Consider the following 72,089-nt stretch of genomic DNA (forward strand, 5'->3'; position numbering starts at 1 on the left):
ATATTTCTTCCTCCACGACTATATCCCCTTGAACTTTCAAGACTGTTATTTTGCTGTACAAAATTTCTATTAAACTCCTCTTTGTGTATAGCTCCAGTCTTCCTTTGACCATAATAGGCTAGATTTGGACTGAACTGGCTTGAGGAATAGTTTTGCAGCCTTGATTCAAACCTCTCTAGATGAGAGATCACTTCATCATATTCCGGTTGAGGTTTTAAACAATAAATTGTTGTTTTAAAGCTCTCATACTCGGACCCCAAACCTTCCAAAATACCAAACAGTTTTGTTATTTCATCCACTAGTTTACCTATTGCATTTAATTGATCACATATTGTCTTGTACTCTCTGAGATATGTTGATAAAGCTCTATCACGTTTCTGACAAGCCTGCAATTTTCCTCTTAGTTCAAACTCCTTTGCCACAGATTTTTGGGTGAACCGATTAAGCAAGGCCTGCCAAAGTTCATAGGCTGTGTTTAAGCCGATTATTAGGCTAAGTATGTCTTCGGAAACAGCACCACTAACCCAAGAAGAAACAAGTTGATCTGTCTTAATCCAATCATTATAGTCAGGATTAGGGATATCAACTATTTGATCTCCTTCTTCTACCTGTAGAGTTTTAGCAGGCGGTGGAGTTTCTCCATTCACAAACCCAAACAGATCTTGGCTTCTTAGAAACCTATGAAACTGATCTTGCCATAGGAGGAAGTTATCCTCAGCTAATCTAATTGTAACAAAGTTCGAGATGTTGACATGAATGGGAAATGGATATCTCAAGCTTCTTGCTGCCATTCTACTTTTCCAGATCTTTGAACACCACTTGTTTCGAATACAACCTCTACTGGTTTTTGCAATATGATGCAGCAAATCGATTTCTGATGATAGAGATTTGAAGGAAGATGAAGAATATCAACTCACAGATCAATGAGGCTTCGATTCCTGACTCCAATCTGCTGTAGATTCAGCCATTTTTATGCAGTATTGAGATGATTTCTTCAGGATGCAGGCTCTGATACCATGAAGAACTTCATGAACAGAAAAAGAGATGGAAGAAAACGAGAGAGAGAGAGAGAGAGAGAGAGAGAGAGAGAGAGAGAGAGAGAGAGAGAGAGAATTTGATGAATGTACTTCTTCTATTATTCAACTTCCTTGAAACTTTACAATATGAGAGATCGACTTCTTATATCTCCTCTGATTCTCTCAATGAATCTATTTTACACAAGAGCTGTTGAAGAAATAGTCAACTTCCTAACTGCAAGGGACTAACCGAATACCGGTCACAACAGCTAAGATACAGAGTAAAGGAAAAACAGAGTGGATGAGCAGAGTAATGGTTTAGCCGACTTCGCAGCCTCTCTTCATGCAATCTCTCGATCCGTATATCATCCTTCTTCTTTCCTTTCTTTATTTTTAACAGTAGATCTTCTTCTTTCTGTACACTTCTCGGCATCATTCATACAATCAGCTTCTTCCTCATTTATTCTCTTGGCTTTTGTTCTTGTTATTTGCTGTTGAATAAGCTGCTGTCTTTTGTTCTTAACACTACTCTCCTTAATAGGTAATAGAGCAAACAATATGGATTATTAGCACGTGCTCTTTAAAAACATAAGTTCCTCTTCAAGGATTAGAGCAGAGAAGAGACATCAGAGCATAGGTTTTTTTTTTTTTTAAAATTTTTTTTTTCCTTTCTATATCATGGCAAACATGTTCGGTACGTGTGATGTTGTCTTGCACAGGTTCACGGGGTCACGACCTCCCATGAAGTGAGCGGAGTTGATTCCGCTTACTGACCGTGACTTATAGACATCAATGCATTATGCACTTTACCTTGTAAACGAACTTCTGCATGCATGTGAGGGTAGATCATTAAATCAGAGCTTCTATTTCTGAGCTAGAGATATACATCGGATTGACAGAAATTTTGCTCGAACCAATTTCAGTTGTCGCGAACTCTCTTTCATCTCCTTTAATTCAGTCCAAAGTTTGATGCATTAAGAGTTTCCTCTTCTTATTTCCTTCAAGTAAGTATTTCTTTTCTTTTTAGAAATAGTGTGTTTCCTGTACATACGGAGACTTCCTCTTATTGCGCGGTTCCTCTACCTCCTTCGCCATTCTTTGCAAACCCTATCTCATCTTTCCTCCAAACTTCTCCTTTAACAACTTCTTGGCCTATCGTCTACTTCCATGTCAACAGGGAGAATCTTCCTTTTCTTCATCCATCTATTAACAATTGGCTTGACTTGCACATCCTACTAAGTATCTCGAATCCCTCTGATCTCCGCAATCCATTATCCCATTCCAGTTCCTCAGAATTTTAAGGCCTTTCTCTCTGTGTTAGCGATATTATGAAATCTAATTGATTGTAAATATCTTTCGAGATTATGTATATGTCTCATTTGATAGTGTATATCATTGATTGATATGTTCCCTTCAATAGTCATCTCATAAAAGCTTATAAAAAGGCTGATGTAATTTTCATTATGAATATATCAAATTATATAGAAATTTCTCAAATCTGTCTTCTACATTTTATTCTCAACTCTTAAGATCCTTATCATCACACAGCCATAGGAAAGACCGCCCGAACTTTTAAGATTTGTACTATAAATGTTCGAGAAAACGAGTGTGTTCCAAGACTGAATGAAATGCCATTGACGATAGCGAGCTAATAGGAGTTTTGTTTCATATTTGGTAACGTTGTTTGTTGGAGCATCCTTGGGAGGAGACATAGATTCGGAACTTTTTGCAACACTTTAATTTTCAAAGGAAATGATCCATAAGTTAGAAATGTCACTCCCCTTTTGTTTCCATTGCATATTAATTCATTCCCCAGCAAAAATTCATCTCCGGAAATAGGGTAAAAGTCTCTCAGTATCAAATATATTGGCCCCACCCCCTAAAAGGAGTGGCGCGAGGATGGATACAGTCATTACTGCTCATGAACCGCTCCAACCTCGGACTCTAGCCGCTTTGTATATTTAGTGTTTTATACTATAAATTTTATAAGATATTTCGTCGCACGGGAGCAATTCTAGCGAAATACTATTTTAATTACCTTTGGTTAAATTTAATATAACGTTACATAGTATCCTAACTGGACATTACTCTTTTTTCTATAAACAAGTTTGACTAACATCGCATCTTGAACTCTATAATCACTATATTATCAGTTTTCTTAATGTTTATATTAGTGCTTTATGCTTTGTCTCACTAATTTGTCAAAAGAATTTAATGTTATAGAATCATAAGCCTATTTTACAACTTATTCACAATAAACATCAATGTTATATTACTGCATTGAAAATAGAAAGATCAATAGAAAGATCGATTCTAATGTTTTTAGAAAGTGCTATAAATCAGTACACTATTTCATCGGAGTTCTAAATAATCATATTAGTATAAAGAGTGTTTGCGCATGGCACGGATCCTCAAATTAGCCTTCCGCAAAAATTTGATAAAATTTCAGCTGATATTTGAGAGGACTGAGAAACTTTTCTGGGTCAACCTCCCTTCTAATCCTCAATGGATAGTAATTTCTAGCGGACTGTATCTTCTCATGAGTAGTGCAAGGAAAGGTACAAATCTCATGTCTACACACCAAACAAAAACGGGCAGGGACGATTTTGTCACTTCTTCTCCAAAATGTCATTTTTCTTAGTGAATTTTTTACGGCACAGAGCGAGACGAAGACTTGCTGGTGAATGCTGCCTTCTTTTGCCAGAACATCCAAACGGCTTCTTGTGAAGTCCGGCTTCTAGGACGACCTGTCAATTCTTCCCCGATATTGATATGGAGCCCGTGTACTTCCCTTCTTGTTTAAACACTAATGGGTCTTATTCTGTTTATTTATTTTGTATGTATGGTGAAATTTGGAGAACCTACATTGAAATTGACCCAATGGTAAAGCCGTTCTCATGCTTTCGGTTCAAAAAATCGATTGTTGTGGGTTCGACTCCTACCTTGGGGAATTCAACTTTGAGTGAATGGTCATGGTGGTGGGTTGTTGTTTCAGTCTCCCTCCATATCATTAGCTAATTATGGTTGCGTTCTCGGATTATAAAAGAAAAAATTCTGAGATCCACTGACAAAAATTATAGAAATCAAGGATGTACAACGTGTGTTAGAACTATTTTTTTCACGAAGTGCAGAAGGTATAATGTAACTATGCTCGAAGATTCAAAATATCTTGAAGGTCAAAAAATAGAAAATACTATAGTATATGGAAAGAGATTACAATCAAGATGATGGAGGGGAAGAGGTATTTAAACTTCATGCAAGAACGCCAATGTGCATACATGTGTGGTGGTTCTCTCAAATTACATTGGTAATGAAATATTCGTAAAAATGTAGACAAATTAGTGTACAAAACAAAGGGATAAATGAAACAAATAGTCTATGAACTTTGGCCTAATATGTAATGTGATATGTAAACTTTTAATTTATTTGATGCAGTCCCTAAACTTTTAATTTGTTCAATGTGATCCCTAGACTTTAAGTACATGTTTAATATAGTCTTTGAATTATATGAAAGTGTTTGGTGTTGCCATCCCATTAATTCGAGATCAAGGACATTTTATTGTTAAGGAACAAAATTAAATATGTACCAAAAGTCCTGAGACCATATTGAACTAATTAAAAATTTAGGGATAACATTGCACATCGATATAAAGTTCAAAAATCACATTGCACATTGGGCTAAAGTTTAAGGATCACTTGTATCATTTTCCCAAAAACAAAAGGGATAAGTTTAGAAAAATGTGGAAGTTAAGAGAAGTCACAATACAAGATTAAGGGGCAATAATGTGAGAAGTCGCTGCTTGGATCTCTTTACTCATAGGCAGCATAGCACACTAGAGTTTTGTTTAGATCACTCATTTGGAATTTGAGTGACCGACAAGTTTATTGGAACATCATGTTGACAATTACTCTCACGAGATCCCTAGAAGCAAAGCAATTTAAGTTTCTATTTAGAATGTCTCTTATGGTTGTTTTTGTTTTTGTTTAGAATTTGAGCAAGAGATTTTATGTTGTTAAGGAGTTCCCAAGAGTATTTATTAAATAACTAATAACGAAACTTTTAGATTTGAAAAAACCGATTCTTCTCATGTCAAATAAAATTACTACATCGTCGTCGAGAATTGAAAAATTTCCTAACTTCTGAAACAATCATGGCTTTAGAATGTTTGCAATTTGAGTGAAAATGAAAACGAATATGTTAATTGCTCACATTTATATTTAAGTAATTTTTTTTGGTAAGGATATTTAAGTAAGTTTGTATCGGGTTCAGACGAAAATAAAAGTTTGTACGAGGTAATATTTATAACTTGTTCATGAATCAAAAACATGGTTTGCCGGAAAAGCCGGCAATCACTTTCCCACGGGTCAGTAGCGATGACCCGGTCTTCCAATGTGCTGACCGACTTCGCTGCCCCCAAGGCATCTGCATCAACGAAAGTAAGGATTATAAAAACCGGTAAGACGAGAACCAGAGGAAGGCACAGGATGGAAAAACATAAAGACGAGAGCGGCTGTGTTGTGCTTTCTTTCAATTCCAGTGGCCTTGGCTTTGGCCACTTTTACCGTGAAGGACAACTGCGACCGAACGTGCGGCAACATGAGCGTGCCTTTCCCATCTGGACTCGACGAAAGTTGCGCGTGGAACTCCAGGGACCTGTCTCTCGGCGACGGCATTCCGGTGTTGGACATATCCGTGGAGAACGGGACAATGACCATTGGCCAGTACAGAGCTTTCGACTGCTATGACGAGAATGGCCATCTGCTTGACGACTCTGTCTTGACACTTCGATCACATTTGGTGAAGACGGGCAATATACATTCTCACTTCTCAGACACCCAGAACAAGCTCACTGTCTTCGGTTGCGACACCTCGGCTGTTATCTTGGATGCCACTAGGACTTCCGGGAGTGGATGCTTCTCCTATTGCCGCGAGGACATTAACTTCATAGCTGAAAGCTATTGCTCCGGCTACAGATGCTGTGAAACATCGATCCCCAGGAGCCTCAGGAGCCTTCATATATTCATGAGCAGCTCAACGAATTACACCTCAGTTCAGGACTTCAGCTCTTGTGGGTCAGCGTTCTTAGTGGGCCAGGACTTGTTTAACGTCTCCGATTACAGACTTCCTATCCCAGATGATATGCTCGTTAAAAAATACTCAAAACGTTGTCCTGGATTGGGCAGTTGAACGGGATTTGACCTGCAAGCAGTGCAATCGAACTGATCGAGCTATGCTTGTTAAGGGTGTGCAAAAGAATCAGGACCCGCTCAGATCGCCCGGAACCGGACTGGAATTGCCCGGAACAGGTGGTTCTTGAGGGAACTGGTCTGGTTCCTGGTTTCATGGGTGGATCCGTCCACCCGGACCGACTGACCGATTATATTATAATAATATATTAATTTTTAATATTAAGAAAATTAAAATTACTAATTAACAAACCCAAATTAAATAATTAACCCAAATCAAATAATTACAAAAAAAATAATTGAAGTGGGTAATCTAATATCATGCTTGTCAAACCAGATGGAGAGGTCCTGATCTTGAAGCTGAAAAGTCCGAAGCGCACACCTTGACAAAACGCTTAGCAGTTAGTGGGCAAAAAACAAGCACGCGAAGAAGCAGAGGAGGAGAAGAAGAATAAGTTAGGCGAAGAACTAGCAATTTCGGTCGAAAACCAAAGTTGTTTCGCGTCAGGATCAGAGCTTTCAAGAAACCCAGGAACCCCTTAGGCTAGGGTTCACGAGGAAACCTCGATAGTAGCAGGTTTGTCCATCCGTCCCTTTTCCTATTTGGCCCTCCGAAAAATTATGGTCACCCTCAATAGCAGCAACTTGTGGCTTTTGACTTATAATTAGTTTTACCTTCTTTCACTTTCAACATTATGTTTTGATTTCTAGTTGTTGTAACTTTTTGTTTCTAGTATATTACTCGATATGAAGAGTACTCACGGCAGGATTTAGAAAATGATATTATTATTGGTGAGACCGGTTCCATGGATCCACTCAGAAACCGAACCGGACCGGTAGTTCGGTTTCTGGGTGGTTCCATGCAACTAACCGGTGAATCTCAGTTCAATTTTTTGAATCAGCCCTAACGGGCGGTTCCCGGTTCTAAGTTAGGAACCGTCCGCCTAAACCATGCACACCCTAAATTGCTTGTGGTGCCATTAGTTTCTGCTCTGACTTCAGGAGCGGGCAGGGTTATCGTTGCTTCTGTGATGCGGGGTCCACGGGGATTCCCTATGCCTCCCCACTATCCCCAGGATGTCAAGGTATCGTTCTGTTCTCTTTGCAAGCCAAAGTTTATACGATTGGATTGGGCCAAATTTTCTGCGGTCCAATTTCCTCGCACCAGTTTTTCATTGAGTCGAGTTAGATGCTTCAACACATATTAAGAAGCCAAAAATACAAGCATGTGCATATACAGTTCACCATTGATTCTGCTTCATATAGACAATGATGAATGCAAGGATCCACGACGATACCCATTGCATGGAAATTGCAAGAATATGCCCAGGAACTACACCTGCGACTGCCCATTCGGCATGACTGGTGATGGCAAAGTCGGTTGCCAAATTTCGAGTCTTGCCACAACCGCTGCAGGTAATTCTATTCCTTGTGATGGTCGCTTAATGAACTATTCTATTCTTGCTGATCGCGAGTCCACTTGCTATTGATCTGGTTTATGTTGAGATGTTCTGAAATTGTATTCGATCCTACTTTTCCACGGAGAGATCATTGGTCACCACTCGATGACCATCGGATAAAAAAAAGGTCAGTCTCGCCCAATGATTGCAAATTCAGTAAATTACGATCCGTTATAATCCGAGAATCCATTCCAAGTACCATAGAAGTGCCCCTCATCTGGGTTTTTTCCTTTTCTTTCTTGGTGTTCACCAAGAGACACTCCCGGTCGCACCGTGTTTTTCTTTCTTCTGGTCGTATATTCACTGCACACACCAAACTGCTTTTTATTCTTCACGTCAAAGACGCACCAACCCCTTTTGGCCAAAAGGCTAAAAGTCCAACCTTCATCTAAAAATTGCAAGTTTACCAACATGACCAAAAGTACATCAACGAACTCAATTGAGTCTAACTAAAAAAATTACCGACAAACCTCCGATCTAAGAGTCGAAGGTTGAAGAACTCTGAGGTCCAAGTATTCAAGGGGTCAAGTTAACATTAAAATTTAGTTCTTAAATTTAAAAGGCCCGAATTCATCGTATAACCTAAGTCAAATTTTTGGGAGCAACTAATTCATTTATTACTCTATTTTGTGTGGTAGTCATTGTATCAATAACATTAAGCGTAGTTGTTAGTGGGCTAGTCTTCTTCATATCAAGAGGAGAGCCAAAGAGAGATATGTTAGGCAAAATGGAGGAGAGATCTTGAAGCACCAAAGAGTGAAAATCTTCACTGAGGCACAGTTGGCTAAAGCCACCAATCACTAGGATACTAGCAACAAGCTCGGTGAGGGTGGTTTTGCTTCAATTTACAAAGGAAGAATTGACGGTGACGTTTTATTCGCAGTCAAGAAGCCTAGAGATGTCCTTGTCAATAAGTCAAAAGAAATGAACAAGGACTTGTCTCTTAAGTACTCACGATGAATTTCTACACGAAATCAGCATCATTTCTCAGGTGAATCACAAGAACTTGGTCAAGCTCCTGGGCATATGTTTGGAGACAAATGTGCCATTGTTGGTCTATGAATTCATTCCTAATGGGACTCTCTATCACCACATTCATGACAAGAGATCAACCGTTTTGTGCTCGTGGAAGAATTGCCTCAGGATTGCCTCAGGATTGCCTCGGAAGCTACCTTGGCCCTTGAGTACTTGCATTACCTTGCTGACCCGCCGGTCATTCACAGTGATGTCAAGTCTCTGAATATACTTTTAGACGAGAAGCACTCAGCAAAAGTATCTGATTTCGGGGCCTCGGTTTTGATATCACCTAGAAAGACTCATATAGTTGATAGAGTACAAGGCACAATAGGTTACCTTGACCCTAAGTATCTCACCATTGGTGAATTAACCACGAAGAGTGACGTTTATGGTTTTGGGGTTGTCCTTGTGGAGCTCCTCACTGGAGAGATGCCAACTCAATGAGCAAAATGTGGAGCTTCTCACTGGAGAGATGCCAACTCAATGAGCAAAATATGGGGAAAAAATCAACGCCGTCCACTTTTTCATCTCCCCATGGAGAACCAGACACTCATCCATACGACAAAGTTCGAGGCATCCAACGAAGGTGAATTGCAGGAGATTGAGGCAGTTGGTTCGCTTGCTAGAAGGTGCTTAAACTTTAATGTCGTCAAAAGGCCAACAATGAGGGAAGTGGCCGAGCAACTGACTAGGATCAACAAGAACTTGTGGGCCGATCGACAGGACGATGAATAGACTCAAAGTGTACTTGACGAGACGGGATGTGATTCTCTCCGGACTTCAATCAGTGAAATGAACAAACTGAATCGACTGCTCTTTTATTATTTGACATCGAAGCAGCCACTTCTAGTTCCAGTGTCTGATTTGTGCTTTCTAACATAAGAACAAGTCCAGGGGTCGTATGACCCGGCTTGATTAATTAGGGATTTTAAAGTTTTTTAAGGGATGATTCTTATTTAAGGTAAGTACGGTTTATGATTTGCTGGATGAATAATTACAGAATTATTGCGCTGTTCCGTATCTATTCGAACAATTTAATGGGAAATTACATTTTGAATTGCATTTTCCCATAGACCTTCTTTCCCAAATAAAGCACGAAGGCAGTTTCCTAATTTTTGGCGTTGTATCGTTTTTCTTTTTTGTCTTTTGTCACTATAGCAAAAGATGCCGCTTTATAGAAAGGCAAGAGCTACCAGAAAGCTTGAATGACAAACTCTACCCACAAAGTTACAAAGTTGATTCGAGTTATCCACACAGTTAGCTCTGTAATGCTCGTGTGAAAACTACTAGATCCAGTGTGGTGGCTCAGATCCGTGCGTCAATAAAAAAACTTAACCTAAACAAGATTTTCACGTAACACCTAATTAATTCAATGAATAAATGTGGCCTGCTTGGCCAGTCCCATTCTCTACATTGTCGCTTAGCACTATAGGGATGTCAAAAACCGAACTGAGCCAAACCGAAAGTTCGGTTTTTTTCCAATTTGGTTTGGATAATATTAAACAATCAAAACTTTTTAACCGGTTTGATTTTTATCAATTCGGTTAATGGAATTAAACCAATAAAATATAATTTGTTTCCTTTTATTTTCTTAAAAGATTTTCCTTACTAAGCAACGAAAAATATTTTCTAGTCCATTTTCATGTTTTAGCCAAACAACGAAAAATATGATTACTTTCTTAGAAAATGACTTCTTGGAAAATTAAGATAATATAACATTCATTCATTAGTACCGTTAATATTTCTAATTATATCCACAGAGATATGTAAGGCCAATTCTTCTCCAAGCCTATTAAGTGAATTCATAATACAAAGTATGCAACCATGGATTGTGTCCTCAAGCCTTCATTACATATTATATGTATTATACACCTAATATGTTACCTTAGATTTCATACAAAAGATAAGGATTTTGGTATCTTTTAAAGTGATAAAAAAATTAAGTAAAATGCTAATATTAAGGCCATTGAATTGCTACGGAATTTATTATTAAATTTTATTTATTTTCACGTGGTAACATTCACAAAATTTATTTTCATTTGGAAAAATAATAGCGGTATATTGAATTTATTTTTCCACCTAATTAAAAAATGAAATTCTTATGAAAACAAATGAAGTTTTTATCTTGCTAGGCAAAAGACAATTTAATTGGAAAATTAATCTTACAATATATAACAACAACAAAAAACAAAACAAAACAAAAACAAAAACAAAAGTAAAAATAAAAAAACCGAACCGAATTGAACGGAACTGAATGAATTTTCTTATTGGTTTGGTTCAATTCGATTCTCCAAAAAAATCAAACTGAACCAAACCATTCACACCCCTACTTAGCAGAATAGCTTCTCTTGCTTAGTCCATGATAAACAAACTCCAGTATAGTGTCTCCATAGTGTAACTCAGTTTGGAATATAGAATCCCCCAACACAGAGTCTTTGTCAATGCAATTTGCATCATCGATTGTTTTTATTTATTTATTATTATTTCGGTTTTGGTGCCGCTGTCTTGAGCTTGGCTTATTGGCGGTCCTTGGTCTTAGGCTGCGAGGCGGCTAAGCCACCGTCGTCTCTGGTCAGGTTCCCATGACTTAGGTCCAAGCACAGGGTCCTGGGTTTGTCGGCGGGCATCTGCTCCAAAGCATTCGAAACAACCTTGCAATAGTGAAGTTCTGTTCCAAAAATGATTTCTAATTTTCAATATAGAAAGCCATATTGCTGATTTTAGATATAGATTTTTTTTCATTGATTATAAAACGATTTCTCATGGACTTGCTTCTTAAACATTAAAATACTGGAATTGTAGAGGGTTCCGGTAATTTACCTGATTCTTTTTATTAGTATTTGGATCACATGCATTGCATGTGGTTTAGTGATATTAACATCTTCATATGAAAAGAATATTGATAAGGACAGGCTTTTAGGCTTTTAGGTCGTCTTTGCCGGTTGCTGATTGTTAATTTTTTCAGCAGTGTTTTGAGAGAGTTGTTTCCGATATTTATTAAGTGCTTCTGATATTTGAATAGAAGAGTTTTGAACTTTATGTAATTGTCAAAAACAAACCCTCTCCGTAGCTTATATCCTCTATACTAGTCACGAGCATCAACAAACTCACCGATGGTGGCCTCAAGATGAGATTATCGCTTTATCTAAGACGAGTAAGAGATTATCAGAAGCTGCAGAGACAGTTACTTATCCATAAATCAGATGAGACAATAATTCATTAATCACAACTGAAATCAGATGAGACAATAATTCATTAATCACAACTGTACTATACAGTCAGTCAAAGACTCGTCCTTCTGTGCATTTTTGCAAGAAGTAAAATCCTTCCGATGCTCTGTTAAAAAAAAAAAAAAAAAAATCCTTCCGATGCCAAGGCTTTGGGATTAAATCTTGCCTTGGTGACGACTTTGAAACCCTGTAAAGGTACAAGACTACATTTCCACATGATGTAAGGGCCGATGTCTTCTTAATATGCACAAAAGACCAAAGAGCTATTGGAAGCTGTACTGCAAGAAAATGGCCCATAAATTAAGGACAACACTTTCGTTACGTGATCTGTGTATGGCTGTCATAGACTTATAGTTACAAATGATAACTACGTTTTTGTAATCACTGTGCGATTATGCATGTAGGCTCAGCGGCGATAAAGATTAATCAGTCAATCGCATCTCTCTGTCATCTGCACAAGATGGCTTTGCACCCTTGCACCGATTAAACGATCTGAGGCATCAATTCTACGTCTCTTCAGAGTTTTGATCCTTTCGGAAATGGCTTCCACTGAGTGTATGGATTTCTTAATCTGCAGTTCTCTTCCATGGAGGGCGAACGAATTGACATTGTCGGTGTAGTTCATCTTCGTGAGCTCCTCGGTCGAAGCGGCAAACTGATGCCTCGCCCTGAGCACTTACATCGGAAGTCAGTAGGCAAGATAGAAAAAAAAATATTAACCAAACGAAGATCAGGTGATAACTCTTTGTTTCTTTCTTTTTTTTAGATTAATATCACGAAAAATCTCAAATTGGTGCACATATGACAAATTTACCCTAAATTAATTATACCCATGACAAATTTACTCTCCATTAGTTTCCATTAAATTTTACTATCAAATTGCTAATTGGATAACATGTGGTAGTTAGGCTCCATTTGGTTTGGTTTTCCCAAGGGGCTTTGGGCCCCTAATGCCCCTTGAGAAAAATTTATGGTGTTTGGTTTAGCATTTGGAGCTTCCCTTCCCCACGTTTTTGAAATGCTGAAAAGCCAAAGTAGGTGGGAACTTGCTTTTTAGCATTTTTGAAATGCTAAAGAGGGCTTTAATGATTTTTTTCTTCTAATATTACCCTCACTAATAATTGCATTTTCCTATTTTACCCTAAAAAATTACTATTCATCGTCTTCCTTGTTAGACTTGTTTCTTCAAGAGTGAAGCTGAGTCAACGAAGCTCAGCCGGCCAAATCTAGTCGCCCACGCACCGCCGTCGCCACGCATTGCTGTCGACGCACCGTCGTCGAGTGGGTCGCAGCCTCAAGTGGCATCGCCTGGGTCGCGTGACTCGCGACGGGCTAAGCGGAGCTTAGCCGGCTAGATCTAGTCGCCCACGTACCGTTGTCGCCACGCATCGCCGTCGTGTGGGTCGCGGCCTCAAGCAACATCGCCTGGGTCGCGCAACTCACACGACAGGCTGAGTAGAGCTTAGCCAGCCAGATTTGGTCGCTCACGCACTGTCGTTGCCACGCACCACTGTCACCACACACCGCTGTCACGTGGGTCGTGGCCTCAGGTGGCGTTGCCTAGGTCACGTGACCCACGCGACGGGCTGAGTAGAGCTCACCGGCCAGATCTGGTCACCCATGCACCGTCGTCGCCACGCATTGCCATCGCATGGGTCGCAGCCTCAGGCGGTGTCACCTAGGTCACGCGACCCAATGCCTCCCCACCACCACTGCCACCAGCTGCCTCCCCCACCACAACCACTAGCTCCGGCTGCTCCCGATCGTTCCCCTCTGCTTCAGCATCTCCTCCTCCTTTTTCCTTTTCTTTTTTTTTTCTTTTTTCTTTTCACCTCAAAGCTACTTTACAAAATATACCAAAATGAGAGTACCCAAACACTTTAGCTTTCATCAAATGCCCATTCTTCTAAAGATACTTGGGGAAATTCCCTAAAGTTGAACCAAATGGGGCCTTAATAGGTGTACCAGTTTGGGATTTTACTCTCTGTTTGCTAAAGGTGTATGGGTTCATGGTTTTTGGTGCTATTAATCAAATTAGTGGAACTAGTAGAGGGTAAATCCGTCATAAATGTTCTAATTTGGGGTTTTTAGTAAGCAAAAAATTAGTTGGGTAAAATTTATCACCGGTGTTCCAATTTGATTTTTAGTGATCGAAAAAATAATTTGAAATACCACCGCCTACGGTGGCCTAGTTGGATAAAGCTCTCCAATGAAACTAACGAAAGTGGAGGGGGTCGAATTCCGCTGGCCGCACGGGATCTTAAGCGCGACGTCGGGGTGGTGGGTCTTCCGCTAGCATTGCTCTAGGGTTTATCCCGCTGGCTACCGGCTGTACGGGGTTCCCTAAGTATAAAAAAAAGAATTAATTCGAAATATATATCAATTTAAGATTTTGCCATATTTGCATGGACATGAGGATAGTGTGTCCAGGCTTTGGAGATCATCATGGCTTCAAAGTGACGTAATTGAATTTCGATGCAGGGACCGTAGGTTGAACCATCGCATCCGGAACCAGAAAACGAGTTCTCTCATTCCCTCAAAATCAAAAGCCCAGGGAACCTGGCTCTGTCGCGGGGCTGAATCGAGGTCCCTGTGGGTTTTTTAAGACGAGCCGAACTGAAGAGGAATCTGCATTTCTGGATGGGAATTAAAATGTGGACAAAAGAAATTGGGACGACCAATGGAGGCCGTAACGAACGAGCGGTTTTTACGACGTGTTTCACTGTTCCTAATTGTTGACGCCCACTGCTTCTTCCCCCACTTTTTAGGAATAAAACATTCCTGCTTTATAGATTTTTGGAAGTCATAAGCTTGTTAATAGAGAACGAATTTCTCAGTGGGCTTCTTCCCTCTGCAAAATCTTATGTTAAGTTGTTAACTTGTCCCCCCCACAAAATGGAGTAGCTAGTCTCTTTCCCCCACAAATGCCCTGGAGTCATCACAAGCATGACTGATTATTATTACTTTCTGATAATCCATAAAATTCCTTTTAAATCCCATGAAGCTTTAGGTTCAGCCTTGGATATGAGCACATGGCATTGACCCAAAGCAATTTACACAATGATCTCCCGTTCCTTAATTGGAAATAGCCCGACGCTCCCAACAAACTATGCTAATCCGAAAGTAAGTTTTCTTATTATTATTTTTCCTTTTACACGGAACATGGGTTAGTTTTTCGTATCTTTTCCAAAGTTCCTCTTAAAAATATTTAAGATATTTTCTCTGATTTTCTATATCTATTTTGATTAAGTATATTTGATTTCATTTCCTTCGATATATATATATATATATATATATATATATATATATATATATATATATCAAGTATAGAGAAATTCTATATTCTTCTCTTCTGCATATTATTTTAATTATTCAACTATCCCTAACTCTTTCACGGAAAAGCTGAGAAAGAACTTTAACTGATCAAGATGACTACATAGGAAAGGCATTGATCGTTGTAGTTGATCTTTAGGGCGCGTTTGGCTGCACCCTATTTCTATTCCCAGTGAACAAATTTCTGTTTTTTTTTGGGAACAAAAAAAATGAAACGCGTTTGTGTGCGTTTTGTTCCTTTTTTGTTCTTTTGTTAAAGAACAAAGAAACAGAAACAAGAAACACAAATTTTGTGTTTTCTTGTTTCAAACACTTTTGAGAAACACCTTTTTCTTTTTTTTTTTTCTCTTATTTTCTTGTTCTTTTCCTTTTGGCCGGTGGCTCGCCTGAGCCACGGCGAGGCTCACCGGCCCCGGCGAGGCCGAGGCTCGCCGTAGGCGGGCGAGGGTCGGCCTCGCACCGGCCGGGCGAACTCGATCTCGCCGGATCCGGCGAGGCCGAGCTCGCCCAGCCGGCCGGCGAGCCTCGCCTCGCCGGGCGGTGGCCGCGAGGCCGCGCCCGCCGCCGGCCGGGCGAGCTCGGCCCGCCGGATCAAGGCGAGGCCGACCTCGCGCTGCCCGGGCGAGCTCGATCTCGCCCAGATCCGGCGAGGCCGAGCTCGCCGGCGGGCCGGCGAGCCTCGGCCTCGCCGGATTCGGGCGAGCTCTGCGTGCCGCCGGGCGGTGGCCCGGCGAGGCCGCGCCTCGCCCGCCGCCGGGCGAGCTCGGCCTCGCCGGCGGTCGCCGGCCAAGGCCTTGGCCGGCGACCGGCCAAAAGAAGAAAAAGAAAAATGAAAAGAAAAAAAAAAAAAAGGAAAAAATAGAAAAAAATAGAAAAATAAAAGAAATAAAAAAATTATCCAAATTTACCAAACATGTTTCTATTTATTTTCTGTTCTCGGAACAAGTTTACCAAACGCGTTTTTTGTTGAAATTGTTCCTGAAATGTAAACACTTTTTTATTTCATTCTCTAACAATTTTTAAATAAACACAACCAAACGCACCCTTAGAGTACATATAGACTGAGGCAAATGACGGCTTCCCTATCTTTCCATGAACATGTCAAACTGTCTTTTGTTGTTTTTAAAATGCAGCGGTCTCTCTTCCACACGGGCCAATACCATGGATGACTCGGTATATTATTTTGTGTGACGATTTGCCCTTTTTCAGCTTATAAGTGAAAGATATTGACCGTTGAAGTAAAAAAAGAAAAATTATAATTATATTACACAAATATATCTGATGGACTTCTTCTTTTAATTATAAAATTTGCGTAGAGTCCTTTTTCTATTCTTAAATTGAGGTCCCTTTTATGGTGATGGTTAGTCAAATGCGACTCCTATTGAAGCAAAGGACCTTCGAATTTCTATTGAAAACTTCTCTTATCCCCATGGAGGTGGGCTTGAGACCTATAAACTTGTCTTGCATGGAGCACAGGTTCGAGATGGGTCACCTCAACTATCTTCGGGCGGGGCTGAAGACGAAACTCCCCCTCTTCCCAGCCCACCCGACACCATTGCCGTCACCATCGAATAAGGTTGCAGCCTTTGGGCAACCGCAGATTTTTCAGGGTATCAAATTTTCGCAATCTGCCTAGTGCTTCGGAGAAGTTTTGACAAAGTACAGCTTGTGTGAAAGCTAAAAATTTGATAAAATATCAGCCGATATTTCGGAAGACTAAGAAACCTTTTTGGGTCAACCTTCCTTCTAATCCTCAATAGACGCTAAGTTCTGTGGCCTGCAGCTTCGCATGAGTAGTGGTAAGAGGAATGGACACATCTCGTGTCTGCATACCAAACAAAAAACTGGCAAGGACTACTTCGTCACTTCTCCAGTATGTCAATTATTTGAATGAATTTTCTATGGCGACAGAAACATGAAAAGAGGACGAATTGTAAAGTCTGTCTTCTCCGGGACTAGTCAACGTCTCCCCCGATGTTGATATGGAGCCCATGTTCTCACGTCTAGATTGTTAAAATCCTAGTGGTCTAATTTTGTTTATGTATGGTAATTTTCTGAAGACCTACCATGAGATTGACCCAATGATAAGGGTATTCTCATGCTTTCGGCTAAAAAAAAAATCCACTTCGATGAGTTTGGCTCCCACTCTAGGGATCTCAACTTTAAATGGGTGGTCTTGGTGGTGCGTTGTCTCGTAGTTTTTTCTCCAAATAGCCAGCTAATTATGGTTGGGTCCTTAGATTATAAAAAAAAGCAACTTTGGGAACCGCCAACAAAAAGATAGGCCTATTTCCTTAAAAAAAAAAAAAAAAAAAATCTCAAATTTGAAGTCCAATCCCAATTATACCTTAATTTTTTTTATCTAAAAAAATCTCTAACTTTTACTTTAATCTCAAATTTGCCTACGTTAACTTTCCATCCAAAATCTCCATTGATCATCTTAAGCGGCATCTCCATGTCAGCAATATATTTACATCATCTGCTTACGCGGACTTTTCATCATTGTTCATCATCCTTATTTGCTTTTTCTCTTCTTTGCTCCTTGCAACCTCCATTAACAGCTGCAACTTGTGAATTTCAACTCGGTAATATTTTGGTCAATCATTTCCAACTTGAAAACTTGTTAAAGCTACAAATTTCTCAATCTCAACTTCAAGAACTGAATTCAGTCGACTCGAACAACTGAGACCATTGATAGTGACCAAATGTGATCCCTTAGACAGGTTAATCATTACCGGAAGCTCAAAGAATCTTAAAAATGTGGGTATTGGAATGTCCAAAGCTAGTTGAGATTAGAGCCTCGTCACTGTTCACTGTTCTCTTCGCGTGGACTCACTCGATCACAGCTTCACTGGCGCTCATCCATCGCCACCCAGACCTCTGACGCCAGGCCATGACGTTCGACGACACGTTCACAATGGTTGCAGTCGTCGGAATCATCTCTGGCCATTCCGGCCGAGAGCCCTATTTTCGATTCCGGTTTTCAAGCTTCAAGAAGCCATTTTGATCGGGCACCACCTTCGCTCAGCCATCCCCAAAGCTTTATAGACCCATTACGCGCCCGGGTGATAATAAAATGAGCCCAAGCTTTCCCTACAACCACCGCCGCTCGAAGGGCGCATATCGTTTCCTTCACTCTGTGCCCTACCGCCTCCATTAATGGAGGTTGTGTGATTGAGGTGCGCGACCTCACATTCGAGGTCATGCGACTCAGATCTAAGGTCGCACAATTCAAATCCGACGTTGTGCGACCCAGATTTGAACTTAATCATCCATTAATGGATTTTGCAAGGAATCGAGAAGAAGAAAAAAATGTGAAGGTGATGAAAAGTGACGAAAAATCCACATAAGTGGACAGCTTAGATTTAACGTTGACGTGGAAATGCCACATTGGATGACTAATAGTAATTTTGAACGGAGGGTTAATAGGGTAAATTTGTGATTAAAGTGAAAGTTGAGATATTTTTTTAGACAAAAAAAAGTTCGGGGTAGAATTAGGACTAAACCTAAAATTTTGGGGTTTTTCCAGGAAATTAGGTCCAAAAAAATATAGAAAACAAGATTGTATGAGGTGTACTAGCACTATCCTCAATGATAAATTAAGTATTTCACAAATGGTAGAAGGAAAGATGCAATTATTCTTAAAGTTTCAAAATTTTATGAAGGTCTATAAGTAGGGAAGAGAAAAATAGAAGCAGATGGAAGGAGATTACAATCAAGATGGTGGAGGGTGAAGAGGTATTTAACCTCTGTGCAAGAACGCCAATTTGCATGCATTTGTGTGGTTCTCTCAAATTACATTGGTAAATGAAATATCAGAAAAAAAAAATGTACAAATTAGCGTACAAAACAAAAGGGAATTAAGAAGAAAGTGGCAGTTAGAGAAGTTACAGTGGAACTCCCTTCTGGATTCCAACGGACAGTCGCCGTATTCCTACGCTGTAATGAAGAATAATCATTCCTACAATGAGCTTGTGTCCTGTAAACTTGCCGACAGGAGGAACAGACAAATTTCTGTGATAATCGAAAGTGAAATGGAGGAATTGCAGCCGTCAGTTGGGTAAGAGTCTAGCCATCGTGCCCAGTCTCAGTCGAGTGTGGGCTCGTGCATGAGATGTGCAGCAGCGGCAGCAGCAGCAAAATATGGTAGAAGATTTCCTGGGCTGCTTTATCGGCCCTGTATCCATTCGATGTGAAATTTACAGAAGGTTGGCTGTAATGCTCCCTTGGGAACATTTGCATTATGGTGCTATTTAGGAGTACATCTACTAACAAATAAGAGGAAGCAAAGGAAGCTAATGTATATACGAAGGCAGACTAGAGTGCATTTGTATCTGAAGAGGAACTACTTTGAGATGACTATGCAAGCGCAAGGTTTCAAATCTCCATCAAGAAATTAAGTAGGGTTTGGCATATCTGAATTTGCCTACCCCTCTTTTTAATAAGTTGCGATGTGAGAAGTACCAAGTTTTCTCTGACCTAGTGGTTCTGGAGAATACTTGGACATAGGAACCGGTCAAAATCTGTGTACCGCAGCATGAGAGTAATTTGGGAATGAGATGGGAGAAAAGATGTTGGGCAAATTACAACTAAAGCCGGAGAAGATGCACATTGCCGTGGGAAGAAACTAATGCCGAAATCGAGGGAAGATGTCTGCAAAACGGGGTTGAGCTAGAAAATTCTTTATCATAGAGGAAATACTTATGTGTAAGTGATATGTTTGTTATTACCATTCCGTTCCTTTTTGGGTTTTTGGTTTCTGATCTCTTTGACTCATGGGTGCTAAACGAGCGATACCGACTCTGGACGAGTAAGGGTGCATTTGGAAAGACTTTTGAGAAAAGTCTTTAGGGAAATGCAAAGATCATTGAGTGAAAATGTGTTTTTCAAAATGTAAATTGTGTTTCGTAAATCTATTTGTGAAAGTCCATTGTGAAGTCTTTTGTGCAAAATAGTGTTTGGGTAAATTAAATTTGCAAAAGACTCAAAAGGAAAAAAAAAAAAGAGAGTTGGCCGGCCAAAGGCTCATTTGGTTACCGCCGGCCAAGGGCTTCGTCGGCTACTGCTGGCCAAGGTAGACAATTCAGCGAGGGGGAGACGACGTGGCGAAGGGTAGTGTCCGGTTAGGGTCACGACCCTCGCCGCGCCATCGTGAGACCCCTTTGCGCCAAGGAGGTCGCCGGCAACCCGGGCAACCTCCGCGACCTTCGCGACCCGAGATGGGTCACGACGAGGTTGCGAGAGGTTGCGCGCCGTGACCGGGCAACCTCCGCGACCCAAATCGGGTCGCGGCGAGGTCGTGGGTCGCCGAAGGTCGCGGCGATAGACCTCGTCGCGACCCAGGCGACCTTTGTGACCTTCGGCGACCCAGATCTGGGTCCCGGCGAGGCCGTGGGTCGCTGGAGGTTGGGGCGACCGACCTCACTGCGACCTAGGCGACTGACGCAACCCATATTTGGGTCGCGTGACTGGTCGGCGACGGTCGCTGGGGTGTTGCGACCACGCCAGCCTCTCTCCAGCCCGTCACCGACCCATCGCAACCTCACCGGCGACCATCTGAGAACTTGACGAAGAAGACGATGAACAGTGCTCGGGCCTTCCGAGAATGCTGAAAGCCCAAGGCAGCCTAGGATCTGCCTTGGGCTTTCAACTTACAAAATGCCAGCTTTGCCATTAAGAGACTTGCAAAGTTTTTTCCCAAACGCTTTATTTTGGCCCAAGGGGCTTTTGATAGTCAAAGCCCCTTCCAAAGCTGATTCCAAACGGAGCCTAACTGAGTTTGTTTTAACTGTAAAGTTGATCACGACTCCATAGGGCTGTTGAGATTATTGTATTATTTTGTTAGTTGAAAATATATGTTCGGGTATATCTTGCAATATGCTGTACTTCCTCCTGGATTGTTTGGTCATCACTGTATCTCGATGGCTCCTGACTTAGTTTGGGCGCTCGGTTTGGATGTTTGGTGCTTCTGTATCTTTGCTTATTAATTTGCAGTTGAGAATGAGACGCGAAATGACTTTGGATGGCACGTATCTGCATTCTTTACTGCACCGGACTTTCAATAATCGTACTTCATTTTAGTTTGGAAAATTGCTTCTGTTCTAGCATCCGAGGTAACGAAGTTTGGAGCCTATATCCTTTAATTGTGAAATGTCTGACAGTGTTTGAAGATTAGATGTGATTAGGGCTGCCCGGGAAGATGGAGATTCCGGGATGTCCTTGTTCATTTTATAGATCGGTCGCCTACTAATATGGCGCAAAAAGTCGATCAAGATGTTTGTGCGCTGTGGATTCTAATCGACCTCGCGTCCGAGTTTTGAAAGATTGTGTTGCACTTTGACATTTGGGTGGGTTCACGGATAGGAACTCTGGCGAATTGTTTTCTTGATTACTTCTGGAGATGCTGGATTTGTCCGTGTAATATGTCTAGTCATGCGCTGATTCCATCGGCACGTCTTAAGCTTTTCGAATTGACAATGCGAAGGTCTCTGCTTTCTTTTCGATTTAGCTCTGTGAGAGTGACTTTTGAGGGGAATATTCGATTAGCCTTATTGTTGTTTTGGGCTACGAGGAAATGTTCAAACTCACCAAATAGGACGAGAATTTTCTCAGAGATCTGCAAATATCGTTTTAATCATCGTTGTAGGCAACCACTGTATACACCATTTCGGTACTGGAAAATCACAAAAATGGTTATGAACCTATTGCAAATGTACTGTTTCTGTCCTAAATCATTTTTTTTACTAGTTGGGTCTTAAATTTTTTGTATTTGTATCAATTTAGTCAATTCGGCTAATTTTGATCAGAAATTTATTAACATGGACGCTGGTTATTTTATGTGACATGACTCGTGTTGACGTGGGTAATTTTTAAATAATATTTTAATATTTTTTCAATTTATTTATTTATTTTCTTTTTATTTTCTTCCTTCTTCCTCTAGTCAGTTGTTGAGGTCCACCCATGCCAAGATGACTGGCATAATATCAAAGATTTCCGGCCAAATTTGGCAAGGTTGATTCAATTAGCAATATTTGAAAAAGGTTTAGGAAAAATTGACATGATTGAAATGTTTATGATTGAATTAATTCGTGATAAATTTTAAGATTTTTTTTTGGTTACTTTTCCTATCGACAATAATTGCCTCTGAAATCGATTGTCAATTAATCGGCATGTCACCAAGAATCATTTCACTTTTTTCATGTATTTTCACAAGTAATTGCCTTTCGTGAATGTCTGCTCCTCCTTAATGTATGGTCGGTTCCTTCCCCCCTCAACTTAATGAGGTTTCTTGCATTTACTTTTGTTTTGTCTTTCGTTTGTGGTGATTATACTAATTTTAGCTTTCTTTAATTAATTTGATTGATAGTTATGTGTTAATATTGTAATTAGCAATTCTTGTTCTTTTTTGCCGTCATCATATTTTTCACTCATCACTGAACGCTGGAGGTTTCGCACTCCATTAAGCCAAAATAAGTTATCCCCACTAATCTATTCCTTTAATTTCTGTTAATTTTCATTCGATTTTGTTACTTTTTTACAAAGTACTATTTGTTTTCATTCTATTCATTTCACTGTTAGTAATGCTGTGTTTGTGTTTGGAAGATTGGGGAAAATGGCAGTGATGAAAATTTAAGTGGAAAAAGCTTGAATATTTTAAATTTTCCGCGAGATGAGAAAACGGAAGGAAATCTTAAAATTATACAAATTTTTCCAATTTCGTTCACCTAAGGGCTCCCAAACAGAGCCTTAGCGTGCGATATCTGTAGAACGGAGAAGCTTTCATTTAAGAGAGAGAGAGAGAGAGAGTATCCAAATTTTGGACGGAGGGGTCGCCAAATCAAATTTCATGTTGCGAGTTTAAAAAAAAAAAAAAAATTCTACGCCCACGATGAAGTTATTATCAAATAAATTCCCTGATTCTTCTTTCTTGATCTTGTGATCCTCTCATAGGTTTGGATAAGAACTCTTTGTTCTTATTCAATCAACTAGAATAATGTAAAGAGATTATGAAAAAAGAAGAAAAGATAAACGGGAAGAGAGATTATGATAATGTCGAAGGCCATATGTCAGCCTCCTATAAGTCCACTTCAACACACGGCTTTACATATATTATATTAAAGTCTCATGCTTGAACTTGCAAAGATGCTTCCACAAATATAAAGTCCAAAAGCAAATGGTACACATAACATATATTCAAAGCACACGATGAACCCTAGAAGTCCTTACGGGCAAATTGATAGACATGTTGCTATGGTAATAAAGGATCAGATGCAGGACTCCATTCCTAGACAGGAAAGACAGCTCAAGAGTTCTTCTGCATGCACTTCTCGTTTGGTCTCTTCATCCTCTGCTTTATCTATCGAGATCGGGTAGACATTGGCGAGTTGCTCAGCCACATCGCTCATTGCTAGCCTATTCGCACTGTATTGGTCCAAGCAACCCACTGCAATCTTAGCTATGGTTTGTATTTTCTCCATTTCACCTTCACTAGCACTCTCAAAGTTTATGACATCGGAGAGTGTGTCACCCTTCACGGAAGAGATGAAAAGATGGATGGTATTGATTGACTTTTCAGACTTCATAACATGAAGTTTCTTTCCCATGAGCAACTCCATAAGGACAACTCCAAAGCTATATACATCGCTTTGAATTGTTAGCATGCCAGTGACTAAATATTCGGATCGATGTAGTGCAGGGAGTCTTTTTTCTGAATGGCTACAATATGTCTATGCTCTGGTGATATAAGTACCGAAGTTCCAAAATCGGATATTTTCACTGAGTTGTTTCGACCCATAAGTATGTTTGCTAACTTGATATTGCCATGAAAGATTGGGGGTTGTGTGCTGGAGTGCATATGATTGAGTGCAAGAGCAGCTTCAGCAGCTATTTTGAAGCGTTGTTCCCATGTCAACTCGTTCGTTGGATGAGTTTGAAGAGGGTGCCATTTGGAATGTATTCATAAACCAGCAATGGTATTTCAGTCTCCAAACATATGCCTTTGAGCTTCACCATATTTTTGTGGCTCTTTTCCATCAGAAATTCAAGTTCATCTTGGAAATCCTGCCTTATTATAGACTTGTGCTCATCTTGAGGCTTCTTGACCACAACCACGGTGTCCCCTGCTATTGTCCCTCCATAAACGGAACTGGAATGGTCGTTGTTGAGCTTATTATTGTCATTATAGTTGTTGGTTGCTTTTGCCAGCTCTTCCTCCATGAAGATTTGGACTTTGCGTTGTTGCAAGAGCTCTCCTCCATTTCGTCTAAAGTTGATCTTTCTGAGTCTCAACCTCAACGTGACCGAGACAGAACCAGTAACAGTTATGCCGAAGACGGACACAGCAATTGCTGCCAAAGAGTATATGTTGCCAGATTAGTAATTCAAGCATGTAATCCTCATACAATCCACATAATTCATTTAATGAAATAAATTTCGAACACACAACCATTTACTCTTTTTTTCCTGCGCAAATCGATCACTATCGATTTGGAAGTTAGTCAATATTTTAAAATATAATCACCCAATTAAATGTTAACGGAAATGGTTTATGTAACAAATGGGTTGCACGTATGGTCCAACAATCCTTACAAAAGTTCTTATTAAAAAATGACACGTGTCATCATAAACTGAACAAGTAATCAAAATAAACCAAAGTCTTCTATTACTCCTCCAAATATCTGTCTTGATTATAATGGAGACGCTTAGTAATAAAACAAAAGAGAATGAGAAAGCATTCACCTCACATTGTTTTAGCTCTTTCCATTTACACATGGTACGAAGACTCAGTGGAATTTTATAACCACTTATGCACGTAGGCACTATCATAATTTAATTTTTTTTTCATCCATTTTATTGGAGGAAACTCTAACCGACGGGGCTACGGACATATTCATCACCCATATTCACATATATATATATATATATATATATATGTATGTATGATTCATAACCCACCAATGGAAAGCATGATTGAAAAGATTTTCTCTAACTAAAGACGAAAAACATTTTCTTTTCATAGATTTTATCTTTTCTCAAAGAAAAAAAAAACTAATCCACTTATTAGACGACCATTTGACATTTTTTTTTCGTTTTTATAATTTTCATTAAAAAGAAAGGCCTCATGGTGGATTTTACAAAATGGGTGGCGTCATGGGTTGCTTGTGTCTCCCAAACAAGTTCCAACCTTCTCGCATTATAAGGAGAGAGATTGTTCTTGAGGTATTATTATTATTAGTTATTGTTGTTGTTATTATTATTATTATTATTATTATTATTATTATTATTATTATTATTATTATTATTATTATTATTATTATTATTATTATTATTATTATTATTATTATTATTATTATTATTATTATTATTATTATTATTATTATTATTATTATTATTATTATTATTATTATTATTTCTTCATTTTTTTTGTAACAAACATATGTTTCTTCTTTAAATTGTACACGGGGTGGGTTTGCGGAAAAAAATTGCCCCATTCAAGGTGGTGCTCCCGGAACACAGAGTTCTCACGCCCCATGGCCACCCTATCCCGCGCCCACAAACATTCACGTTCAGATCCATTCCTTTTTTATTCTATCATTATCCAAACTTTCCACATTTAAATAAATATTTTCTAGTGTGTGTCTTTATATATATAAGTATAGATAGTCTTTGTAAAAACATACTCTCAGATCGAGAGCCATTTGTTGGCATCCTTCTTGTTTCTACAGAGTGGTCCAGGCCGTAAGTCCATGATTGGCTGTTAGACCGTTGGTTTAGCTCGAATCTGCGGTTCGAAGAAGGAATAGTTCCGATCTTAAGTATGAGCTTACATAGAAGATCTACATCTTCCTCTAGTTCTTTATCACAAATGGACTCAGATCCAAGTCCTATACATAGAGAAGAAGTAAGGATAGAAGATTTCAACAAATCTATAGAAAATTGGGAAATTCCTAAAATACAGCTTAAGGAAATATACAAACAATCAAAATTGAAATTTTTCAAAAAATCTGATTATGTCATATCCACCGAAGAAAGAGATATTCCTCTTTCTAATTCATATGAAAAATACATCTTTTAAACAAAGAGTCCATTCAAAAGCATAAACAAAAATACAATTACATTCATATAGGATTAGTACAAGTAGGAGTCAAACCTCTCACAAAAGAAGGTCTTAATACTTCCATTCTCTTAGTTTTAAGAGATTCACGTCTCTTAAATTATGATGAGTCCATTCTAGGTACTGTAGAGACAAGTCTCTGCAAAGGACCTATACATTTTGATTTGTTATCCCAATTTCTCGTTTCCCTCAAAGATAGGAACATTATTAGAGCTCTAACACTCCAAATCAAAACCCATAATTATAAAGTAGCAGATGGATCTATTCCTTTAGCCCTTGTCTATAGAATTCATTATAAAGCCATGTCCTCCGCTTTTTGGAGAAAATGCTTTCAAACATAGTCCTCGAGGAGAAACACTTCTCCTTCAAACAGACATTTCCGAGCAAATACAACAATTCCTAGATCTATTAATTGGAACCAAGTTACTTTACAGAACAATGGGAATTAGAAAACCAAATTCCCCAACAAGTTGTTCAAAATACAGAACCTACTAATGTCATTCAACATCCAGAAGGAAGAGTGACCATTAGATTTCCTAGAAGATCATTCGATTCAAGATCTAGTCCTTCTTTTCACAATTCTTATACAAGGTCCATAGATCTTAATCCCAATCTTCCTCCTATAATCACCATCCCTCCGAGTACTCATAGAAATACACCTCCTCCTAGTGTGCATAGAAACACTCCCACACATGATACAACACCTTTACCTCCTTCCACCAGTAGAAGTAATAATGAGTTACCTCTTGAACCTAAAATTAGTGGATTAGATAATAGATCGGGGATTTCCGGGCCGTTTATCAACAAAACCAGCCTGAACTAGTCCTAGAAAATACAGATTCTCCTCATCATTCTCCTACTTATTCACAAATGATAGATGCTGAGCTTAATGTTTTAGAAAAACATTTTGAGCCAAACAAAACTTTTCTTAATAAAGAATTTAATTCCGAAAATAATAAACAAATCGAGAGAATGGTTCTTTAAAACCTTTCTTGATAAAGCAAAAGACATCAAACAAAAATATTACGACTACATATATGAATATGAAGTCCATATATTTTTCTTTGATTGGTTAGAAGAACAATTCCTCGAACCAAAAGAAATATTTGTTTTAGATCATCATTACAAATGGAAACTTGATAATGGTGAAACCATAGAATCCAATCATCCACCCCTTAGAAGAATAAAAATTCAGCATGGAGATAGCGAGGTTACAGCCACTCCCTTTAGGCTTCCAGACAAAGGAGACTCTCTATACACCCACAAAGTTATTGAACAAAACAATTTTACTAATCAACATTTAGTAACCCTAGGAAAACAGTTGAATAGGATAGAATCCATCATACGTAATCCCAATCAGCTTATTTCACCTCAAGTTGACACACTCAAAAAACCCATTTTAAAGCCTTCGAATTTCCAAAAATCTTAGCCCGAGTTTGCCAAAGCTATAGAACAAAAGAAAAAACTCTTAGGAAAATCAAAGTTAGAACCTGATCCTATACTAGACACTCCTAAATTCCAGAATCTTATCATTAAAGACACTCCAGACCAACCAACTATTAGTACCCTGACCAAACACTCTGGCAATTCCGATAATGAGTCCGTCAATGAGATTAACAGACTCAATTGGAGACAACCTCAGAAGCTTTATTATAGTAGAGCTACCCCACCAGACATTGCCCAAGAAGAATCATCGCAAAAAATACAGAATAAATACTCTCCTGACGCCATCTATGAATGGAACATTGATGGTGTTGCAGAAACCAATATTATGAACATTCTTAACAACATGGTGATGCTTGCTAATGCTTACAAAACACAGCAAGATGTTTCTGACCATGCTGTTGCTAATCTTTTAGTAGCAGTTCTTGGACAACTAAAAGGTTGGTGGGATAACTACCCGACGGATGAACAAAAGACACAAATTTTAAATGCTTATAAGGTAGATGATTTTGGTCAACGCATGGATGATGATCAAGGACATCTCATCCAAGATGCGGTCAATACCCTTATCTATTCTATTTCACAACACTTTGTAGGAGATCCTTCACACATTAGGGATAGAAACCAAGATCTCCTTTCCAATATGCGTTGCAAATCCTTAGGAAGATTTAGAGAATACAAAGAGCTTTTCTTTCAAAGGGTTCTTATTAGACCCGACTGCAATCAAACCTTTTGGAAAGAAAAATTCTTAGCCGGTTTACCTCAGATTATAGGTGACCAAGTTAGAGATAAAATTAGAGAAGATTATAGCGGTCAAATTCCTTATGATCTCCTTTCTTATGGAGAAATAGTCTCTTATGTTTATAAACAAGGAACCCAAATGTGTAATACAATCAAATTACAAAGACAACTCAAGGAAGAACAATCCCTCACCAATAGAAGTCTAGGAGATTTTTGTGCTCAATACGATCCCTCTTATAATGAAAAAACAAAATCAAAATGTAAGGGAACTTGTCCTCCCGAGAAAGAAACAAAGAAACATCACAAAAACCTCCATTTCGTAGAAACAAACAAAGACAAGAGAATAACCAAAATAGACCTCAATCGATAGAAAAATTTTAAAGACATTAAATGCTATTCTTGTGGTAGAAAAGGTCATATTTCAAAATATTGTAGGATTAATAAAAAATTGAATGAACTTTCTTTAGATGACAATACTCTTAATCAGTTAAATAACATCTTCATAGAAAATGATGATACTTCTTCTGATGAACTTCTTGAGGAAGAAGGTCTTCAGATTAATGAGATAGAATCCTCTTGATTCCGAATACGAAGATGCTTCACCAGGAAAACCCATTCGAAGTAAACGTCTTAACAAAAGAAGAAGAATTCCTTCTCCTTTGCTGACAAAATACTTGACCCGAAGCCAAAAAAGAATACTTAGATAGACTACACTCTTCTATGAATATTACTTCCAAGCCTAATACTTACAATCTTAGAGACATTCTAAATAGAAACAAAAAACCCCAATCTAGACCCATAAATATTAATGACCTCCAAAATGAAATAAAACAACAAAAATTAGAAATACAAGCCTTAAAAGAAACCCAATCAGAAATGAAACAAGAAATTTCTGATATAAAGTCTCTTGTCATAAAAGGAAAAACAAATATTGATGACCAAAATGAAATCACTAGTACCCCAAATACTTCTGATCCAGCATTCCTTATGTTGTTAACTGAAATCACATCTAGGAAATGGATAATAAATATTAAAATAAAAATCAATAACGAGTATATTATTGAAACAACGGCACTCTTTGATACAAAGGGCTGACCTCAATTGTATCAAGGAAGGCATTGTTCCAACAAGATACTTTGATAAAACATACGAATCCTTAAAATCAGCCTCATGAGACAAACTGAATATACAATACAAGTTACCCGAAGCTCTAATAATAAAAGACCAAATGTCTTATAAAACCTCTTTTCTTTTAGTTAAAAATATGAGGCAACAAGTAATTCTTGGAACTCCTTTCATACAACTAATACAACCTTTTACGGTTACTAACGAAGGTATTGAAACCCATGCTCTAAACAGAAAAATCACCTTCAACTTCATAACAAAACCACAAAGAGAAGCCTAAATATTTTACAAGAACATTCTATTTCAGAAATAAATTGCCTTATAAAAGACAAAGAAAATCAACTTGAATTCTTAAAAGAAGATTTAGAATTCAAAAGAATAGAAGAAAATCTTATAAAACCAAACATCATAGAGAAAATAGCTTCCCTACAAAAACACATAGAAAAAACTATATGTTCTACTCTACCCAATGCCTTTTGGGAAAGAAAAAAAGCATATCGTCGATTTACCTTATGAACATGACTTTTCTGAAAACAAAATACTTACCAAAGCTCGCCCAACACAAATGAATCAAGAAGTTTTGAAATTCTGTCAAGCAGAAATACAAGATCTCTTAAAAAAAAAAACTCATAAGAAAAAGCCAATCACCTTGGAGTTGTTCTGCTTTTTATGTCAATAAAAATGCTGAACTTGAAAGAGGAGTTCCCAGATTAGTCATTAATTATAAACCTCTTAATACAGCCCTTAGGTGGATAAGATATCCTATACCCAATAAAAAAGATCTGTTAAACAGACTTTGTAGATCAAAAATATTTTCAAAATTTGACATGAAGTCAGGATTCTGGCAAATACAGGTCAGTGATAAGGATAAATACAAGACAGCCTTTACAGTCCCTTTTGGCCAATATGAATGGAATGTTATGCCATTCGGCCTCAAAAATGCCCCTTCAGAATTCCAAAGAATTATGAATGAGATTTTCAACCCGTATTCAGAATACATCATAGTTTATATAGATGATGTTCTAGTATTTTCTTCAAATATAGAACAACATTTCAAACATTTATCTACTTTCATAAAAATAATAATACAAAATGGTCTTGTAGTTTCTCCCACTAAAATTGCACTCTTCAAAACCAAGATAGATTCTTAGGTCATTACATTCATTTAAATACTATAACCCCCATTGAAAGATCAATCTCTTTTACCGATAAATTCCCGATGAGATCAAAGACAAAACTCAATTACAAAGGTTTTTGGGTAGTCTCAATTATATTTTAGATTTCTTTCCAAATATAAATATCCTTTGTAAACCTTTACACCAAAGGTTACGAAAGGATCCTCCACTCGGATCTCTGTCCATACAGACATTGTCAAACAAATCAAAATGCATGTAAAAGATATACCATGCTTACACCTTGCTGACCCTTCCACTTTCAAAATAGTTGAAACAGACGCCTCAGAATTAGGATATGGTGGTATTCTCAAACAAGTCAATAACAACAAAGAACAAGTTGTTCAGTTCATTTCAAAACATTGGAATTCCACTCAACAAAATTATTCGACAATCAAAAAAGAAATACTTGCTATAATTTTATCTATATCAAAATTCCAAGGAGATTTATTAAATCAAAAATTCCTCTTGAGGATTGATTGCAAATCAGCCAAAGACGTTTTACAAAAAGATGTTTTAAACATTGCATCAAAACAAATTTTTGCCCGATGGCAAGCCATACTTTCGGTATTCGATTTTGACATTGAATTTATAAATGGTTCTTCAAATTCATTACCTGATTTTCTCACAAGAGAATTTTACAGGGGATACAATCATGCCAAGACCCAAAAAAAGACAAAGATAAAGGCAAAGGCAAAGCCACCGCCGAACCCTCCAAAACACCACCAAAGCCAAAAGGCTTAACATCCGTCAAGACATGGCTCCAAATGGCAGAAAACAACCAGACATTCTTACAACAAACACCTTTGACAACAGAACCCATATCATCTGAACCCATGCTAGCCTTTAATCAGTTAGCCAACATACTACCAAAAGAAACAATATTGCTACTTGCCCAGTCTTTACAAAATGTAAAGAAAGAGCCATCCAAAGTGCCATAGAGGTAAGTAAAAATCCTTCCCGCTTACTACACAAAAACAAGCGGAATACAAAAGAATTTCGAGTGAGGTGGTTATTAGGCCACAGGTGCAACCCCTCCTTCTCAAAGATCAAAATTTTCCCCAAAACATCTTTCCAAAAAATATTGACTGTGGAAGATGGATTCTTTGATGAAGATCCAATAAAATTTGCAAAAAACATATTTCCAAAAAATTGGCTTTTCAAACCCCACAATACAAACAAAACCCTTGCTTATTATGAGCAAATTTTAGTGGAAACAGAATCAGCAAGATTCACTCACTTTGCTGATAAAAACAATACAGAAAATATCCTTTACTCCACTATATCCATCAGTAAAGTCATACACCCCTCACAATGGGGAGCCTCACCCCATACACCCAGAAAATTCCAAACCAGACTTACCCAAAGCTTGCCATACTCCTCCTCATATACATCTTGGGACTACCAACAAGCTTGGTGGAACGTCTTTTCGCACAAAATACAAATTTCCAACACTCCCTGGTTAGTATTCTTTAAAGACAACTTCCCAAGACAAAGCTTACCAAACTGGTTTGACTCCTGGTGGGATCTCTTTGGTCCTTTAGACATAATATTACACCCCATAGTCAAACAAGGATACAAAGTTTTCAGTGAACAATTCATACCAACACCTCATGATATAAGGTTCCATGCCTTCCCGCATTTCTTCATAATATTCAGAATCTCTTGGGTAACAGCATGGGAATTTGAATACAATACATCCAATAAACCAGGTGTACCGGTACTTGTCGAAAATACAAAACAAAATGGTGGGATGGATTCAGATTTTGATCAAGGATCCGAAGCTGCGGTTAAAACATGGCTAAAAGCTAGAAACCCAAATAATCGCATCGCCATCAAATACATCGTTCTTACGGGAAAAATCCATGGCAAGTGCGGCACTTGCAGCAGTCCAAAACAGAGAGGATTACCGCAACATCCTCGGGACAATGCTCTCGAAGCGAGAAGAATCACAATGTGGATCTTCCAAATCTCAAGACATCAAGACGAATCCTCCCGGTCACATCACGGTGGAAACACTAATGAAGACGATCTACGGGATCAATCGGACAGAGATTAAACTCAAAGACATCACATGCCAACACTATTACGAGCGGCGCAAAGGCTATACACCGTACCGTAATAGACATACACTGTTCATACACTGTTTACTATTCACTTTATCTTTGTTCACTAAGTACCGTTCTTTTGTTCACTTTACACTGTTCAAGATCAGAAGCAATTTCACTGTAGCACCCACTATAAATACACCCTCTCAACATAGAAGAAAGGGCTCGAAATTTTCCAGATTTCTCTCTTCTTCTTCTCCCTCTCTCACTTGTAACCCATCACCCCTTCCATCTCCATCCTCATCTCTTCCATCTCCAAGCTCTCTTACCTTGTATCACCTGGTTTCAAAGTAAGTTAGTTTTCACATACATAGTTTTATACGGGGGTTACCAACTTACATGATAGTTGGTTAACCATTTCTTGTAATACACATGAATACTCCCGGAGTGCGGATTACCGCCCTAGCGGATGACTTGATGCTTTAAGTTTCTGCATCTTTCAATACATGTAATTTCAGCTTTTCAGCTTTATTTAATACAAGTTCAGACCACCTTCATGGTTGGTTTTTGTTTATGCATACTCTTACTTTATATCTTATATATTGCTTTCTGTCTTTACATTATTTTTAATTCTCGCGATTTTATTTAAGTTATTTACTTTCCTGTTCTTATACATCATTCTCCTTTTAGATACATCTCTCTACTTTCATATAGATCTGTTAGTCTTTGATACTTCTTCGATCTCTCATATAGTACTCTCGATCCTAACCCCTTTATGGCAAAAATTTGTTTTGATGCAATGTTTAAAACGTTTTTTTGTAAAACGTCTTTGGCTGATTTGCAATCAATCCTCAAGAGGAATTTTTGATTTAATAAATCTCCTTGGAATTTTGATATAGATAAAACTATAGCAAGTATTTCTTTTTGATTGTCGAATAATTTTGTTGAGTGGAATTCCAATGTTTTGAAATGAACCGAACAACTTGTTCTTTGTTGTTATTGACTTGTTTGAGAATACCACCATATCCTAATTCGAGGCGTCTGTTTCAACTATTTTGAAAGTGGAAGGGTCGGCAAGGTGTAAGCATGGTATATCTTTTACATGCATTTTGATTTGTTTGACAATGTCCGTATGGACAGAGGTCCGGGTGGAGGATCCTTTCGTAACCTTTGGTGTAAAGGTTTACAAAGGATATTTATATTTGGAAAGAAATCTAAAATATAATTGAGACTACCCAAAAACCTTTGTAATTGAGTTTTGTCTTTGATCTCATCGGGAATTTATCGGTAAAGAGATTGATCTTTCAATGGGGGTTATAGTATTTAAATGAATGTAATGACCTAAGAATCTGATCTTGGTTTTGAAGAGTGCAATTTTAGTGGGAGAAACTACAAGACCATTTTGTATTATTATTTTTATGAAAGTAGATAAATGTTTGAAATGTTGTTCTATATTTGAAGAAAATACTAGAACATCATCTATATAAACTATGATGTATTCTGAATACGGGTTGAAAATCTCATTCATAATTCTTTGGAATTCTGAAGGGGCATTTTGAGGCCGAATGGCATAACATTCCATTCATATTGGCCAAAAGGACCTGTAAAGGCTGTCTTGTATTTATCCTTATCATCGACCTGTATTTGCCTTAATCCCGACTTCATGTCAAATTTTGAAAATATTTTTGATCTACAAAGTCTGTTTAACAAGATCTTTTTATTGGGTATAGGATATCTTATCCACCTAAGGGCTGTATTAAGAGGTTTATAATTAATGACTAATGGGAACTCCTCTTTCAAGTTCAGCATTTTTATTGACATAAAAAGCAGAACAACTCCAAGGTGATTGGCTTTTTCTTATGAGTTTTTTTTTTAAGAGATCTTGTATTTCTGCTTGACAAAATTTCAAAACTTCTTGATTCATTTGTGTTGGGCGAGCTTTGGTAGGTATTTTGTTTTCAGAAAAGTCATATTCATAAGGTAAATCGACGATATGCTTTTTTCTTTCCCAAAAGGCATTGGGTAGAGTAGAACATATAGTTTTTTCTATGTGTTTTTGTAGGGAAGCTATTTTCTCTATGATGTTTGGTTTTATAAGATTTTCTTCTATTCTTTTGAATTCTAAATCTTCTTTTAAGAATTCAAGTTGATTTTCTTTGTCTTTTATAAGGCAATTTATTTCTGAAATAGAATGTTCTTGTAAAATATTTAGGCTTCTCTTTTGTGGTTTTGTTATGAAGTTGAAGGTGATTTTTCTGTTTAGAGCATGGGTTTCAATACCTTCGTTAGTAACGTAAAAGGTTGTATTAGTTGTATGAAAGGAGTTCCAAGAATTACTTGTTGCCTCATATTTTTAACTAAAAGAAAAGAGGTTTTATAAGACATTTGGTCTTTTATTATTAGAGCTTCGGGTAACTTGTATTGTATATTCAGTTTGTCTCATGAGGCTGATTTTAAGGATTCAGATGTTTTATCAAAGTATCTTGTTGGAACAAGGCCTTCCTTGATACAATTGAGGTCAGCCCCTGTATCAAAGAGTGCCGTTGTTTCAATAATATACTCGTTATTGATTTTTATTTTAATATTTATTATCCATTTCCTAGATGTGATTTCAGTTAACAACATAAGGAATCTTTGGATCGAAGTATTTGGGGTACTAGTGATTTCATTTTGGTCATCAATATTTGTTTTTCCTTTTATGACAAGAGACTTTATATCAGAAATTTCTTGTTTCATTTCGATTGGGTTTCTTTTAAGGCTTGTATTTCTAATTTTTGTTGTTTTATTTCATTTTGAGGTCATTAATATTTATGGGTCTAGATTGGGGTTTTTTGTTTCTATTTAGAATGTCTCTAAGATTGTAAGAAGTATTAGGCTTGGAAGTAATATTCATAGAAGAGTGTAGTCTATCTAAGTATTCTTTTTTGGCTTCGTGGTCAAGTATTTTGTCGGCGTCGGAGAAGGAATTCTTCTTCTTTGTTAAGACGTTTACTTCGGTAATGGGTTTTCCTGGTGAAGCATCTTCGTATTCGGAATCAAGAGGATTCTATCTCATTAATCAAGACCTTCTTCCTCAAGAAGTTCATCGAAGAAGTATCATCATTTTCTATGAAGATGTTATTTAACTCGATTAAGAGTATTGTCATCTAAAGAAAGTTCATTCAATTTTTTTATTAATCCTACAATATTTTGAAATATGACCTTTTATACCACAAGAATAGCATTTAATGTCTTTAAAATTTTTCTATCAGATTGAGGTCTATTTTGGTTATTCTCTTGTCTTTGTTTGTTTCTACGAAATGGAGGTTTTTGTGATGTTTCTTTGTTTCTTTCTCAGGAGGACAAGTTCCTTACATTTTGATTTTGTTTTTTCATTATAAGAGGGATCGTATTGAGCACAAAAATCTCCTAGACTTCTATTGGTGAGGGATTGTTCTTCCTTGAGTTGTCTTTGTAATTTGATTGTATTGCACATTTGGGTTCCTTGTTTATAAACATAAGAGACTATTTCTCCATAAGAAAGGAGATCATAAGGAATTTGATCGCTATAATCTTCTCTAATTTTATCTCTAACTTGGTCACCTATAATCTGAGGTAAACCGGCTAAGAATTTTTCTTTCCAAAAGGGTTGATTGTAGTCGGGTCTAATAAGAACCCTTTGAAAGAAAAGCTCTTTGTATTCTCTAAATCTTCTTAAGGATTTGCAACGCATATTGGAAATGAGATCTTGGTTTCTATCCCTAATGTGTGAAGGATCTCCTACAAAGTGTTGTGAAATAGAATAGATAAGGTATTGACTGCATCTTGGATGAGATGTCCTTGATCATCATCCATGCGTTGACCAAAATCATCTACCTTATAAGCATTTAAAATTTGTGTCTTTTGTTCATCTTGTCAGTAGTTATCCCACCAACCTTTTAGTTGTCCAAGAATCCGGCTACTAAAAGATTAGCAACAGCATGGTCGAAACATCTTGCTGTGTTTTGTAAGCATTAGCAAGCATCACCATGTTGTTAAGAATGTTCATAATATTGGTTTCTGCAACACCATCAATGTTCCATTCATAGATGGCGTCAGGAGAGTATTTATTCTGTATTTTTTGCGATGATTCTTCTTGGGCAATGTCTGGTGGGGTAGCTCTACTATAATAAAGCTTATGAGGTTGTCTCCAATTGAGTCTGTTAATCTCATTGACGGACTCATTATCGGAATTGCCAGAGTGTTTGGTCGTGGTACTAATAGTTGGTTGGTGCGGGAGTGTCTTTAATGATAAGATTCTGGAATTTAGGAGTGTCTAGTATAGGATCAGGTTCTAACTTTGATTTTCCTAAGAGTTTTTTCTTTTGTTCTATAGCTTTGGCAAACTCTGGGCTAAGATTTTTTGGAAATTCGAAGGCTTTAAAAATGGGTTTTTTGAGTGTGTCAACTTGAGGTGAAATAAGCTGATTGGGATTCTGTATGATGGATTCTATCCTATTCAACTGTTTTCCTAGGGTTACTAAATGTTGATTAGTAAAATTGTTTTGTTCAATAACTTTGTGGGTGTATAGAGAGTCTCCTTTGTCGGAAGCCTAAAGGGAGTGGCTGTAACCTCGCTATCTCCATGCTGAATTTTTATTCTTCTAAGGGGTGGATGATTGGATTCTATGGTTTCACCATTATCAAGTTTCCATTTGTAATGATGATCTAAAACAAATATTTCTTTTGGTTCGAGGAATTGTTCTTCTAACCAATCAAAGAAAAATATATGGACTTCATATTCATATATGTAGTCGTAATATTTTTGTTTGATGTCTTTTGCTTTATCGACAAAGGTTTTAAAGAACCATTCTCCGATTTGTTTGTTATTTTCGGAATTAAATTCTTTATTAAGAAAAGTTTTGTTTGGCTCAAAATGTTTTTCTAAAACATTAAGCTCAGCATCTATCATTTGTGAATAAGTAGGAGAATGATGAGGAGAATCAGTATTTTCTAGGACCGGTTCAGCTGGTTTTGTTGATAAACCGGCCCGGAAATCCCCGATCTATTATCTAATCCACTAATTTTAGGTTCAAGAGGTAACTCATTATTACTTCTACTGGTGGAAGGAGGTAAAGGTGTTGTATCATGTGTGTGGGAGTGTTTCTATGCACACTAGGAGGAGGTGTATTTCTATGAGTACTCGGAGGGATGGTGATTATAGGAGGAAGATTGGGATTAAGATCTATGGACCTTGTATAAGAATTGTGAAAAGAAGGACTAGATCTTGAATCGAATGATCTTCTAGGAAATCTAATGGTCACTCTTCCTTCGGATGTTGAATGACATTAGTAGGTTCTGTATTTTGAACAACTTGTTGGGAATTTGGTTTTCTAATTCCCATTGTTCTGGTAAAGTAACTTGGTTCCAATTAATAGATCTAGGAATTGTTGTATTTGCTCGAAATGTCTGTTTGAAGGAGAAGTGTTTCTCCTCGAGGACTATGTTTGAAAGCATTTTCTCCAAAAGCGGAGGACATGGCTTTATAATGAATTCTATAGACAAGGGCTAAAGGAATAGATCCATCTGCTACTTTATAATTATGGGTTTTGATTTGGAGTGTTAGAGCTCTAATAATGTTCCTATCTTTGAGGGAAACGAGAAATTGGGATAATAAGTCAAAATGTATAGGTCCTTTGCGAGACTTGTCTCTACAAGTACCTAGAATGGACTCATCATAATTTAAGAGACGTGAATCTCTTAAAACTAAGAGAATGGAAGTATTAAGACCTTCTTTTGTGAGAGGTTTGACTCCTACTTGTACTAATCCTATATGAATGTAATTGTATTTTTGTTTATGCTTTTGAATGGACTCTTTGTTTAAAAGATGTATTTTTTCATATGAATTAGAAAGAGGAATATCTCTTTCTTCGGTGGATATGACATAATCAGATTTTTTGAAAAATTTCAATTTTGATTGTTTGTATATTTCCTTAAGCTGTATTTTAGGAATTTCCCAATTTTCTATAGATTTGTTGAAATCTTCTATCCTTACTTCTTCTCTATGTATAGGACTTGGATCCGAGTCCATTTGTGATAAAGAACTAGAGGAAGATGTAGATCTTCTATGTAAGCTCATACTTAAGATCGGAACTATTCCTTCTTGTAACCGTTCTGAGAGCTAAACCAACGGCCTAACAGCCAATCATGGACTTACGGCCTGGACCACTCGTAGAAACAAGAAGGATGCCAACAAATGGCTCTCGATCTGAGAGTATGTTTTTACAAAGACTATCTATACTTTCCTACTGGCTCTGATACCATAAAGGGGTTAAGATCGAGAGTACTATATGAGAGATCGAAGAAGTATCAAAGACTAACAGATCTAGATACCATAAAGGGGTTAGGATCGAGAGTACTATATGAGAGATCGAAGAAGTATCAAAGACTAACATATCTATATGAAAGTAGAGAGATGTATCTAAAAGGAGAATGATGTATAAGAACAGGAAAGTAAATAACTTAAATAAAATCGCGAGAATTAAAAATAATGTAAAGACGAAAAGCAATATATAAGATATAAAGTAAGAGTATGCATAAACAAAAACCAACCATGAAGGTGGTCTGAACTTGTATTAAATAAAGCTGAAAAGCTGAAATTACATGTATTGAAAGATGCAGAAACTTAAAGCATCAAGTCATCCGCTAGGGCGGTAATCCGCACTCCAGGGAGTATTGATGTGTATTACAAGAAATGGTTAACCAACTATCATGTAAGTTGGTAACCCTGTATAAAACTATGTATGTGAAAACTAACTTACTTTGAAACCAGGGGATACAAGGTAAGAGAGCTTGGAGATGGAAGAGATGAGGATGGAGATGGAAGGGGTGATGGGTTACAAGTGAGAGAGGGAGAAGAAGAAGAGAGAAATCTGGAAAATTTCGAGCCCTTTCTTCTATGTTGAGAGGGTGTATTTATAGTGGGTGCTACAGTGATGCTACAGTGCTGAACAGTGTAAAGTGAACGATGCGAGTGAACAAGTATAAAGTGAATAGTGAACAGTGTATGAACAGTGTATGTCTATTAAGGTACGGTGTATAGCCTTTGCGCCGCTCGTAATAGTGTTGGCATGTGATGTCTTTGAGTTTAATCTCTGTCCAGATTGATCCCGTAGCAGTCGTCTTCATTAGTGTTTCCACTGTGATGTGACTGGGAGGATTCGTCTTGACTGTCTTGAGATTTGGAAGATCCACATTGTGATTCTTCTGCTTCTGAGAGCATTGTCCTGAGGATGTTGCAGTAATCCTCTTTGTTTTGGACTGCTGCAAGTGCTGCACTTGCCATGGATTTTTCCTGTAAGAACGATGTATTTGATGGCGATGCGATTATTTGGGTTTCTGGCTTTTTAGCCATGTTTTAACCGCAGCTTCGGATCCTTGATCAAAAAATCTGAATCCATCCCACCATTTTGTTTTGTATTTTCGGACAAGTCTTGGTACACTGGTTTATTGGATGTATTGTATTCAAATTCCCATCTTTGTTACCCAAGAGATTCTGAATATTATGAAGAAATGCGAAGGCATGGGAACCTTATATCATGAGGTGTTGGTATGAATTGTTCACTGAAAACTTTGTATCCTTGTTTGACTATGGGGTGTAATATTATGTCTAAAGGACCAAAGAGATCCCACCAGGAGTCAAACCAGTTTGGTAAGCTTTGTCTTGGGAAGTTGTCTTTGAAGAATAATAACCAGGAGTGTTGGAAATTTGTATTCTGTCTGAAAAAGATGTTCCACCAAACTTGTTGGTAGTCCCAGTATGTATATGAGGAGGAGTATGGCAGGCTTTAGGTAAGTCTAGTTTGTAATTTTCTGGGTGTATGGGGTGAGGCTCTCCATTGTGAGGGGTGTATGACTTTACTGATGGATATAGTGGAATAAATGATATTTTCTGTATTGTTTTTATCAGCAAAGTGAGTGAATCTTGCTGATTTTGTTTCCACTAAAATTTGCTCATAATAAGCAAGGGTTTTGTTTGTATTGTGGGGTTTGAAAAGCCAATTTTTTGGAAATATGTTTTTTGCAAATTTTATTGGATCTTCATCAAAGAATCCGTCTTCCACAGTTAATATTTTTTGGAAAGATGTTTTGGGGAAAAATTTTGATCTTTGAGAAGGAGGGGTTGCCTGTGGCCTAATAACCACCTATATATAATTTCATTAGCTTTATTTAAAATGAGAAAATATTTTTTATAACCTAAAAAAGACTAATACATCTACTATAAAGTTTCAATTAAAATATGAATCATTATATTGTGCCGTCTCGGCATAATAAGATAATGTTGAGATGGCACGGTATAATAATCCAACCGCATCGCCTTCTTCAACAATCACCTTGATATGCTATTGCTTAATATCGTGCTCCTTTTTACTTTTCCTTTTACTAGTTCAAATTCGCTCACTTTCGCTAGAGATTTTAGGGGTTTTTTCCCTCTTGAAATCTGCTGGTCTAGTTGTTCTTTTTGGCTCAAGATTTGCAGGTTTGGTCGGAGGAGGGATTTTCACTTGGATCTTGCAGTGTATCTTCCACGAACGTAGTTTCAAAGTGCAAGCTTCAGATAAACGGGAAAAAAGGCTAGAAGGGAGGTAAAAGAAAAACAAAAGAAAGTTGTAAACGGGTTTAGCCTGGGACTGAATAGGAACGCGTGGTAGCATGGGGCTCACTGCTTGTGCTTACCAGGAATTTACATAGGCTAATAATCCTTAAAACAAATATGTCAAACCTACTGCAAAATCAAATATAAGTTAATAGAATATAAACCATCCAATGAATGGAGGGATATATTTGGAATTACCTGCACCAGCTATGACGCCAGGAGCAATTTCGCAACGGTCTTTATTCTTCTTCTTTCCTTTGTACTTCTTTCCAACTCGGCAAATGGCTACATTATGCAAAAGAAAAATTGAACTGTTATCTTGATTAATGGCAAAAACAAATTGAATAGGTTGGTGCAGGGATTATTAGTCAGGTAATGCTATCCCATTCAGGTCTTGGTTGTATTATTGCGACATGTATCCACTCTCTCTTAAGATATCTCTTCTTTCTCTACTCTCTATCTCTCTCCTTGTCGAAGATAGTACCGGGGACTTGTCACTGCAAGATGAGGTACGAGCCAGACTCATAAAGGAAGGAAGAGAGAGAGAGAGTCGTCATCTTTGTTGCTTGCAATGCTGGTACTGGGGACTTGTCAATGCCGAGATGAGGTACAAGCCAGACTCATGAAGGGAGAGAGAGAGACAGTCGTTATCTTTGTTGCTTACAGTGGTGGTATTGGGGACTTGTCACTGCCAAGATGAGGTACCAGCCAGACTCATGAAGGAAGGAAGTAGGGGTGTGCAACGGAAACCGCCCAAACTGGGACCGGACCGGCCGATTTTGGGGCGGTTCCCACGGTCGGTGGTCCGGTTCCCGGTTCCAAGGTGGGAACCGGACCGACCGGACCGACCGGACCGGACCAATTTTTTGTATATATAATTTATATACATATAATATATTAACACATATAATATATGAATATTATATATGAAATTTGTTGCAATCGGAATTGCAATTGAAGTAAAAACCTCTTACGTGGCCAAGAGACCACCAAAGCTCTTAGAAAACTTATTTATTAGTTTTATTTTCTACTCGATGTGGGATAAGGCTCTAGGAGTTCCTCATGCTCACTCTCTCTTGCTCCCCTCACTTGCAAACGACAAGCACTTCAAGCCTCAAAGAGTCCGACATCGACTAAACATTTAAAGCATAGAAGAGAGATTGTCTATAAAACCTAAGCCAAGCACGTTATGCTTAAAATTAATAGTGAAACACATAAATTATTATTAATATTCATGCAAGTGAAGTTTGAATATTTTGACGGCAAAACGTGTGAGTAGTTTTATTAGATCGCCCAGAACCGGGTGGATTGATCGGTCCAGGAGCATGGTCTTTTTTTTTTTTAATGAATGGTCGTTATTTGAAAAAAAAGAAAGTGCCGATCCTATGGGCCAACCGGACCGGGCCGGAACCGATGGTCCGGTCCACGGTTCCCAATTTTTTGGGAACCGGGTTTTCCTGGTCCGGTTCCCGGTTCCACCTTGAACCGGACCGAACCGGGAACCGATCACCCTAGAAGGAAGGAAGGAAGAGAGAGAGAGAGAGAGAGAGAGAGAGAGAGAGAGAGAGAGAGAGAGAGAGAGAGAGAGAGAGAGACGTCATCTTTGTTGTTTGCAGTGGCGGTGGCACTTAATGTCATCTCTAAAGTGGAGGTATCAGCGCAGATAGAGAGAGAGAGAGAGAGAGAGAGAGAGAGAGAGGCGGCTGTGGTGGTCCAACGGCTGGCTCGCCTAAAGTGGTGGGCGGATGACGGTGGCAGCGGCAATGGCGTGAGTTGCAAGACGGAGAGTGGAGGAAGAGGTTGCAGCGCAAATCGAACGGCGGCTAATTAAATTGGGTAAAACTAGATGGAATTAGTAGGTAAATACAATACTTCTCCATCAGGCTTTTGCAGGTTGATTAAGTAATTACCCAGACAATTCATTCGAGTGCGATAATGAATGAGGAGTTGGGTTCGTTGAATTACCTTTACACCCTTTGAAGGGATTATAGGGGTTCCCATTGTACCCATCCCTGCAAACGCAACGATAACCCGGTCCATTCCCGAACTCTTTACAATCCGTGTTATTACCACAGGCATAGCTCGACGGGTTTGACCTGGCCTTTCCACAAGTCACGTTCGATTCGACCATCCAGTCCAGAACAAGGCTCGTGTTGTTACCCACATCCTGGAACGTCGGGAGAGTCAAGTTTGAGATATTGAATGGCCTGTTGTCCACCATGAAGGCCCGTGCACAGTGGCCGCCTTCCGAGTTCGACTCGTTTTGGCCGATGGAGGAGAGGGTAATGTTGAGCGTCGTGAGCCCCCCTGGTATGGATGCTTGACAGCAACCTTGACCGGAGCAAGTGGTCTCCTTGGCGAAGTCGACATTGCTGCTGCAGTAGGAGGCGCAACCTCTCCTGACCGTCCCTCCTCCATCGGCCACGTCCGCAAGGGCGTTGCAGCCGACGACGATGAGCTTGTTCTGGGTTTCTGAGATTTTGTACCGAGGATTTGGAGGTAGATTGATGGACAGGGTTCTGTTTGCTAGGCTGTAATTCTGATCGTAGCACTCGTATACTTCGGGGAGGCTGACGACCATGGTCGAGTCCCCAACCGAGATTTTGAGTATCGTAAGATTCCCCAACATTAGTCGAAAACCGCTCCCTTCGGTGTTGGTGCAATCGAGCAAAAATTCTTTGGACCTCGAACAATTGGGTTCGAGCCCGAATGGATAAGGTACGGTCACGTCCCCACACTGGTGTGTGCACTTTCTGGGCAACGCGGCGCTGCCTTGTTGAAACCACCAGGCCACAGCCACCGTTAGAAGCCAATGCCCTATCTTCATTTCGAAAAAATCTCTCTTAAACTATCTCTCACGTAATTTTTGTCCGTTTTGGGACCTTTGTGCTTCTGTCCGCGTTTATAGAGTGGAAGCCGTTCTCACCGACCCATTATATACACATCGACGAATTGGCGAAATTTAAGTACAGCAATAGAGGGCAGCAGGGGCAAATTGTGTCAATAGAACAAATTGGAGGGACCCGATTGCATATATCAACAAATGCAAGACAGAATTAGAAAAAGAAAAAATATGCAAAGGTTTTACACATAAAGGGTAATGCGCCCTTAATCCTTGTCCTAGTGAAAGGGATGGTCACAATATATGAAAATGAATACATGATGGCGATTTTGAGGCTGCTTAGTAAACTTCGCTCTTTCTTGTATCTAAGAAAAACAAGTACACATAGCAATGAGAAATTCGGGAATATTACCAAAACTATTCTAAATTTATTGTGCTTGTGTCAATTCAGTTATAAACATTTCAATTATACTAATTCGGTTTTACACTTTTTGACAATTTGCCAATGTAGTCTTTTAGCCATATTGAAAAAGGTTGAATAGTGGTCTAGTCAACGCGAACTGTGCTATGTAATGTTGCTAGTGCTAATGTTGATAGATTTTTAAATTTTTTTGAATTTTTCTTTTTTATTCTTAATTTTTATATTTTTTTCCTATTCGTTGATGGCCAGAGACTAGCCACAGGCAAAGTTGGAGAGGGCTTGATGAGGGTTGCCTGCACTGGCCACCAATGAGAGTCACCTCCCCCACAATTGACAAGGGCTTGCATGACTTTGCCCAGTGGTCAGTGAGGGTCGTTGAGCCTTCACTAGCCCTAGCTGGTCGCAATAAAGAAAAAAAGAAAATTCAATTTTTTTGAAAAGATTGTAAAAATTATCTATATCGGCATTGGTGGTGCCATGTCCGATAGTTGGGATCTAGTTAGTGATTTAGCTATAATTGGTTAGAAGGATTATATTGACTAATTAATTTGGTCAAATTAAAAAGTTTAGATCGAATTAACATAAGTGTGATAGATTTAGGATATTTTTGGTAATTTTCCCTAAGAAATTCTAATTCCATAAAGAACCCATACTAAATTTTTTACTAAGTGATATGACAAGTTTCAATTGAGGGCTTAAATAAGTGAGATCTATTCTTTGAATGTCTAGCTTATTAGGTACCAATAAGAAATTATTATATTATTTATTATAAAAATTTTAGAGCGCTACTAGCATAACGGTGGCTGTAATGTCTTAAAATGACGGTCACATATCGGTCATAGATTCCACTATGGGAGCATGGCCAGGCGACTTATAAGGTTAACGAAACTCAAGGTGACACTAACATGGCCTTAGAATTATGATGAGATTTAAACTGTTTATTAGAGTTATGTTTAAGATGGCCTTACAATCTAAACTAGTACAAAAGGAAAATAACAAAGAAAAATTTTGTATAGTTCATGTTTGTGGCCATATCAGGGGTATAAGATCACAAGTAAATCAAATATATACAAGACCAAAAAATTAAATAGAGCGTTTGATCATATTTATTGAGATTTTTCGTTGTTTTCATTGTGGCCAACTGTCTCAAAAGAAATAATTATAAATACAGAACTCAACGGGATTTTCCATCAAGAAATATCCCATTAAGCGAGATTATCAATTTCCTGAGGAGACCGGACAAGCAGGTCTCCCGATTTCCTTGAAAAATTACGTGATGGAGACAGCGACGGCGCTTTCATATTCTCAATCAAGAGACGCAAGTGGGGTTGATCCATCTAACATTCAACGTGCCGCTTCATCAGGCCATGACACAAGCATGCCAACCTCCATTATTTTCATGAAATAATGGAGACCTCCCATTGCACATTCCAAATCATGAATTGGGAAATAAGACAAATATTTACCAAATCGATCATAAATTTATTATACGAATGTCATTTCAATTCTTAACTTTTCAATTTTGCATTTGATGACGCTTAAACATTTGCGTTCGAAATTTTAATGTAGTCTTTTCGACTAATTACTGATGTGGCATCTAGTCATTATCGGCCATTCAACGTGGCATTCTGATATAGACAACTTTACATGAGATGACATCCTAAGTTTTAAGTTGTTTGAACACAATAATGTATGATGCCACGTCATTTTGTTATCTAATTTGTGATAAATAAATTATTGACGTGATTTTCAATGGCTTAAAAACAGTAAGTTTACCATGGTCTCAGTGCACAATGACTTGAATTCCGACACTCCCTCTCAAATTTTCTCTTGCCCATTATTCCTATGATTCTCATATTCTGTCCGTCTTTATCCTCATTCATTATCCAATAGGAATTAATCACAGATCAATTACATATGAAATTGCTTGTATAGACAGAATTTTGCAGTCGGTGGTGTTCTAATTAGATTTTTATCGTGAGTACACAGTTGGGAAGAAGATACGTTAGACACTGCCCCATATAAACACATGAAATCTTGTCAATGAGTTCTTAAGAGTCGTGGTGAAGTACTCTACATGGAAAAGGTTTTGATTTATAAATATTTAATACAACTATTACAAAAAAAATATTTGTCGGATTGCTTAATACGTGTCACACGGACGACGCGTCTAAATCAAACATTCAATCATTCAATCAATAATTTCAAGGTTTTAAAGCAAAATGATTCGAGTAGGACAAAAGTAACCAACGTATTTCACGACAAAAGTGAAACATAGAGAACTACCTTTCATTAGCCTGTGAGGACCCAGTTAGCCCCACCCTGCACCCGAACATAAATAATATGCTCCGTATGTAGATGAGCCTAGTAGATATCCCACGTTGATTTATGTGGGCTTGACATAAGATCGACATCATCTAACGGCAGAAATTCATTGGGTTTTTGTGCTCCGGTTCATGCAAGTGAGGCCAGGTTCCGCACTACAACCTCTGGGCCAGGCGGCTGCACGATATCACGGGAAGACATGGTGACAAGGCACCAAGACTTACAAGTCTTGAAGCCTTTCGAAGAACACGACAAAATATGAGACTAAAAGTAAAGAAAAGAGAGGCAGTGGAGAAATTTTATATATTTCTATGTACATTGAAGAAGAATACGTAAGCTTATTTATAGATTTTATTGGATGATTATGTGACGTCCTAGGTACATCACATGCTACACGCGTCCTTTCCATTTATACTCATAATCATAATTACGCATGTGGAAATACCACAAAATACATCACAACATACCATATGAGAAAGTCACACTAGTTTAATATATATGCTTCTTCTTCTTCATACAAATACTAGTACTTATTATCACAACATATAGTCCCGAGACTTGTAGGTTATGGGCACATTGGTACTACTACTCCTATACTAATCCACAGGCAGGTCACCACCCAACTTGGGGGTTAATGGTCTCAGGCATCATCTCATCCCTTTCTTCGTCATATCCCAAGGGGAACATCCTACACACTGAAAAATAAATGATGAATTGAAGCTCGATAAGTGAAATCCCTACATATAAGGTAGGAGATCATCTTAGCACTTAACCTAGTACCAATCAAATAACATGAGTTCAAGACAATAATTATATGTGGACAAGTTCTTCTTCTTTACTAACACGGTATGCCAATAAAACCATTAACCATATTGCAAGTTCATCCACTCATAAGCAAGCATAAAATGTGACCTAACATTTCATGATGTACTAGTATTACCTATTGGTTTAGTACCATCATTTATAAGAGTATGCTTAGGCAAGTCCATACTTGTCATGCAATTCACCACACACATAAGTGAATTCATACATGTCGTGCGTTTCTCCACCACTATGCATGTCTTCCAGACTTGTCACAACTCTCACCACCATTCATAAGTGAGTTTGAATTCATACATATATGAGTTCATAGCGACCAACAGGGGAGACTTGGTGACAGTGACACGGCTCGCAATGCTCTCTCGACGCATGAAGACTTCAAGTCGTCTCAAACTCTTCCAGAGAACAGGACAACATGCCAGAGAAAAAGCATACAGAAGAGACGAGATGTTGTGGGGTTCTCTCTGTTATCCATCCGGAGGATGACGAAATGAAACTAACGCGAATTGAGGACGTCACACGGGAGATTCCACAGCGACGAAACGTGTATCACGCGAGACGGTCGTTTTTCGATTCATTGTCTATAGCCATGGACGAGCAATAGGAGTACAGCAGGGGTCCACCCAAAGCGTTTCTCATTCTCGTTGCATGCGAATTCGAAAAAGCAAGGAAACGCCACATTAAAAGGAGAAAATGACAACGCCGCATGTGCTTCGAGCTGATTTGACCTCTCCACCTATTTTCTTCTATATGAGGTCATCAGATTCACTGTCCATGATAATAGAAATAGACCAGCCAATTGGCCCATACCGTTGCTTGATGAGCGGTATACAGTCTTCTTTTCTCTTTCGAAATGAAACGTTGACAACATAACATAGACTTAAAAAGGTTACTTTCTTCTCAGATTAGAATCACTTGAACGTAATAGCAATGGGACCATTATTATATGCACTCGATATATTAAGACCTAGTGAATACGATTCGTTAGATCATATAAATTTCATGCAAAATCCATGTACTTGACCTGTCATTTTATGTGGAAGCAAAAACATTGCATCGAGTAAATATGAACTTTAAAAGGATCTCGGTAGGGGAAAAAACATAATCCCACCCTAATGTATATGATATGGCAACAACAAAAAGAAAAGTAGGGGGGACACTATGCTCTCTCGTCATTGACAATTGCCCCTCCACCTATTCTCGCTGATCTCGTGCCTTCTGTCCATATCCCAAATCCCACATATAAACCCGCTAGATTCAAATCCCCCATGAGTGTGCAGATGAATTGACAGTCGAAATAAACAATCAGATCGCATTCATGACATAAGCTCTGGTCTTGGCTCTTCCATGTGCAGCAGGTGAGGTAGAGGAAAGTGGAGGTTGTTGGGTGTTCGATGGTCATCTTCAGGATTTCTTTTTTTTTCATTTTTTTTTTCAAGAGCTTAATCAAGACAAGAGCAAGGTTCGGTATTCAAATAGAATGGCGACAACCTTTTTGTCTTGAACAAACCCTAAATCGTATTATTATTTATTATGGAGCCTTTAAGTGGGCTGTTGTATTAAGAAAGTGGCAGAGTTCATCATGTTTCGGCAACTACATCCCAAATGATAATGACATTCAGTACATTAGAAAGATGTAAAGGAGTGGCGAGAAGGAGGGGATACGGATGATGTCCTTTTTGGGCTGAGTGGAGTTTTGTGCCCTAAAAAAGATGTAAAGGAGTGGCGAGAAGGAGGGGATTCAGTTCTTATTCTTTGATGCCCTCCCTCCTCTTATCTCTCTCTCTCTCTCTTTTCTTTCTTCTTTTTGAAGGGAATAAAGTTGCTATATACGCCCACAGAGAATTTAACACCCTCCTTTTCTTTGTACAAGAATCTACTCACAAAAAAAAAGGAGGAAAAAGAAAATTTGACATTCGTTGGGTTGTCGAGGGAGCGAGAGGGTTGTGGTGGGCACTAAAACAGATTCGTCGTTATCAACAAATTCCAAGGACGGGCCAATCAAATCTCTTGACAGCCAAGCGAGAAAGCAGTGCATCCATACAAAACAGTAATTGGGATTTTTCTGCATACTCTGTGCTCCTTTTTATTCGAGAGAGACTTGTTTACATTATTGAGTTGAAGAGGATTGTCCAAAATCTCGCCCTCTGGCGTTAAAACAAAATCTTGCGCCATTTTGCGTGCCAAATTCTTGTATCCCCTATGGTCCACCACTAAATATTCTTGTTCCCCATAAAGATCTATGGGATTTTTTTGATGATCTCTTGGTCTCATACCAGGATGATCAAGTACAACAACACTGGTACCCAAAGAATATAATGATGATTTTCGCAACACTGTGGATACGTCTCCCTATTTTCATTTCAACAAGCTCTTGTCACATGACATTTTTTGTTAATTTAATTATGCTGCTTTTATAGGTTTTAAGTTATTATAATCTTTGAATGTTGAAAATACTGAGTTAATGATTCTATTTGTAGAACTGTTAGTTTCTAAAAGAAATCACTTTTTACCTCTCGAAGTACAAATATAATGACCTTCGGATGCCTTACAACAAAGTAACCCTCTTCTATGAATATTAGAAAATATCGGGTACTCTTCATGTAGACATGACATATACCCATAATCATATTTATTGTCATGTAAAGATGTATTAAAATCATAAAAAAGAATTAATGAATTGCAATATTTATTTTAAAAAGATTGGCATCCTTGAATACATTTGTAATTGTAGTTCCAAGCAAATATACAAAGCAGTTGACTTTGAATTTTGTGCTCGGTATGGGCAAATAAAAAAAAAAGCAGACTATATGCTGTAATAGTTATAATTGTGAACAAATATGATAATGGTAATTATCTTCATAAAATATGCTCGACTTACATAGAAATTGGCTACTAATAGACATTATTTATGTTTATGTTTTTTTTTTGTGCCAGCAAATGGATGTAGCTACCAAATCTCCAATATGTGTTTTCTCTTCAAATTAATCTTTGGCATGACAATATAACTGTTGGATTATAACTTTTACACAACGTCTAATCAAGCCTGTAATTTTTGTTTATTGGTCCTTCAAGTATATATATATTTTTAACATTTGTATTGATTCATCTATCAAAAAGACTTACGAAAGTGCTGCCAATATGGCACTAAGTTATAGTTAATTGCTATCGTCGTAGCACCACATGTGATGTTAGATGTGATTATTGAAAATCTTAAATAATATGAAAAGTATAATATTTTTTGAATCCTAGGAAGGAGCAAAATGTGAGGAGTTTGCCACACGTGCAGTGAAAATTGGAATAGTCAGGGCTCAAAAGATGAAGGGAAATATTTATTTATTTATTTATTGAAGAGAGAGAGAGAGAAAGAAGGAGAAGAAATGGGTGGGATTGGAGCCAACACTTTTGGCGCAGCCCAGCTGCGGGAACTCCAACCCCAAATGTCCCGCCACGTCGGGGTCGCCTCATGCGCAGGCTTTGAAACCAACCTTTCGTCGTTGCAGGAGAAATCGGCACGTGGCGTTTCTTTGCTCCGGTACAGCACGAGCTCGTGTTCTCTCGGGGCCATGAAGAAGAGCCCAATACCGACCCGCTTACTGGGCTTTTCTGGGCCAGCCCATGTCTTGTTTTAAGGCCCACCCTCAGTGGGAGTTAGCCTATATAGACGATGCGGTTTTGTTAGTTGATCCAACCCCTAATCCAAATTACCATCAAGGCTTGAACTCAACCGGCACATTTTGGTGTCGAATTGTCCTGATATGAAATCGTGATATGCTCGGCACATCCAACAATCTGGTCACACGAGACCCATTTGATTTAAGGGATGGAATGTACAGGATGTACGTGCACTCGGTCCCCAAAATAAAGTTCACGAAATTTCGGAAGACAGTCGTGGATACCCTAGAGGGCTAAGGGCCGTGGGGGTAGCTCGTTGTATGCGTTCTTTCCAAATAGTGTAAAGACTAGGTTATCACGATCAATTGAACTGTAACAATTGCAATGTACAGAAGCATTATTCTAACTTCCTTTTCAATATAATGCGAGGTATTGTGGTGACTCGGTATGTAAGGAAGCCTTAGAAATACAGCAAAGATGCATTACTCGAAGGTAAACTACAAGAAATACTTTTGTTTTCAAACTTTTGATAAGAGATATATATATATATATATATATTTTTTTTTTGGGCTACGCTTGCAAATCAATTAAAGTATAGTTTGAGGCTACTTCTTTGCACTGTCATTTGAGATATTATATAGGACCCCGGTCAATGACTAAAATATTAATCTAGTATGAGCCATGAATTTGTAAAGTTTTGGTAGATAGTATGAAAAAGTACTAGTTATTTCTATCACCTTTTTAGAACAAAAAAATAAAAAATCTATCAACTTTAATATAGGTTGTATATTCCTTGCTAGCTAGTGTTTTTCATCGCAGTTTATTAGTACCAAACTTACAAAACAATTAAGTTCCTTCATCCTAAAAATAAAACGAGTTTGTTCTGATATAAAGTTATTATCAAGTAAATTCCCTAGTACTTCTTTATTGATCTTGTGATCCTCTCATCTAGGTTTGGATAAGAACATTTTGTTCTTGTCGAATTGACTAATATACTGTGTTTCATCCCTCTATCATATTTATAAGTAATCATATCAAGGTTGGAAGATGTGGTATTTTCTAAGTTTTGAATCAGTTTGTCTTTCTCGCTTTCACTATGATTTAACACTAAACTGATTAAATGAACTTAAAAATAAAGAGAAAGTAAAGCAAATTGAGATTTTTTTTTTTTTTTGCCATCATATCAAATTAAGATCATATTACGCTGGAGATTGCTTCGGTTTCTTCGCAGGTTGCTGGCATACGCTGGTGGTTCTTGCGTCCCCTGTTGTAGATGCTGTTTGGATGCTTGCTGATCCGTATACTGGTTGGATTTGCGTGTTGAGAGTTTCACTGCTGTTTGCTGTTTTGGGTGGCTGGTCGCTGCTGTGCTCTGTTGCGGCTTCTAGTTTAGGATCCTCTTCCTTGCTGGTAGCTGTTGGTTATCTGGCTATGTGCCTCCTTTTGGTTGGTTCGGTTTTTTGCTAGTGTTGGAGATCCTTTCTTTTGTGAGTGGCTGTTGTTTGGCCTTCCTGTTGCCGTTTGTTTGGCTGTTTTCTGCCTTGTCGGGTGTGTTTTTTTCCTTTTTCAGCACCCTTCCACTCGAGTTGACTTGTTGTCTTCTGGAGTGCAAGTTTTGGTGCCGGATCCTTACTGTGTAGCTGTAAAGATTTTGGTTAAAGTTTAATATACCACTTACCTTCACAAAAAGAAAAAATTAAGATCATATTACAAAAAAGGAAGAAAAATTGAAAAAAAGATACTTTTCTAGCCTATTAGAACCCTTTTGGCCAACAATTCCGTTATCTTTTCGCGGAAATGAAAATTATATTAAGATTAATTGCAATATAATTAGGGAAAAGTAAAGCGAAAGTGAATGGAGATTCTTACTTGTCATAAAAGTGAACCAGGTTTATAATAAGAAAAAAATAAGATAAAAAGCAGTGAGTAGATTATTATTCTGACCTATTATTATCATATGCAAGGAAAAAGAGACAACAAAGAAAAGATAAAGGGAAAGAGAGATTATGGTAATGTCAAAATGACCATATGTCGGCCTTCTATAAGTCTACCTTAGTGCACTATAATGTTAGATTGTGACTATTAAACTTGCACAAATGCTTCCACAACTATAAGTCCAAAACAAATGGCAAACATAACATATATATAGAATACACAATCAACCCTAGAAGTCCTTATGGACAATTAATAGACATGTCATTATAGTAACAGAGGATCGGATGTTGGAACCTGCTAAATAGAAAAGAGAGCCCGTTGTCCCATGTTAGCTCATCCTCGAAGTAGTTGAAGTCGCATGGGAGTAGGGGTTCATGCACCGCTCTCAGTCTCTTCATTATTTTTGTCAACTATTGAGCTGTCAAGCTTGTGGTTGCTTAGTCACTTCCCTCATTGCCGGCCTCCTCGCACCACTAGGGTCCAAGCACTTCACTGCAATCTCAGCAACCATTCCTACTCTCTCCATTTCATCTTCAGTAGCGAGCTCGAAGCTTATGACATCATAGAGTATCTTATCATTTATGGAGGAGATGAAATAATGGATAATATTGATGGACTCTCTAGGCTTAGTAATATAATTTGTGGGCTTCTTTTTGGCGGGCAACTCGACGAGGACGACTCTAAAGCTATATACATCACTTTTAATTGTTAGTATACCGGTGGTTAAATATTTTTGGATTGATGTAGCCCAACGTGCCATGTATTTCATTAGCTATGACATGACTATGCTCTGGTGATATAAGTACCAAAGTTCCAAAATCAGATACTTTTACAGAGTAATTTTGATCCAAAAGTATGTTTACGGATTTGATGTTGCCGTGAATGAGTGGGGGTTCTGCACAAGAATGCATATACTCGAGTGCAAGAGCAGCTATTCTGAGCCAGTTTTTCCATGATCTTAAGATGGTCAATGCATTCTGATGGATGTTTTGGAATAAGGTACCATTTGAAATGTATTCATAAACTAGCAAGGTTATTCTAGTCTCCAAACATATGCCATGGAGCTTCACCACATTTTTGTGGTTTATTTGCATCACAATTTGAATTTTATGTTGGAAATCCCCCTTGATTAGAGACCTGTGCACATCTTATAGGCTTCTCGACCGCAATCAAGATGTCCTATACTATTATGGCTTTAGAGATTGAATCGAAAATGCCCTCGCCAAGTATATTGCTATCATCGTAATTGTTTGTTGATTTTGCCAGCTCAGCCTCCGTAAAGATTTGAACTCTTTGGTGTTTCCAGAGCTCTCCTTTATTTCGGTTGAAGTTTTTCTTTTTGATTCTCCTTCTCTGCCACTTGTCAAAGACTAAAGTACCAACAGCCATGAAGAAGAAGGCCTCAATAATTGCTGCCAAAGTATATATTTCACTAGGTTAATGATTCAAGAATGTAATCCCTATCCCGTCCATAGAGTTCTTAAAAGAAATTAATTTCAAACGGACTACCCATTTAATCTATTATTACATAATCCAAGTCCATCACGATCTATTTGGATGATTGGTCCGTCTTTCAAAATACAATTACCCAATTTAACGGTGACAAAAGTGGTTTCTAAAACTAATGACTACACATTATGTATCATGTAACAATCCTTATGTGAGTCCTTATTAAAATTTGATGTGCATCATTACAAAACCGAAAAAGTAATCAATTGAACTCAGTTCAAGTACATATTACAAGCATCTTCTATTACTCCTCCCAACGTCTTTCTTTGATTATAATAAAAGGTTTGTAATAAAGAAAAAAGAGCGAGGAAGCATTCACCTCCAATAAATGGCATGAAAACTCAGTCAAATCTTTTAATTGCTTATGTTCGAACATAGATATTGCTCAAATTTGTATCTAGTTAATATATAATATGCCAATTAAAGACATGATTAAAGGATATATACTCTAGCTAGAGATGAAAGAAAACATGACCATTTTCATTTTCATATTAATTATGTCTCCAAAAATAATTTTAACCACCTTGAAATGAAAAATTGCCCCGCCGCCTCCCCATGCCCTGTGTGGTGACACCACCATGGAATTAATTTCTCTCAGATGGGCGTCAAATATTTTTCTTATACTAATAAGAATGAATGGCTTCAGGACTGGATTTCATACAAAATGAGTGGGCTTATGGGCCGGTTTTATAGAGCCGAACAAGCTCCAATCTTCAAATATTAATCAACGTGGGATAATGTGAAGATGAAATATATAGAAAACAATTGTGCCACATTGCTTACCTAAAGGCCTTTTCAAACTTGCATCTTCTTTAAAAGCAAGATTTGTTCAGACCCAAAAGAAGAAGAAGAAATCATCATCATCATCATTATAAATAATGTAAAAGAAATAAAGAAATATATTTATTCTTAAAAGTGTAGATGCGGCAGGGTTAATGCTATCCTGGTCAGAGATTCCTCATGCCCCGTGCCCATCCCAACGGAAGGGCAGTGGGTGAGAGATTTACGCACTGAGAGTCTGAGCAAATCAGTGGAACTGCCTAGCGGTATCTTCATTAACGCCATCCCAAGATTCTCTCTTGCCTTTTACAATCAGGATCGACACATATAAGTAAGAAGAGACGATCGTAAAGGGGGGCTTCATAGAATTTAAGGCCGCGCAATTAGCATACACGGCCAGAGAATGAAAGAGAGGAGAGGTCAGAGAGGACGGCCACAATGTGCGAGGTGGAAACAAAAGTTGTGAGTGAGAGAATAGAGGGAGGAAGTGCAGCACGTCCAAGAGAAGAAAAGAATAGAGGAGAATGCATACACTAGTGAGAAGAACAATGACCTAGTGACATCTCGCCTCTGTTCTGGGCAAACTTCAAGCAGCCTTTGGTGTCCAGCTCCTGTCCACGCCACATCGCCTGCTGCTGTTCTTTCACGATTCGGTTTGTCTTGCTGTCACGATTCCAAGTTTGGCGAGGTCGTCCAGTTCCATCTCGTCCGGTAAACCAATGACTCTTGCTGTTACTGCGCTGCACGATCACCCGAGCCTCCAGCCCTAGGCTAGCAACTTCAGCGAGCCCGAAGTGCTAGCGACGCCGCGTCTTCCTGCTGCACTGGATACTGTCTAGGCCGGCGGTTCCCCCACGACTGGACAATTTTCTGTTTTTCAGATTCTTTCCAGAGTTCCTTGGCTGAGTTGGCTTGCCGTTGATCACAGTGTAAAGCTCGCCGACCACCTCACCGTGAATCCCTCATCCTTCGCCATGAGCATCACCATCGGCCACACTGAGTCCACCACCGCCCACAGTTGGAGCCGAACTGTCCGTCGGTCCAAGTTTGGAAACTCAATATTCGAATAGAGAATTTTCTAATCCAATATTTGAGTATTTGATTTTATTACCTCTTTTGAACTATTGTTATTTAACGTGCATATCTCTAAGGTTTAGAGAATGAATAATTTTCTAATCCACAACGTGTGTATGTTCGACAATTTGATCCTATGCCTAGGATACGATTCATAATCATATGGAAAATCGGCCAGTCCAATCTCATACTTGAATACAATTTGTCAATTTTATTCGCTTCCAACTTTGAATGAAAGGATGCGGATACTATCTTTAGTTGATTTGGTTCTATCTTTGCCATGTTTGATTTGATTTGGTTTTATTCTCATCCAAAGAAAATAGCAAAATAATAATAATAATAATAATAATAATAATAGATAGGATTATGGTAGATTTTAAAAAATCTTCTAGATTGACTTGCGTGCTTAGATCATATAATGTGTAAAACGAAGGTAGATCTTTATAGGTAACATTGCATTATTAATAAAATCGCATGTTAGGATAGACTAGTTATGATAATATTCCAATTTAAATTAGGATTTGACCTAATAATTTTTAAATTGAGTTGGATAATATCTTAATCTAAGTAATTCATTTTAATTTTTATTTAGTTACAAATTTTCATGGAAAATACAACAAATGTCATGTGCCTGCATAAAAAATTAGGTTCATAAAATGGACATCATTTAGTAATTGCTTGCCAAGTTCATTTAATTAAATTTCATGCCATGTAGACTAATTTAATTAGAATAGCGTGTCACACTAGGATAGTTGCATATCAATTTTGACAATCATTATAAATTATTTGTTAGGTCATTTAATTAAATTGCACGCCATAGAAATTGCATGTCTAGGTTCATTTAGTTAGGAAATTGCGTGCCATGTTAAAATAGTACTTTATTTGTCTTTAGAATTAGGACATATGATAAGTCATATGTCGTATATTATGTTAGAATAATAGTTTGCATTGCATATAGTTTTTTTTTTTTTTTTGGTGACCCGGGAACCTTGTACAGCCATTGACGGCAAGTAAACACCGGGAGGACACGTAGCGGGAGGACCCACCACCCCGGCGTCCCACTTAAGACCCCAAGTGACCGTGAGGGGATTCGAACTCCTCCCCTTCGTGAGGGGGAGAGAGCCCAAACCATCGCAGCCACCAAGGCGGTGGTGCATATAGTTTAATTTTCATTAAATAAGAAAAAAAATTATTAACATATATATTTTTTTGGTTACTTAGCAAGTGTCAAGAGTGACACCTTATTAATATCTGAAAGTTTATAAAATTGTGGCGCATGAAGGTGCAATCTTAGAGTCTGTTTGGTAATCGGCCAATTCTTGGTTATTTATGTTCTCTGGTTCCTTGGAACAAAAAGATAATAGAAATCCGTTTGGTTACATCAGCTAATTTTTTTACTCTTGAGAACAATTTTTTTTTTTTGGAAAGAGATTTGGAATACAATTAAGAAGTAGGAAAAAGTTACTTTTTTATTTTCAAGGAACAATTTTAGAATCAAGTCAATTTATTTTTGTCTTTTCTTCTTTTTCTTTTCTTCTTCTTCTTCTTCCTCTAGTTGATCATCGGAGCCTCTCCAGCCCTCGGTGAGGGTCAGCCTCGCCATGGCTGAGTGAGGCGGCCACTTCGCAGTGGCTAGGCGAGGCTTGACCTCATTGGCGACCACCTCTCGTCTAGGCAATCATTAGCCATCGCCGAGGCTAGTGATCGGCAAAAAATCTCATAAATTATTTAAAAAATTAAAATAAATTCTATGGCACAAAAAAAAATTTGAGGATTGTATCAAATTTATTCATATTCTTTTTCTATTTTGGGAATATAAATTTTGTGTAGTTAACAAACGCCTTCGAAATGTTTAAAAACTCATTCGGGGAATAGAATCAGAAAAAGCTATTTTTGAGCAGATTATTCCCAAGAAGAGAACGATTACCAAACGGGGCATAAGTCTCTAAACTATTAGTAGTACTTTGTGCAGTAATGAAGATCAGTTATACGAGAAGACCCTGCTTAGGCGATGAGTAAAATTGCAATCGTACATCAATTTTGATTAAATTCATCCTATTATGGAAGGGTAATTAATTTGTTATCACAACCTCGAAAATCTTGCGATGTAGTCCAAAACAAGTTATTAGGATTTTTTTTATAGTACAAAGTATTCGAATTATTCGACTTAAATACATGTCACGAACACACACAATTCGCTTGTTCATATGCATCTAGTAAAGCTTCTTCCCAGTTGGCTAGTGAAACTCATTCTAAATGTGAGACATTATGATGGAATTTATTGCATACTATAAATAGAATCAATAGCTTGCCAGTGAAATCATCGATGACACACAATGTAAAGTTATCAACAAGAAACTTGGAGTTGATTGACGAAGTCATCAATATTGATAGCAAGCAATTGACAAGAGAATAACCATTGGTTGGTATTATCCTAATTTCTCATAACCCCTTGGAAATTATTTCCTTTTTAGTAACCGTTTGTAACTTCTATTTATAACCTTTGTTTGTAATTTCCATTTGTAATCTCCACTGGTAATCATTGTCGCGACCAATTTTTCGGGTGTGAACCGCCTAAGGTTTGGCTAATGGATTGTTAAGCCTAGACTTAACTCGAGCTCTCCCAAGCCCATACCAATTCGCGACTTAGGTTCAAATTTCTTAACATGCAAATGGATTTTATTTAGGAGTCGTCACTAATCAGTTTATGGTAGGTCGATTAGACACCTAAGTAAAATAATGGGAGAATTACTTTACTCCTACGAACTAGAGACTAAGGGTACGGGGACTTGGTTACATTAGATTTCTATAATGCCCTTTCAGTACCATTCTTTTTATTTTCAAAAATGTTTTTTGCAGGCAGCTGATTGATTTTAACCTAAATTACTATCATGTAAAAAGTGACCACACGGATGCTCAAACACTCAATAAATAAATTGCATCACACAAAGCAAACAATTTTTTGAGTTTTCTTGAAATTAGAATTTTTTCATAAAAACATGCATTTTAACTACATGACCTAAACTATATGACATGAAGAAATGCAATAATTAAATGCAATCTAAATGACCTAATTCTAATGACATACAATGCAATGCAATGATATACAAAATTATTTCAACTAAAATGACATGTAACATGCAATTTAGTATGCGAGTTATATGTCATGCGACATTTATTAAATGACTTAGTCTAATGACGAGGAAGTTCTAATTAAATGAACCTAACAACAATCACTAAATGACATGTATTTCATGAACTTAATTCTATACGACGTGCATATGATTTTTATCCTAAAATTGCAATCTATTCTAAATAATGAAGTGAATTTAAAGTGAAACTTACAATTTTATCCTAAGATGCCATGACATACAAAGAATGCCCTAATTCTACATGATATATGCATGATGATTCTTTTGTATTTTTATTTTTATAAAAATTCGAAATTAAAATTAATACATAATTAAACATGCAATCCAAATAACAAACTAACAACCTAAATGAATGCACTTTTTGTTTTTATATTTTTCTAAATTCGAACTAAAATCCCTATTCTAGATATACAAGATAACAAAAAATATTCCTAAACAAAGCTGAATCCTAATTCAAATATTTTTGGATTTTTTTAGTGGTTTTCCAAAAGAAGCAATTATCAAATAAACATTGTATTTAAACTAATCAGGACATTCAATCAAATAAAGGATTAAAATAATCGAAAAAATAACATGTTGTCTCACACTTCAAATTAATGATTATCCTAACCTTAATTATCACGACAAACAGTTCAAAATAACTAAAAATTTGATCCGAATTCTTACGGATCAAATTAATAATTATATTGATTCAACACTTAAAATACTATCGACAAACCCCAAAAATTAATACAATTAAAAAAATGATCCGACATCTTACGGATCAAATTAGTAATTACAATAATTATGGGGAAGACCCTACGGATAATGCCTACAAAATTCATGAAATGAAGTCAAATTTTCACAATAACAACTAAACTTAAAAGAAATAAATAAAATAAATTTAATAGAAAAAGAAAATAAAACTACCTAATTTCCTTTTCTTTTCTTTTTTGTTTTCTCTTCTGCTTTCTTCACCACGGTGAGCGGCTTCAATGGATCACCGGGGTTGGGTCGCCGGCGTTGAGCTCGGCAAAGACCAGCGACGGGTTGATCGGCGGCGGCGGTGCGCGCCGCAAGGGCAAGCGGGTAGCCTCGTTCGGGCTCGGGTAGAGGATCGGCGTCGGGTTGTGGCGAGAAGGTGGCGTCGGGCTGTGAGTGGGCTCGACTCAGCGACGGGGCTGCTGGTACTCGAGCAATCGGGGCGCAGCAGCGGTGGAGGTGCAGCAAACCGGCTCGGGATCTGGCGTGTCGCGGGTTACGGACAAGTTGGGGGCGAGATCGGCGTTACGGGTGCAGCAGATCGGGCTCCGAGCGGGCAATAGTAGGGACGGTCCGGCGTCACGGGTCGTCGGCGTGCTCGCGGAGTACGGAGGCTGCAACCGGAGTGGGTTCGTCGGGTGTCTTCGGCTCGAGTAGCAGGTGGATCGTGGTTCAGGCGAGGCCGGGGAGGCGTTGGGTAACAACAACTCGTCGGGATCGTGGGTAGGCGCAGTACGAATGAGAGAGCTCGGATGGACACCGGCGGGGCTTCGAGCGAGGCGGTCGCGGCTGGCCTCGGCTTCCGGGCGGCGTCGGCGTGGCGAGACAGTGGCGTCCGGCGGACAACGTCAGACATGTACCATATTTTTCAGCCAATTCTGCTAAGTGCAACAATTTACATTGATGATATCTTACTTTACAACCCTGATGAGGAATCCCATTGTCAACTCCTTGATCAATTTGCAGATATTGTGAAGAAATATGGAATCATGCTTTTGCAGAGAAAGATGAATATTGTCTAGACAGAAATTGAATTTCTTGGTATGCACCTCAACAAAAGCACATACTATTCGGGCTGCACATTGCTCAGGAATTGTTAAAATTTCTAGAAGAAAATTTCACAACAAATCAAGTTTAGCAATTTCTTAGGATAATTAATTATCTCCGAGATTTTATGTCTAACGTTGCAAAATTGCTGCTTCTATTACAGCTAATGCTAAAGAAGAATCCTTCATCTTGGAGTAAAGTTCAAACCAAAGAAATTGCAGAACTAAAAGAAGTCATGTAGAATCTTCCCCTATTGTAAATACCATTCACTGGGAAGAGAATCCTCCATACCGATACTAGTGACGAATACTAGACAACCATACTGTTTGGAGAAATTGAAGGTAAGGGAAACCTTTGCGCTTACAAAGTGGAAAATTTTCCTAGGCTGAAATGCATTACCATTCAACCTCCAAGGAGATATTGGTAGTAAAAAATGAAATAAAAGAGTTCGAGTTCCATCTTATTGGCCATCATTTCCGAGTAGATTTGGATATGGCATCTTTTTCCTAGATGACCAAATTTAAGCAAAAGCAGATTCCCCATTCTTAGCTACTTCGATGGACTAAATGGTTTTCAAAATATTTTTTCGAAACCAAACATATTGCTAGTGAGAAGAATGTGCTTATTGATTTTTTTATCTAGACCAAAGGTAGTGGTAGAGATTAATATGTACATTATGATGCATGCTTTTCTTACTTTTCACTACCAAGAAAAGTATAAGATCGAAAGAATATGAGATTGGCCAAGCCTAGATTACCTACCCCTAAGAAATCATTGAACAGATCCAGAATGACAGCCTCACTGAGAATCTCGACAACCTCATCTGGCAGTGCCACACGGATCTATTCAAACTCCATGGAGGTTTAATTCTTTATCCTTTTGGATTAAACTTTAGGTATCTATTCATGGTGGATCTGTTGAGTACAACTATAGAGAACTCCAAAGAGTCCTATGTGAAGAAAACCAGAAAAAGCATAGGACTACTCAACAACTATACCATGGGATCACTATGGCCTTGCACCTGAAGCTAGACAAACACTAGCAGAAAGTAAGAACAAAACCAAGCAAGGATGCCTCCATCACAGGAACAAGAAATGACAGACATGGATGATCCTACACAGTTTTCTTAAGAATCCTATGCTCAAGCATCTTGTGTCCAGTGGGGAGGTCTTCTTTCTCAAGACCCCTATGATCAAAGACCTTTGTCCTTATCCCTCATAATAGACCCTAGCACAGTCTCTCATTATGCTTAAACAGCAAACTGGCCCTAGCTAGTCATGCCTGCTGACACTCTAGGACCCTTCAGGTCTTGTGAAGAAAAACCTGTCTCAAGCAGTCAAAGTATGTGGAATGCCTTGATTTCACAAAAGGAATCCTCTCACAATACCAAGAGTCCTCTTGATGATATTGGGTTGGAACAGCTTATGAGAATTCTCTCAATGTCTTTCTAAATATTTATTCTTCTCTAGTATGGTAGGATTCTCTAGGAAATGCAGCTTTGCTAAGATAGAAATGTTATCATCTTGACATTCTTGAGCATCTCTATCATTTAAACTAAATTTCTAGGTGGTTCACAACTAAAAGACAGTCCCTAGAAGGCTTGAACAAAGGTTCACTTGTTGCAGGATAACATATATGCTGTAAATGACTTGGTTATCCCTAGTTCAAAGTATAGATCCCCTCATCGGTTCCCTAGCCTATTGCTACACTACATCGCTACGGTGACTTGTGCTACAGTAACTTTTGCTACAGGCCTATCTGCCATCCCAAAAGTTATAGTCATAGTCTGAATTATCAAAGCTATGTCTTGCTAGCCGTTTTCCTCGTAGCGCTGTTCCAGTCCAATGTCATCAGGAGGATTGTTGGTATTATGAGAGGATTCCTTTTGTGAAATCAAGGCATTCCACATACTTTGACTACTTGAGATAAGTTCTTCTTCACAAGACCTGGAGGGTCCTAAAGTGTCGGCAAGCATGATTGGCTGGGGTTAGTTTGCTATATGAGCATAATGAGAGATTATGTTGGGGTCTATTCCGAGGGATAAGGACAAAGGTCCTTGATCATAGAGGTCTTTAGAAAGAGGATCTCTCCACTGGGCATAGGATGCTTGAGCATAGGAGTCTTGAGACGACCGTGTAGGATCGTCCATGTCTTTCTAAACAATTCTTTTTCTCCAGCATGGTAGGATCCTCTAGGAAATATAGCTCTGTTAAGATAGAAATGTTACCATTTTGGCATCCTTGAGTGTCTCTATTATTTGAACTAAATTTTTGGGTGGTTCGTAGCTAAAAGGTAATCCCTAGAAGGCTTGAACAGAGGTTTGCCTATCGTAGGATAGCATATTTGCTATAACTGACTTGGTTATCCCTAGTTCAAAGTATAGATCCCCTCAATATTCTAATGCCCCCCATAGTTTTTTTGCCTAATAATAAGCATGGGAATAATAATTTGAGGAAGCAAATGAGCCTAGAAAGATACAAAGTAGGACTACTACAAATAGCTTTAAATGATTAAGCTGTTAGAGAAAGGCATGATTTATTATTTAAACATTCTAACATATTCCTATTTATGTCAATGAGCTCGTCATGTAGGTTCATTGTTAATTTAGTTATACAACTTCTATGGGGTTTTTTTTTTTTTTTTATATTGTTTGAATTTTGGAAAACTAAAAAAGCTGGATTAATATAGTATAGTTGCATGTCTACAAATAGAATGGACAGTTATAATCCTCAAATCAAGAATGGATAAGATTACTTATGAAAACCTTTTTATTCATACCAACGGTGTATAACCTGATTTTCCAAAAAGAAATAGTGAATTATACCTGCTACATGAATGGAGTATGTAATTGCTGGATAATCAAATGAAGACACGCTTTCTCTTCGGTTTCATGCTTCAACAATTAATTGACCACACGAACGTGATGCCATATTATTGCGATAAATATGTTGTTGACATTTTTTTATTAGTTTAAAATTTTGGGAAAAAGGGTAAAATTCAACATGGTCTCATATTGCGTCACTTTCTCTTCTCTTTAATTATCTGGTAGGATTTGACCCAAAAAAAATTATCTAGTTGGAAAATAAGCACGTGTAAACCACATAGAATTGTCTATATAAAGAAAACTTTGCACTTGTGGTGTTCTTATTGGACTTTTATTGTGAGTATATAGTTGGAAAAAAGATGTTAGACATTGCCCTAAATAAACATATGAAAATTTTTGGTCAGTGAGATCTTTAGAGCAATGGTAAGTATACTTTATGAAAAAGGATTTGGTTTATAAAGATTACTTACATGCATTACAATTAAAAAAATCAGTATTAAAAATTATCAATATGTTATTTTGTTGGATTACTTAATAAGTATCATAAGACGGATGCCTTCTTAATATGTGAAAATTTACTTGATTGAATCGTTTGCAAGTGCGATCAAAATATCTAAATTACTAGTGATACTATTTGTAAAAATTAAGATCATTTATAGTAGAAGACTCTATTAAAATATGTCTTGAGTTTGAGCCCAATGCGAAATTCCGAATTAGATATGTTGCGGACGTTCAAAATTGAGCAAAGAAGATCCGAAGATCAACTTCCCAAAATTTTGAATCTGCGTTGGAGTGTTTGGCCGCTAAAATAGGAAAGTCTAACTTTGACTTGGACTTGGATTTTGTTTAAAATATACAAAGATATGTTTTGGATAAAGTCGTTTAAGATAGGAAATAAAATCTTATGAGAAGTCGGCAAAAGAATAAGGGTCTCACTTATATATAGACTTGTAGCTGTGGGTGGTAGAGAGGTTGATCATGAAGAATTGGTCTTGAAGCGCCGTCTTGTCGTCGAGTGCTTGGGAGGGATTTTTTCATTGTCGTTCTTGTCCGTAAATTACATCCAAAAAAGATTAGTGTTTGTAAACAATTAAATCTTGTGGTAAGGTTTGCATGTAATTCCTTCGTGAGATTGAGAGATTATTTCTTAACGAATTTCGGGGCTAAACACTGCGTGCGTTATTGGGTGAAATTGGGACTTGGGGAATATCGAGAGAGTGTTTGAGTGACTCGAGTGTGTAATCTCCTTGTATCGCTTGATCTATAGTGAAATTCGTCATTGCTCTGCCTGTGGACGTAGGTTTTTACGACCGAACCACGTAAATCTGGTGGTCGGTTTATTTTCTTCTTCTATTTATATTATTGTTCGATTGCTCGCCTTTTGCAATAGACTCTTCTAGGCAGTGAATAGAAATGCTTGTATTTTAATTGTGATTGGAATCATCTTAGATCAAAAGGATAGTTGATTTTCTATCAAAACCCTAAAAACTTTCACACGTAGTGTAAAATAAGTCATTGCTTTTTTTTGGGACAATATTAAATATCCATACTATTTGACTTAAATATATGTCATGAATGCAAGCAATTTACCGGTTCACATGCATCTAGTCAAGCTCCATCTGCACAATAAATAATAAGGTCATGTTGAGTATGAGATGCTGAGATGGAATCTATTGCATTCATATTAATGTTTAATCACTCAACAAATAAACGGTTTTATAACAAGATAAATCTGACGAAGATGAAAGTCATCGCCAAGTTATTTTGATCAAATAGTAACTCTTCCGAACAATCATTTTTTATATTTAATGCAAGGTCCATTATGCCTCTCCTTTATCGACACCAAATTAAAGTAACGTGTCTTACGTTACAAACATGAAAGAAAAGGAGCTTGGATTAACCTGCGAAGTGAGCATTTCATTTTTGTGCTGGCTTTGGACCCAGTTGGCCCAACCTTGCTCCCAAAATAATAACTGTAATAATAACATGCTCCACATACAAATAACTCTATTGTATCTCCAACATCAATTTATGTGGACTTCATATGAGACTGACATTGTCTAATGGTTACAATTTATTGTGATCTTGTGCGTCTGGTTCATGCAAGTATAGTTTGGATCAGCACCAACGATATTAATAGAAATCGGTTGTTGCCCGGTCTTACCACTGGGCCTGAATGCCGGGTGACCACATTATGTCTAACACAAGCGAAGAACAATACAAAATGCCAGCGAAAAAGTAAACAAAAGAAATATTTTAATTTTTTCGACGATCCTTCTGGAGGAAGTCATTTCACAGTGATGCGATGTATACTCATAATCCTAATTATGCCATATAAAGATGTATTAAAATCATCGAAACAAAATATACTTGCAATAGTCTCAAGAATTTTCTAATAAATATGGCAGTATTTGGTTGAATGAGATTAGCATCCAAAAGTACATTTGTAATATAGTTCCAAACTACGAAAAATATTGAAAGAAGGAACTGTTAGTAGTATGCCCTAAAAACTTATTAATAAATAATAATTAAAAAAATAAAAATAAAGCTTCATGCATGTGCACGAGTGCACATGCACGAGCGTAATGGTCAGCGGTTGCTGACCATCATGCCAAGATCGTGCATGAGCGGTTGCTCATGCACGATCGTCCACTATGGATGATCAGCAACGGTTGCTGATCGTCCATCGATCACAACCGTTGCTGGTCATTTTTATTATAAAATGTTCAAGAGATTGAGTTAAAGAGTTGCTGTTGAAAAACAGAGAAAAAGTTAGTGTGGTTTTGGTTTTGTTCGAGAGAAACACAAGCGAGAAATCAATGATGCTTTGCTGAAAATAGAAAGCAAATAGTGTGCGTGTTCTTGGTCTTTGAGACGCAAGAAAGAAGATCATTATTGTTGGAGAAATCCTCGTGAAGAGTTTTGAAGTTGACAAAATGTTTCCGTCAGTCTAGTATGAAGGTCTGCAGACTCTGCCAGTTAAAGTCTGAAGACTTCCAGACTGCCAGACTCAAGACTCAAAGTCTATCCTCATTGACAGTCTCTGATCTGTTGAAGAAAGGTTATCCCGAACTGGATGTTTTGTTTGGGATTTAACCTTATCATCTGGAGAAGATCTCGTGGCTGGAGAAGACGTATCAGAATCCTTTGATTGATCAAGATTGATTCAATGACTGAAGATTCGATGATTGTCTAAATATTATTGGAAGGTTTCGCTTATGGAAACCGAGATCCCGATTGTATGGGCGAACAGATTGATGGGTTATCAACACGTTCCTTTAATAGCTCGAACGATCTTCCTAATTGATTCCGTCCAACGGGTAGATTGGAGGAATTCCTTTGGAAAGTGCCAACGGGTATGATGGCATAAAGGAGTATATAAGGAAGACGTTCTTAGTTGTTTAAGAGAGAGTGCGCGATAGAAAAATTCCAAAGTCGAAGCTCCTATTTGTTTAGATAAATCTCTTGAGCGAATACTTGTATACAAAAGAGAGTCTATATTTGTGAGACCTTGAGGAGGTGTGATAGAACATCTACACTTTGTGGAATCAAGGCAAAGCTGTGCTGTAACTCCTCTTTTGATCATAGTGAAATCCAGCCCGTGGGCTGTCAGTGCGGAAGAGTGGACGTAGGCTTGGAATAAGCCGAACCACTATAAATCCTGTGTTTGATTTTCTCTTCCTTACTCTCTCTACATCGATCGTATTTCAATCTGTTGCATACGTATTTGAGAAAAATAGTTTGTGCGCCTATTCACCCCCTCTAGGTGTTTACACTAGCCATATCAATTGGTATCAGAGCCTGTGTACTTACTTTATTTGAAGTGTTTTACTTCATAGTAAAAGATCCATGGCTAGTATGCTAGCACCAGGGCTGATGGAAGGGCAAAGCAATACCAGACCACCTTACTTTGATGGAAAGGATTACAACATATGGAAGAACAAGATGAAAGCTTTCCTACGATCAAAGGATCCTCTGGAATGGGACGTTGTAGAAAAAGGAATTACTCCTACCACTGCATCAGTCTCTGAAAGAGGAAAAGAAACTGAAGAATCCAATGGAATGTCTCAAGAAGAAATAACCAAGAGACAGACACTCGATGCAAAAGCAATTTATTCCTTATATTGTGCTTTATCACCAACTGAATATAATAGAATATCTTCTTGTGGTATAGCAAAAGAAGTTTGGGACAGATTGCATATCACCTATGAAGGAACGGTCGAGTGAAGGAAACAAGAATCAACATTCTTCTCGGTCAATATGAAGCCTTTAGAATGAAACCAGGAGAATCAATATCTAACATGTTTAGTCGTTTTACAGATATTGTGAATGGTCTTGAAAATCAAGGTCAACCAACTTCTGATCCCATGAAGGTAAACAAGCTACTGCGTGGACTCTCCAAGGATTGGAATCACATAAAGACTTCGATAAGAGAGACACAAAGAATTATGCCACTATCGTCGATGAGCTGATTGGAACTCTTCAGTCCTATGAAGTGGAAAGGATCAATGAAGATGAAGATCCAAGAGGTAAGAAATCTATTGCATTAAAATCAAATGATGATTCTGATGTTACAGATTCTGAAGAAGATATGGACGATGAGGAGCTTGCTCTCATGATAAGAAGATTCAGAAAACTAAACAGAAAAGGAAGAAGGTTCAACTCAAAGAAACAAGGCTTTCAAAGACAGCAGACCAAGTCTATTGATGATGAGGAACCAAACAAAGATGTAGTCTGCTTTGAATGCAAGAAAAGGGACACATCAGACCCAATTGTCCTCTTTTGAAGAAAAAGAAAGGAAAAGCTGAAAAATTTCAAAAAGCTCTCAAAGCTGAAACCTGGAGTGATACTGAGTGTGAAGAAAGTGATAATGAATATGCCAATCTATGTCTGATGGCACAATCAGACTCTGGAACAGACTCAGGATCAGACTCAGACAGTGAATTTGAGGTAAGTAACTTTAAAATTCCTGTCAAAGTTTCTAAATATATTGAGGAATTATGCTTTAGTCTTAAGACTTCTCTCAAAAGAATTTCCAAACTAAAAAAGGAAAACTCAGCTCTAAAACTAAAAGAAAATGTTTTAGAAGAAAGAGTTAAAAGTCTAGACGTGTCTGTTTCCAATCTTAAAGAAAATGAAGAAAATCTTTTAAAAGAAAATACTTTTTAAAAACAGACTTATCTAATATATCAAAGAAATTTTCTATGGGATCTGAAAAACTTGAGAAAATTCTTTCAAAGACAAAGACCTTACTTCAATAAGTCTGGTCTAGGTATGACAGAAGAAACAATTCCCTTAATTGATTTTCCTAAAGTAAAAGAAAGAATCAAAAAAGGCTTTCAAGTGAGGTTTACAAAAATCACTTCAAGAAAGTATTTGTTAAACCCGTAGGAAGAAATTCTCTTAAATGTTCAAAGTGCAACAGTCCGGATCACTTTGAAAAAGAGTGTCCTATGGTATGGAAACCTATTAAGAAAGTATGGGCTAATCTTGTTTATCTTACTAACACCAAAGGACCCAAGAAAATTTGGGTACCAAAGAAAGCTTGAGACTCTTTGTTAAATGCAAGTCTCCATCAAGAAACAGTAAAGTGGTATCTTGACGGATGCTCAAGACACATGACAGGAGACTCAAATTGCTTTATAAAACTTGCTCAAGTAAATGGTGGAAAAGTTTCATTTGGAGGAAACAGCAAAGGAAGTATTGTGGGATTTGGAACCGTGAAAATTGGAACTCTCACAATAAGTAATGTTTCCTTAGTGGAAGGACTCAATTACAATCTTCTCAGCATTAGTCAATTGTGTGATACTGGTTTCAAGATCTTTTTCAAGAAGGAACATGTTCGGAATCGGTAAAGACTCTACTCAATCTTTTTGGGTAGAAGACATGGAAATATCTATCTTCTAGATGTGAAACCAAATGAATCGCAATGTCTTATCTCAATTCAAGACGAAGCAAGCTTATGGCACAAAAAGCTTGGACATGTCAATATGAAGCAATTAGCCAAAATCTCATCAAACAGCTTGTTCGAGGTCTACCAAAATTGCCATACCAAAAGACGATTCATGCACTCCATGTATTCTGGGAAAGCAGGTAAGAAATTCTTTTAAGCCAATAAATCATGTCTCTACTAATCATGTTCTACGATTTGCTGCATATGGATCTCTTCGGACCAACGAACTCGAGTATTGGGGGTAAGAAGTATTGCCTAGTAATTGTTGATGATTACTCCCGTTTTACTTGGGTATATTTCCTTTCAAGTAAGTCCGAAACCTTTTCGTATTTTGAAAAATTTGCTAAAAAGGTTCAAAATGAAAAGGGATGTGTAATCTCTTGTATAAAAACAGATCATGGAGGTGAATTTGAAAATCAAGATTTTACAAAATTCTGTGATGAATCTGGCTGTAAGCATGTGTTTTCCTCTCCATATACTCCTAAGCAAAATGGAGTTGTGGAAAGAAAGAACAGATCTCTTCAAGAAATGGCTAGAACTCTTTTAATTGAAAGTAAAATTTCTTCTCGATTTTGGGCTGAAGTCTGTTTCAACAGCTTGCTATATCATCAATAGAGTCTTCTTAAGATCTATTCTTCAAAAAACCCCTTATGAGTTATTCAAAGAAAAGAAGCCTATTGTTTCATACTTTCATGTATTTGGTTGCAAATGTTTTATATTGAAAAATGCAAAAGATCGAGTTGGTAAGTTTGAAGAAAAATCGATGAAGGTATCTTCCTTGGATATTCTACATCAAGCAAAGCTTACGAGTCTATAACAAGAAGAGCGTCATAGAGGAGTCAATGAATGTCAAATTTCAAGACTCAATGCAAGATGAATCAAGACAGACTCATCAAGAAGAGTCCGAACTCCGCTCCGCACCCTCCAAAGTCTACAACTCAAGAAGCATCTCGAGACTGAAAACCAGCATCAGGTTGATAGTGAAGATCCAAATAAAGAAAGAGATCATCTACCGAGACAAATCAACGAGTAACCTGGAAGCATAAGTCCCAGTCATCCCAAAGATCTTATAATTGGCGAAATTAATGAAGGAATTCGCACAAGATCCAAAAGGCGAGAAGAGTCTAGTGCTGTGGCACTCGTTTCTGAAATTGAACCAAAGAGCATAGAAGAAGCTTTATCTGATGAAAGCTGGATTGAAGCTATGCAAGAAGAACTCAGACAGTTCAGCATAAATGATGTTTGGGAATTGACATCCCAACCAAAAGGAAAAACATTATTGGAGCCAAATGGGTGTTCGAAACAAGATGAACGAGAAAGGGAAAGTCGTACGAAATAAAGCAAGACTCGTGGCCAAGGGATATACGCAAGAAGAAGGAATAGACTATGATGAGACTTACGCTCCAGTGGCAAGGTTAGAAGCTATTCGACTATTACTCGCGTTTGCTTGTTATAAGAATTTCAGGTTATTCCAAATGGACGTCAAAAGCGCCTTCCTAAATGGATTTATCCATGAGGAAGTTTATGTGGAACAACCGCCGTGGTTTGAAGAC

General features: G+C 37.9%; 1 protein-coding gene and 1 pseudogene across 1 annotated transcript; one reads left to right on the plus strand and one right to left on the minus strand.

The window, feature by feature from the left end:
- Nucleotides 1-5,390: 5,390 nt before the first annotated feature.
- LOC120294383 lies at nucleotides 5,391-9,415 on the plus strand (annotated as a pseudogene).
- A 14,170-nt stretch (nucleotides 9,416-23,585) lies between these two features.
- On the minus strand, nucleotides 23,586-44,348 carry LOC120286320 (wall-associated receptor kinase 2-like). The gene is made up of 3 exons (XM_039315209.1): nucleotides 43,465-44,348; nucleotides 41,698-41,784; nucleotides 23,586-24,590 (listed from the first exon to the last, which is right to left on the minus strand). The coding sequence occupies exons 1-3, from the start codon at nucleotides 44,324-44,326 to the stop codon at nucleotides 24,151-24,153; spliced, it is 1,389 nt and encodes a 462-aa protein (XP_039171143.1). The 5' UTR covers nucleotides 44,327-44,348; the 3' UTR covers nucleotides 23,586-24,150.
- Nucleotides 44,349-72,089: the final 27,741 nt, after the last annotated feature.

This window comes from Eucalyptus grandis, chromosome 6 (genome assembly GCF_016545825.1).
Source record: "Eucalyptus grandis isolate ANBG69807.140 chromosome 6, ASM1654582v1, whole genome shotgun sequence".
Taxonomy (NCBI): domain Eukaryota; kingdom Viridiplantae; phylum Streptophyta; class Magnoliopsida; order Myrtales; family Myrtaceae; genus Eucalyptus; species Eucalyptus grandis.

Bases quoted from the DNA above. Each gene is read 5' to 3' on its own strand.
- LOC120286320 (XM_039315209.1), bottom strand. From the start codon at position 44,326: ATGAAGATAGGGCATTGGCTTCTAACGGTGGCTGTGGCCTGGTGGTTT. The intron at 41,785-43,464 runs GTAATTCAACGA...TGCATAATGTAG, and splicing joins TCCCTTCAAAGGGTGTAAAG to CCATTTGCCGAGTTGGAAAG. The intron at 24,591-41,697 runs GTAATTCCAAAT...ACTCTTTGGCAG, and splicing joins TGGCGTCATAGCTGGTGCAG to CAATTGCTGTGTCCGTCTTC.